At 40.2% G+C, this 71335-nt stretch overlaps 5 protein-coding genes across 8 annotated transcripts; 4 read left to right on the top strand and 1 right to left on the bottom strand.

Moving 5' to 3' along the window:
* The first annotated feature begins 19778 nt into the window (after nt 1–19778).
* On the top strand, nt 19779–23983 carry agtr1b (angiotensin II receptor, type 1b). 2 transcript variants are annotated; one of them, XM_029529024.1, is made up of 2 exons: nt 19779–19794; nt 22576–23983. In XM_029529024.1, the coding sequence occupies exons 1-2, from the start codon at nt 19779–19781 to the stop codon at nt 23631–23633; spliced, it is 1074 nt and encodes a 357-aa protein (XP_029384884.1). In that variant the 3' UTR covers nt 23634–23983. The 2 variants fall into 2 exon arrangements, with proteins under 2 accessions (XP_029384884.1, XP_029384883.1); XM_029529023.1 differs by lacking the exon at nt 19779–19794 and having other exon boundaries at nt 22539–23983.
* Nucleotides 23984–24902: 919 nt separating this feature from the next.
* On the top strand, nt 24903–29154 carry cpb1 (carboxypeptidase B1 (tissue)). Its single transcript, XM_029529022.1, has 11 exons — nt 24903–24967; nt 25566–25641; nt 25962–26086; nt 26206–26305; nt 26394–26495; nt 26585–26689; nt 26767–26877; nt 27008–27098; nt 27269–27471; nt 28581–28665; nt 28967–29154. The coding sequence occupies exons 1-11, from the start codon at nt 24903–24905 to the stop codon at nt 29152–29154; spliced, it is 1251 nt and encodes a 416-aa protein (XP_029384882.1).
* A 1302-nt stretch (nt 29155–30456) lies between these two features.
* On the top strand, nt 30457–40251 carry LOC115060888 (glycogenin-1-like). Of its 2 annotated transcripts, XM_029529025.1 has the most exons (8): nt 30457–30511; nt 32285–32420; nt 32530–32704; nt 32829–32991; nt 37143–37269; nt 38405–38621; nt 39068–39106; nt 39340–40251. In XM_029529025.1, exons 1-8 carry the CDS (start codon nt 30505–30507, stop codon nt 39499–39501), a joined length of 1026 nt encoding a protein of 341 aa, XP_029384885.1. In that variant the 5' UTR covers nt 30457–30504; the 3' UTR covers nt 39502–40251. The 2 variants fall into 2 exon arrangements, with proteins under 2 accessions (XP_029384885.1, XP_029384886.1); XM_029529026.1 differs by lacking the exon at nt 39068–39106.
* A 1032-nt stretch (nt 40252–41283) lies between these two features.
* On the top strand, nt 41284–45786 carry bdh1 (3-hydroxybutyrate dehydrogenase, type 1). The gene is made up of 5 exons (XM_029528602.1): nt 41284–41723; nt 42022–42132; nt 42727–42868; nt 42979–43131; nt 44139–45786. The coding sequence occupies exons 1-5, from the start codon at nt 41511–41513 to the stop codon at nt 44603–44605; spliced, it is 1086 nt and encodes a 361-aa protein (XP_029384462.1). The 5' UTR covers nt 41284–41510; the 3' UTR covers nt 44606–45786.
* Nucleotides 45787–47880: 2094 nt separating this feature from the next.
* Nucleotides 47881–70249, bottom strand: nck1b (NCK adaptor protein 1b). 2 transcript variants are annotated; one of them, XM_029528600.1, is made up of 5 exons: nt 70083–70249; nt 60285–60337; nt 59600–59840; nt 49828–50576; nt 47881–49721 (listed from the first exon to the last, which is right to left on the bottom strand). In XM_029528600.1, exons 3-5 carry the CDS (start codon nt 59823–59825, stop codon nt 49521–49523), a joined length of 1176 nt encoding a protein of 391 aa, XP_029384460.1. In that variant the 5' UTR covers nt 59826–59840; nt 60285–60337; nt 70083–70249; the 3' UTR covers nt 47881–49520. The 2 variants fall into 2 exon arrangements, with proteins under 2 accessions (XP_029384460.1, XP_029384461.1); XM_029528601.1 differs by lacking the exons at nt 59600–59840; nt 60285–60337; nt 70083–70249 and adding an exon at nt 56718–56893.
* Nucleotides 70250–71335: the final 1086 nt, after the last annotated feature.

Below are 71335 nucleotides of genomic sequence, written 5' to 3' on the forward strand. Positions count from 1 at the left end.
AACGGAGGAAGCTCAATCCCTCCAAAACAGGCAGCCAGTCCACGTTTAAATGCTGAAGCAAATGACAATGAGGCCGAGTGTAACAGTGCTGTGACAGGCCTGCATCAGATTAACACAAACCGCCCCCAGAGGTCGGACATCTTGAAATAAAGCAAATTAGAGAATTCTGAAAATTGACAAGTGGCAAACAAATCATCTGGAAAAAAAAAAAAAAGTCTCTTTACAGGACACGACAGAAGCAAGTCAAGTGTCTCCGGACTTTCCTGAAACTTGAAGCATTTGCATCTTTGCCTCAGAAAATATGGCAGACTCTTTTGCAGTGCTTCCACCCCTGATAAACCTTTGTTATGGTCTGCAGCAACAGATAAATGGTGTGGAATTTCAACTTCTGGCACACAGAAAGCCAAGAGGATGCTGCTCTGAAACAGGCGGAAGACGAGACAAAGCGGATAGCTGCAGTGCCATTTAGTTATGGGACACGTGGACACTGAAGAGCCAATTTTCTCACTACTGTTGTGAATTCAAAGAAGGCCAACTTTGGGAATCTCACCGAGGTCTGCTGCATAATGTTACTGGTGACAGATTTATGGTTTAAATCACACACGCGGCATTTACTGTAGATGTGAAAGTGAAGGAATCACTCTCTTTTTGCCACAATTTTTTCAGAAGTTTCGTCTCCTGACGACTCCTCCGTTTCTGTGTGCGCGTGCAAGCATTGAGTTAGAGAGAGGAAAGCACTTAATTCTTTATGCACTCCATGTAACCTTCTAAGATGCATGAAGAATTAATTCATTGGTACTTTTATACATCGCTATTAAATTTGTACTGCTATTTTTTATTACATCTCATGCTGAGAAATGGGGATCACATTTCATTGGCAGAACTGTTTGTTAAAATGTTTTATTTTACTACAAACTCTAATTCGCTGGTTTTAGTTTCGAAGCCACCCTGCTTGCTTTCTTTCCTCTCATTTTTTTCCTCCTCACTTCACTAAATGTATCCAGATTGGCTGTGATGGTGTGTGCTGGAAGTTTTCCATGCATCATAATTGTTTCGCTAATTTACTATGCTAATTGAGTAATTAATTCGGGAACAGGAGATTAGAAGGGGGCAAAAATACAGAAATAAATAAACAAGTAAAGCGTTGAGCGTTACCGCCGGGGCTACTGTTTTGTTCTGACATTAGGGATGCAAACTGACTCAAATACTCCAGCATTTTTGCTTCCTTTGCCCAAGGCTACCTAGTTGATGTGCTTGGTGTGCTGGCTCAGAGTTAGCGTCCCGAACTTCTCACCATGGGACCTGCAAACATTCAGCCACTAACTGCATGCTACAACACATCAATTGAACTCCAGTGGTGTGGTCAAACGTAATGGTTATCACTGTGTACACTTCCAGTGATTTAGAGCCTATTTTATTGCCCGGCACCTTAAACTGAACGCATAAAGGAAGTCGTCATGTGCATGTCACCATCAGTTCAAGAATCCCAGTCGTAGAGAAATTTCATGAAGCAGAAAGCGGCCTTATGTGTGTGTGTGTGTGTGTGTGTGTGTGTGGAGAGAGGAACTTAATACAATGTGAATAGCGTGGGTAGAAAAGACTTCCATCTGTGTTTCACTACAGTTGGATTATGTCTAAAATTTCTATAAATATGATCAAATCTTTGTCCACTGATTGAAGTATTGGCATGACCAATGAAGAAATGAACACAATGAATACCTATGACATTGAATTCACTGCTGATTTATAGGATTGTGCTTGTCTCGGGTCTTCCCAGAAATGCTGAGGTAAATCAGCCACATAAGTTTAGTGATCCACTGCAGATTTTGTTACTTCCGTTCATTAAATGACCCATCACTTGTGGGTCTTTTTGTGTAATAGAGATTGCAGACCACAAGATGGCAGCCACCCAATTCTCATCTGAAATCCAGTGACTGCTTTGCTCCATGTTGGTTAACAATCTGCTATGATGTCTTTATTTTGGATAAAGATAGCAATTCTTTTGTTAGAGATTGCGGCAGTTCTTTTTATTTCCGAGAAGTTTGTGAGCCAGAAAAAATCATGTAGTTTTACTTGTAGTAGATGTGTATGTTTGCACGAAGTGATCCCAGTTTCCATTGTTTCCTATTTTCTATCTGATAAAAAATCATTCCTTAAGGTTGACAGTAAAATTATATATGAAGAACAACTGTTGAACAAGTGACGAGGGAAAGAGGACAATAAGGATTTCGACTTCGAATCTGAGTGAACTTGAGCGAACTAGTTAAGTGTCAGAATGAAAATCAAGATATCAGCTGTGCAGTCATGCGTCCACCAAGGGGCAGAGTTGAGACATAGAAAAGTCTTCAAGTCACCATTAAGAGAAGAGGAGTACATCGAGTTCAATTTTAATTCACCGTTGTCACATTGAAAAGACAAATTGGTTAAAGAGCAAAAAGACATTTTCTAAAGTTAATTCAAACGCAGCTCACTATTGATGGGAAGATCAGATCTTCTTACCTACTCAGTCTTTTAATCTTATTCAGTAAACGGAATAAATCTTTTTTCAAGTCTTTTGTTCATTTAGTTCATTGGAACCAGTGTGATGCTGTAGCTGCCATTTGAGCAATGACTGAAAAGCACTGAAGAGCAACATGGTCTGCTTCACTTGGCATAATACACAAGTTTGCTTTTGTTGTTAAACTATTGAACACCCTTTTGGGCCAAAGCCTACTGAAGGTGAAATTACTGATTAATTAATTTGCTGGTAGGAGAGCGCTCCACCTATCATTAAAAAATTCTCATTCTCCAATGGCTGTTCACTTCAGCCTACCTGGTCACTGAAGAAATCGTCTGAACAGTTTAGGGAAAGAGAAATGAGGCTGAATTCTTAGCTGTTTACTGTCGAGGCAACACACAGCACAACCACCAAAGACCGGATCCCCCCACAGACCTCCACGGACCGGACCCCCAGACCTCCCGGAGTTTGAGACCATGCTTATTGTGTCCATGTAAAATATGTTTTGTGACTGACTCCTGCTGGATAGGGAGCAAAAAAGCAGAAAGTCTCCAAAGTAAAACTGGGCACGTCGCAGCCCATGTGGAAAATTACAAATCTTATCAAGGGAAACATGCACTGCAGCGGTGTTATCTAATGGCCTACTACCCACCCATAAAATAGTACAGAACCTTCTTTTTCGAGGAACACTGCCTTTGTGTCAATGAGCTGTAATACAATGTACATCCTCTGTGGTGACATCAGCACAGCCTCTTTACGCACAGTTAACAGCCTGGTGACGCTCTTGTTTCTCTGTTAGTCAGTGGGTGGAAGATGAGTAGGTCTAATGGATGTAAAGCATCAAAAAGAAAAAAAATTATGGCTCTTTCATGTGCCAGACTCTATAGGCCTTTAAATGATGTCAACAGGGTCCTTTCTATTTGTGTGTGAATGGTCTGAGCAGATGGCCTCTCTAATATGGTGTATCCATCATGAGGAAAAGGTATAGTCCCATGATACTGTCTGACACTGCAATTTAAATATCCATGCTACCCATGACCAATTTATATTATCAATTTTATCATTTAAATTTCCTGAAACAGCCCCCATTTGAACATTTGTGCTTACCCTTTAAATCAAAGTAATGAACATGAAGAAGTTAAGAAATCAGAATATTATTCAGATAACGCTCCTTCTTAATATTTCCCTTGTCTTATTTTCTTTCCTCCTGAATCATTAAGTCTTACAATCTGTGTCCCCTTCCTCAATTCCTTCCTTTCATTTTATCTTTCCACTCAAAAAAAGATAGAAAGAAATCTCTTTGTCAGAGGTATTACGCTCTTTTTAAAACACATGAGAACCTCGCCTGGATCTCGTAATTCTGTCATGATCATCAGCTTTTACGATCCTCTGATGTTTTTGTCGATAGGCATTGAGGAGATAAAATAGAGCCTGCTATGTATGAGTTTCCTGATGTATAACAATCGATCAGCATTAAATCATTTTCCGCATACCTCATCTTCAAAACTTACAGACTTGAGCTTATTTCTTCACTACAAGTCTGTCTTGGAGCCCCTGTGCAAACTGCATTGTGCAATCTATATAAGAAACAGGCATGGGAAACTGCCTTTTCAAACATGTCGGACAGCCATGGACCCCAACGTGGAGGGAAATAGTATCTTCTGACTGGTTAACATATGTTGAGGGTCTGATCATGCAATGGAAAAAGTGCGGTTGATGAGAGGAATATTGGGAAGATGCCCCTCAAATGTCACAAATGTCCTCTAAGTATTATGCCCTGAGGACTGTAACGTATGCTTCACATAATATGAAACAGATGCACAGTCAAGGTAATGTGCCATCAAAGGAAGAATAACAGAAATCGTTTGTTTGAATATCGGCAATGTATGAATGAGATACTAATGGATTTTGATACATGCTTCCCCTTTAAAAAAAAAAAAAAAAAAAGAACTTTTGAATTGAACTCTAGTCTCAGTCCAATAGGTTGCACTTCAACACAGTCGATCACAGATGATGATAAATAAGGATTTATGTAAGTGTGTAACGATGTCCAGAGGCTTAATTTTTTTTTTTTCTACAATCCTAGACCTTGGATGAAGATATAGTTGTGAAACCAGCTTTTTGGGAGGTAAAAAACATGGCTGTGTAAATGTATCTCTATCACAAACAAATGAATTGTCGGCTTTCCTCAAAAAAGGAAGTGAAGCAAATTTGAATATAAGAACATATCATACTGTAAATGCACTCTTGAGATTTCTCTGAGTTTCATCAACATACTTCATTGAAGGACAATCCACAATGTCCAGCCAAACTTCAGGCAAAAACTCCTTTTCTCTCCTGTAGTTTGCATTGCCTGCATTGCCTGCTTTCTCATAGCTTCTAATCGGCCTGAAACGATTGTTTGCACTCTTATCCTTTTCTGATGTAATTTAGCAAGTAGCACGGATAAAAACACATTGAGCAGCATCTGTTTGTGAGGAAGGTCAATTAAAAATTAAACACAGATATTATTGGAAAGCAAGTGTGAAAAGAGAGACATATGGGAGATGTGTGTTTCTGCGTGTGTGACAATATGAACAGGACGGCAGATGCACTTTGGGGACTGATGTACCATGGTGTCACATGTCCAAATCTATATTGCCCTTTTAATCCAATGAAAAATGAGAAGTGTGTGGTAACTTTGTTAGAAGTGGGTAATGCAGCCAGGGGAAATGGAACATGGGCCAGATTTGCAGGCCTCCTCCACATTCAGTGTAGAGGCTAACCTGATTTCCACCGTGCAAGCTCTGAGACCAATATCTCCCAGCATCACCAAAAAGCCCATCAGAAGTGATTAAATAAACATGATGGACTGGTTTCTGAAAAGCTATTAACTGTGACGTCTGTTTAACATGCACTTGTATAAATAAGTCTTTCTTATTACCTCTAAATTTAGGCTTTTGGACTGAGGGTGTGGCCCCCAGTCACACCTTTTCAAGGGCTACTTATGTTCAAAATATGAAATAAATACTACGCACATGCCGCAGTATTTGATAGTACAGAGACGAGACTGGAAAATTTGAAAATAAGATGAGCAATTGAATGCCCACATTTTATCCATCTGTGGTTTGGCTCGAAGGACCCGGCATGAGGCCTGTGTGGAAACACAGCTTCATCAATCAGTATTACTGCCACCAGTAAGTAATACTTCTCCAATAACCAGCATGACTGAAGGACTTTGCGCTTTGCAAAACTTTTGGAAGAAGGGCAGTTTCAACAGTTTCCTCAGTGTGAGCGGTTCGACTCTATGCTGTGCAGACATCAGTCCAAGTATATATCCATAACAAAGTCACTATTTTATTTCAATTACCAGTGGAACGACTCATTTTTAACGGTAAAATTGTGGAAGAACTCTGTTTCAGCAAGCTGTCTTGAAATAGTCATCTTAGTTCTGGCACACCCGCTAACACAGTTTAATATTTATTAAAAGAAAGCATCATCTTATTATAGAGTGATATTTCCCTGATGCGAGGCTATCAGCAGCTTATTTTGGTGAAGACTGTTGTTAATGATAGAATCAGATTTTATAAATGCTTGCTTGGGAAAGAAGCTGAAACAAGACTTTGATTCTCAAAACAGCATGTCCTTAATAAATAGTCACCGCAGGATGAGGCGTAATATGACATGATGTAAAAGAGACTCACTGAGCTCGAGAAAAATTGGGATTGTGAACATTTAGATTTTTTGATACAATTAAAACTAAGGCACCAATTCTTTTAATACCCATGGTGAAGTTAAATGGCTGTGATCAATGTTTCGAATCAGAGAGCAGCAATGTTTTATGGGGTATATTGAAGTTTTAGATATTAAATTTACTGAATTAACTCAAGGCAGTAATTCGTATCTTCTTATGTCATCTAAAAATTTTATTTGGAGAGAATTCAAGGACCATTTAAACTTTTCTCTAGACTCATACATTTGTTAATGTGTGTGTAAAATGTCCTATACAGTGATTGATTTTATCCAACCTTGCCATAAACTGCTGAAGACACTTTTATCACTCATGGTGCTTACATCGGGCAAACATTACCATAAAAGTCGCATGACCATTGTTAACTTGAACAAATGTATCTCATATAACTTGGATTAAAGCATATTGATCCCTTTTAAATTAGGGCATGTAACTTATGAGATGTGATCTAATTGGATTTGATGACCACATTACATTTGTTCTGAGGATGCTGCTACGAATTGCATCTTTTTAGGTTTGATAAAGCTTTGATAGAAATGTGGGATTAAAGCTGCAGCAGTTCAATTTTATGAATCTATATACATACATATTATGTTTAGTATTAATCACCTGAAATAATAATGAAAAACATAACCATAACTATTAATAACCAGCCAGAAGGAAATTCAGTTAAGACTGAACAAAGCATCAAATCAGAAGGCTGAACAAAGTGATTAAAAAAATGTATGAGTGAAAATATTAAATTAAGCATCGTAAAAAGCCACAGATACATTTCCAAATCATTCTGACTCTGAGAAGCATTATGTTTATGTAATGACTGTTTGTAGTTAGTTGTTAATTGTATGGATACAAAAGGCTATTTTTATCTGTCAGTTTAGATGTGTTCGACAGGACAGGACAGGACAGGGGCCACACGGGGTGTTGATGTGGACAGTTTCCAACAACAGCCATGTGTCCACTTATTCAGTTCCTCCCGTCTCAGCCGCTCTCCACTCCTTGTTCATTAATTAGCAAAGTGAGCGGTATTAGTCTATCAACAGACTGAGGGAGAGGTTGAAAATATTTACAGAGCTCCCAGGAAAGGATTTCATTAGGAGTTGCACTCCTCTCACTTGATGCCGACAGATTGGGAGTACTCTGAAATCTGACCCTGAATGTTGAGTCACGCAGTAACCATGTTAAATATCATAATGATAGAAACAATACAGGAATCAAGCAGTAAACAGATGCTCATTAACTTGTAGATCTCAGCAAATACACTGATGGGACTTAAGCTTCTTTCTTCAGATGGAAGTATAGAATGTGTGTGTATGATCTAAAATATTTAGGGAGTCGAAGCCAAACTTCACTGAGACGCGAGTAATAACATCATCTCAGACAGTCTTGGGAAAAAGCAGTCAGCATCAGTCTTTTGGCAAATGTTTCTCACTTTAGTGTACACTGATTGGCATGAGATATCCCGCTGCTGTGTTATTTCCTCTGGCTCTGCTCCTCCTCCCATCCACTCCAACTCGCTCAGCAGGGGTGAACTGACCTCCGAAACACAGCACAAGCACCCATGGGGCAACTGAATGCCTCTGTTATTTTTCCCTGATAATCATAAAGTACATGCATCTTGTGACCAATTTGGGAACGGAGGTTTCCAATCTGAAATAACAGCATAAAGTGTAAAAGCCAGCATTTCACTTTGTGTAAGAATGTGTGGTTATCAGTTCCCTCTGAATGCAATGATTTATGAATTATTTTGATGAGCTGATATTCAATAAAGCCAAACCGTTCAAGGTTAATGACAAACTGAAATTCAAGCATGTAGAAAAAGACTTCTAATTCATCAAACACGCACACATAAAAACAAGATGAGGTCAAAGCCCAGTGAATGATTGGAGTGCTTAAAGTTAAAAACTGATTTTAGAAACACAACATCACAAGAGTCATCAAATGAAAGACAAAGTGTATGCTGTGACTTCAGCTGGGCCTATAGTTAGTTAATCATCAGTCAGGGAGAGAGTTAGGGAAGACAGATTAACTTTTTAAGTAATTTTTGAGGCTTTTCAGGACTAAGCCCAAAGGACACATGAGCTTTGTCACAAACACACCATCTTTCTTAATGTATCTCTCACACAGAGCACAGCCTCTGTCTGAGATGCACAGTAATTTCATTTTTACTTACTTTCAGCATAGAACAAAACAGACTTTTGTTGGAGGGATATCTTTATTAACTCGCTCTATTTGATGTACATAGTTATTCCTCTGCCTCCATTAGCAGTAATGATGTAATGGAAGCAGTTTATTTGCCATAATGGAGGTGAAGTGCTGTGAAGTGAAAGGGCTCCTCCCTTTCTCTTTAGTTCTTGAGCAAACAGGAAACCAGAGCCACTCGGTAAGCCTGGAACGAAAGGTAGAGCCCTAAATGTCCGGTTGGCATCCATACATCCTGTCAAGGACCAGGTTTGTGCCCAGTCCAGAAAAAGTGTCTAGAGCTACAGCAGTGGCAAAGTCAGCAGCACCAACTGAGTGATGATATTTCCACCAGCCAGTCAGGGACACTCCAGATTACAGAGCTCCATAGATACATTCATTCATTCATCTTCTACCGCTTATCCATTTCCGGGTCGCAGGAGGAGCTGGAGACAATCCCAGCTCACACTGGGTGAGGGCAGGGTACACCCTGGACAGGTTACCAGTCCATCACAGGGCCAACACACAGAGACAGACCAACAACCACTCACACTCACACACTATGCCGCCATGCTTCCCGCCATAGATACAGTCCAGCCAAAAGTCTTTTATGTCAGGTATTAAAATTGCTTCATATTTTCCATGTATAGAAATTGGTTCTGTTTCCATTTCAGAGAAAATATTGCCACTGCCACTGAAAACACATTAATCTATAATGGCTCCAATTGGGAATTTCCTTGGATTGGTTTCTGGAAGATTGAGATGCTCATTGAATGATGAGGACATAATGAAATATGCTCACCAAGTGCTAATTTAAGTCCTCCATTTTAGTCTTCTCACTTGTCATTGATATATATATCTCACCCACACAGACCGGCGACAAATCCGCCAATCCAAATAGAGCCACAAATCAACCATTCATTTGAATTTAGCTTCACATTCATTACTCAGAGTTGTTTCAAGTTAAAACCCCATTTATGCAGAATCAATCGATTAATTTCATACAATTCTATATTTGACAACATATGAGAGTTACCAATTAAACATTCAGTGTACAGCTTCAAACCAACCAATTAGATCCTTTGTTGTACACATAATTACAGTTGTTAGAAAAAGGTGCTTGAAAGAGAAGATCAACCCTCACTTACTCTCACGACTACAGATCTGGTGAATTGCGGTGTGGAGGACTGTGATTATAATGATTTATTTATTGATTTATATGAAACCCCAACTTATCATATCATATCAATTCCAATATCTAAAAGTTCAGGCAGGTTTTTTTTACAATCCAACAACCACTTCACTTCAAGCCCCACATCTAACGTATTCTTCTAAAGATTAATGCGTTGACAATTTAGCATGTTCGCCTTAAAACTGTGACATGAAAATCATGATAGCACTCCTAATTAATCAGATCTAGTGACCTCAATGAATGTGTCAATGAAAGATCATTTGAGTTGATAAGAAGGTTCTTCATAGATCAGTAAAATGTTTCAATTTGGATTTGACCAGAGTAAAGGAGCAGTATTTCCCAAGAATCTGCAACTTATTATGGGGATAGCTGCTGCTGAGACACTATAGGTTATTATGATTTCATGTTTGGAAAATGAACTGTAATAATATTTTGTTTCATAAAGAACAATGAAATGTCTGAACAACACGGAGAGAAGAAGAGTTATGTGTTTTATGTTATGCAAAAGGATTTTTCTGGTTTGGAGCAGTTTAAGTGGCTGGAATTTCTCCCTCCAGGTGAGGGAAGTGTGAGTGGAGGTAACAGTCCATGACAACTGGACTCAAAGGATCCAAATAAAAGTGGGACAGAAGCCAAAAACCAAAATGAGCTCTTCTTTTCCACGGACAGTGTGCTCATGACTGACTGACTGCAAAAAGAAAAAACGCTAATACCAGATATAAACAAAATTTCAGAAGAACAACTAGATACATGACTAGATGCATGTACTGTGTTCTGTAATGGCCCTCTTATTTGCAGAGCAGTGCACGGGAGATGACATAAGGGAAGGCCAGAAGGCTGTTTGAGTTTGGTTGGAACAAAGTTCTTGACCTGTTGTTTACTTTGAGTCAAGAGAACTCAAAATCCCAGAATATTCAACGAAATTGCAAGAACCTGATGACGAATAGGGAGTTGACTGAAAGATGCAAGTTAAGGCCATTTAGAGTCTGCTTTCCTGCTCTTAATTTGTTGTGCAAAATGTAGAACCCCCTACAGAATTATTTTACAGGAATACACTATGTTCTGAGTCACAGCTTTTACCACACCCCACGGAGAAGGATTTAAAGAAAATTATCTGTCGAATTTCTATCCCCCTCTGAGAGCAAAGAAGTCCATTGGAATCATAATCCTTAGTTTTCCTTTTAAGGTAAATAGTCTTATGACTTCTATGAACATATCCATCCATGGATAAGTTACTTTATGTTCTAGCTCTTCGTCTCTCGGGGCTGGGTATTTTTATTTGTCTCTATAACTTGGCATTATCTTAACCAGTCAGCAGATAGTAAGAGCTACAGCAAAAATATATTAATTCTTAATTCAACTCAAACATATCTGCTATAAATGTTTTGGTAATATAAGAGCATCTACGACTTGTTATGACCAGTCCTGTGGCTTTGCAATCTAATCATTTTGGCTGATCTGAAGGCATTTTGTAACTTGTAACACCACACCAAAAACTGCTGCTTCCAGAGATGACCAGAAAAGTTTGACAGGAAACTGCACTCACTTCTTAGATAAGTTAAACCAACCAAATCTGGGGACAATTAGTCATCATGAAACTAAAGGTCAAATGGACTTTTCCCCAGAACAAATCCATTGTACAAATTATAAAATGTTGACAAGTACTTTGTGCCTGCAGAGACCAGAAATATCGTCATATACTGTTTTGATAAAGTGTTAATAAATACTGCTATTTGTGTTTATCATCCATCTTCATGCATGCATGTCAGATCGAGGTTCTTGTTTCCAATGTGTTGTAGATTGCTCCAGTTAAAAATCGCGTTGTAAAAAGGGAATCCTGTGTATTTGTACGCTGACAGAGTGTTCGAAGACTGAAACGTTTCCCCCAAACACATCTTTCAAGAACTAATCTGTTTATTACTATAGAGATGACCAAACATCGCCAGCATGGCGCAAGTCACTCTCTTCCCAAAGGACAGAGGTGTTTACACGGACCGGAGGGCCCCAGGGTTATTGACTCAGCTGAGCCCAAACTCCCCAGCAGTTCCGGAAAGAAGCAAAATGCCTGGAGGTGTTTTAAAAGGACACTGGGAATAATGTGAGATACTGTACAGCCAGTGTTGGATATAGTCAAACACAGGTGCATCTTAAAAGCGCAATTTAGTTGAACGTACACCAAATCTCTTCGGTAATGGTCCCCCGCCTAATTATGGATCTTTTATAAGAGAGAGGTTCATGGGTGAGAAAGGGGACTGACTGTTGCTCACATGCTGTTTACATAAGGATAGCCTGGCCGAGGATAAGAACAGGTCCAGATCCTTGGCTGTCCAGTGTGTGACTGAAACTTCTCTGTCTTACAGAAACATGTTCACAAGCAGGCACACACACGCATGCATTTAACTTTATTTGCTCCCTGCTGTCAGAACACATAAATGAACTACTACAGGGCACACAACCTCAGTTGGACCAACAAACACACAAACAACACTGTTACTCAACTTCAAAGTAAATGTACCAGTATGAGACTGATATAGGAAATAATGCCGAAACCAATGAAAGAACCTAGAGGAAGATTGATTTGTTTATACACTTCCAACCTGTGTCTGAGATGTCTGAACATACTGACAAATTGTTTTAATAAACAGAATCAAACCTTGAGAGCACCATACTCACTTCCGTGCTTGAAGGCAACATTGACTCTTCTTCCATTATCTTAGTTCCTAATGGTCCTATGGCACAATAAAGTGCACTATAAGGAAGCTAAATACGTCTGTCTGGATGCCCCCTTACTGTTCTATTAAATTCAAATGTCATCCGAGTGATAAACTTTAAAAGATTGGAAGGAAGCACAAGTAACTTTTTTTAAATCTTCCCCAGACCTAATAAAGAGCTTAAAATATTATTGGGAGAGGTTCAGCAGAAAGGATAAATAGCAGACTTCCTCTCAACAACCCCCATCCGAGTATTTTCCCATCCCTCCCAATGTGTAGATGTAAAAAGGCAACCTTGGGGAGCCCAGACCTAAACAATGTCAATTTTACATGCCTGTTAGAGGCCTTCCCACCACCGTCTCTTGCAATCTGTTGAATACTTCCTGTTTGTGCAGAAGATTTTTTTTTTTTTTCTTTTGCCTTTGACATATTTGTTCTTCTGGTCCGATCAAGGAGGAGTGGGGAAGCCACATAACTTTACATCTCCAGGGTCACAGCTCTGGGTCAGTGATTTCCGTGACGTTAAGCAGGAATTGAGACTCAGGGGCTAAAGATCAATCCAAAAGCAGCACATTTGCAGGTTGTACATGTATTCCTGAGTTTGCAGTATCAAAAAAACAAAAACAAAAACAAAACAGAGCTGATGCAGCCAAATACATTTTCTCCTCTGTTACATGTTGTCCATACCCCTCTCATCCTCTCACACGAGCACAGTTTTTGAGTCAGGCCCATGCAGGTAACAACACTAACAAGGTCCGTTCAGTGTGTGAGATGCAGTAAATATTTTCTGAGCCTTGACTGCACCAATGGGATGATGCAAGAGCTGTCCTTGGCATCTACGCAGCACACAGAGAAAATAAAAGGCTTGTTAAAGTCACATTTAAAAGGTCCCTCATGGGCTATCCAGGGTGATTTATGTAGTGCTGGATATTTAGGACTGTCAAGAGCACAGAAATTAGTTCTGTATCGATGGATGTTTGTTGTGTCCCAGCAAAGCATGAGACTATTGAGCTCCTGTTGAATCCAAACACATATTATAAAAAGGAGTTCTGTTTGTCTGTTAGCCTCCATTAGCTACGCTACAGGTAAAAAAAACAAAACAAAACACCTTTGTCACCTGAACAACCGAGCTCCCACAATGAACATCAGCCATAAGCACAAGGTGCATTCTACTGTAACACTGTAATCACTGTGGCAGTTTTAAAACTTAATTATTTGCTAATTAGGTGCATCATTAAGGTGATAAATGACTAACTAACATCTGTTTTCATGTCAAGATGCTGTTCTATTCACTTAACAAGGCTTTCTCAAGATATATTCTTGATTGGAAGGTAGGGGATAAAGTTTTCAACTCAATTTTACATCAGTAAGCTCAGATTTATGTGGCAAGGTGCTCCAAAATATAATTCTTGAGATACAAGAATGTGTCACAGACAGACAAACAGCACTACGATAACATAATATCCTGTATACCATCTATCACAGTTTTTGGACATTAAGATGGCAAGCACGAGTAGCTCTGTAGCCAAGTGACATGCCTTGGATTTATTTATTTGGCATCAAGATTTTGACCTGTCAAGTGAGTTCAGCGCAGCAGGGAATGGGAAGCAATGTTTCCCTTCTCAAAGAGGTACAGACATAGAAGTCTCTTGTCTGCTTGTCTACATGTGGTAGATGCGGTAGAGCTTAATATACAGAAGTACTAAATGTGAAGAGCCACAAACAGCAGACAGTTTTAGCAGCAGTTTCAGAACAATATTTCCAAATAAGCAGCATAGCAGGGCAGAGCATGTTATATCATTCAGTAACCAAAAACCATAATATAACCACTAGGATATGGGTCTAAGATTAAAGCTGTGACAGTATCCTAAACCAGAAAACAGAGCGGTTCAGCAATAAATATTAAAGAATTAGATAATAAAATAGACACTCACGTAATATAATCTAAATATTTCTTGAAATGAATAATGTTTTTCATCGAAGCCACTGTTGCTAAGATTGAAGCAAGACAAAAGTTACATAAAAAGGACAACCGGCCGTCATGTTAGAATCTGATGGGGGGGGGCGCAAATTTACAGTGAGACACAGCAAGAAAGCTTCCGAAAATCTTTCAAGAAATATGACGTGATGTGTCAATTAAGCAAATTACAACGGCCAACACAAACATGAATATTCATAGTTCACCAATAGGGAAGCATTAGGATGAAATGACCCGTCAAACAACAACCAGTCAAGAAGAAAAAAAAGGAGGGGGTGCTGCAAAGCATAAAAAAAGAAAAGTATAAATAATGTAGGGAAAGGACGGCAGCTATAAGGACCACACACAGATCTGTCAGAGAGCGATTTAAACCCACAAACATGATCAGCAAATCCCTCACACACTATCTGAGCTGAGAGCAAAGCTATCAGAGCAACAAACCTCCACAGCTCAGTCCTTCCAGCCCAGATCAGAAGTTCAGGTTTGAGGCCAAAGAAGGAATGACTATGACAAAACATAGTTCATCAAATTAACAGCTATCACAATACAGCAGCGATGCAGGGAAGGGGTATGTAGCTTACTTACCAGCTACATTAGCAACAACAGCAGTTAGAGAGCAATGGTAGGTGACTTTTTTTTTCCTGGCCCTGCTACTGCTACAATGAGGGGTTTTAAATAATCCAGCATGCATGGGTTTGTTGTGTATTGCCTTGGTAGTTGGTAGTTTGTTACTTGTCACCTAGGCAGCCATGAACTAACCTGACAACCATTTTTGGAATGGTATCATCTTTCTCAAATTTCTTGGCGGGTGTGCATTTGCATTGTCGTCACATTTGAGCCACAGTCCTAGCATGTGTTTTCTGGAAAGATGAATCTATGTGGACACTTCAAAAGCATTGGAAAGATCATAAAAGGCATAGTTGAACGGAGCCTTTTCATTGCATACATTATGACCTGTCAAACACAGGCGTATCTAATAACATTAGTGACTGCTTCATGCTATTGTACTGATCGCTGGAATGGCGCCATGGTTTGTGTTATTGGTTCCACCTGTGCTTTCTCTGCTATGAGGAGTCAAAATGTCTACTGGGAAAAAACACTGTATGTGTACAATTCATTTGGAAGTGATGGTTAGAGGTAAAGGTGAAGGTGTATACAAACAGCAAAACAGGTGAAGAACAGAGCGGACAGACTTTTGGATTAAACACAGGAATGGCAGTCAAAGCGCAGAACTTGGTGTCTTTTGTGTAAAAGCACTACCATCATTTTTCACCTGAAACTAATCAGCTAGGAAAATCCATCCGGTGTTCTTAATCCTTTTTTTTTTTTCATCATGAAATTCAACTCAGGCCCTTTCCACTCAAAATACAATAAATTCACACACTGAATCTTGATGAACAGCTCTAATCTGTGAATTTTATTTATAGACAAATATAGTTAGATTTCTCACGTACTTTGACATTTGATACTGGCCCAGTTTAAAAGTTCAGGTCTCACACAGTATTACGTTTCTTAAGCAGGTGGCTGTGTGTTGTTTGTCATTTTAGTGCCTGTGTTGTTCTGGTAAAAAAGGTCCATCTTTCCCGGCTGCGTCGTGTGCTACGAGTAATTACCTCAGTCATCAATTCATTCTCCTACAGCTTGAGTGCTAACACAGATAATCCTGTTAGGGGGATTGGATTAACAAGAACATCACCCACTATCACACCTCCAGGGTATGAGCATTTGAGACGAGAGCCTTGTCCTCTTTCTGGCCTTACTCACAAAACTCAGAAATACTGCACGGCAGATGGTGGATTAGCACAGCTGTCGAATTTTACTGTAGTTACATCAAATTCCAAAATGTTGCACAACCCAAATTCTCTTGAAATATGTCTTTTTTAAAGAGTGATGCGAAGTTTAGCTTTTTAAAAACCACAGGCTGAAACAAACACCACCACCCATTCTAAAAAGGTACAGTCCCATAGGAAATGATCAATAACAAGCATATACCCTGACCCTGACCCTGACCCTTTCCCCATGAATGTCCATTTTTAACTCATCATCTGCTTCTGTGTGTACCCAAGTGAGTGTAAATCAGTGTTATGGAGCGGGGTGTTGCAACAACATCCTGTCTCTGCTAAGATTTACTTGTTTTGAGAAAAGCAGCGAGAGATTTAAAGTTCGATACATATCTCTCTCCTCGCTTCCTGAGTCTTGTGGGTCAGATGTAGATTGTTGATAATTCCTGGGGTAGCAATGCTGAGAAAGAGGAGATGATTTGACACCATGCTGATTCTCATTGTCCTGACAGGATATGCAATAAGAAAACGTTTGCTTAATGGATGATTCTTATCATTCACAGTAACTGAAGACATAATGGATCCTCGTCCCCTGGAGGTGTAAATGGCTCTGTTGCTGTGTTAAGTGAGTTACTCTCCTCCTAAAATTGCCTCTCCTGAAAAATTAAAGGAATAAAGACAAACGAGCATTTTGCAGCGTGTCATGTCATTCGTACCTGTTTCCTTTTTGACCCTGTGTGACCTCCAGGAGGTCACGAGCCAGTGAAAGCTGAGTAAATATGATCATTCTCAAATGACTAGGTCACACCTGAGCGAGCAAAAGCCGCCAAACAGGACCAGGACCACCACTTAGCTCAAAATGTTTGTTTTTCCTTTCTTCTCTCATTTATCTTTATCGTAACTGAAGGTTTCTCTACCACCAACACTGCATACATTGAAACTGAGGGGATTTAGGGGATGACAGGCACGTCAACACATCCATCACTTGCTGTCTCCATGACGGTTGCACTGGACCGCAGCAGAGAGGTGAGGATGTGATCACTTCTCAACACCTGTCAGGACCTTGAGAAAAAAAGAATAGTGAGAGACAAATAGCTTTCGCACAATGCTGTGTGTGATGGATGTTTGTTCTTGCTAAAAATAGAGACCCCTTCTTATTCCAGCTGGTTTGCACAACCAGAAAATGTTCTGCCTTCAAATACCTCCCTTACACACTAATCATATTCTCCGATCACATATGAAATTATTCATCATGCAGGAGTGTTTTACTGGTCACATTTATCAGCAAGTGCCTCAATTTCACTTTAATAGCCTTGACCAAGCCAGTCTGACCATGGGGAGTCGTCAGGTTGGTTACCCTCACACAGACACACACGCACACGCACACACACACACACACACACACACACACACACTGACACACTCCCAACAATACATCCGCCTCTTTAAAAAGAAAACAACAACAAAAAAAATGCTTGACACATGATTGATAACAGAATCACTGGAAAACGGGAAACGTTCTTCAGAAGCCCAGCATGAAGTGAAGGAAACGTGGTAACTCGACTCTCTGACTTCACCCGGGCAATTTTACCCTCCGATACAGACTGGTCCAAGCCAAGGGTGAGACTGTGGCAGCTATTAATACAGTGTGTCGACAGGTCCAATCACAGTCAGAGCCTGGCCATTCCTTTTATGTTGTATCGAGGACAAGGGACGAGGGACTGTCATTGGGAGTGACAGAAGAAAGGCAGTGGTGGTATTAATGTAAGATTAATCTAAATGCTATCTATAGTTCTGGAAATGTCAAGTTAATTAAACCATAGTGCTGAATTAAATGCCCTCAAGATTGCACAACAGACTGAGAATCTTTCATTAATTGTACCTGTCAAAAGCTGTAATACATTTTTTATGAAAGTGAACGTGAGTGATTATTGAGTGAGATATTAAGAGAAGAGGAGGGAAACTGATGCTTGGGGAGTATTGGGGGGAAAGAGGAAAGGTGAGGAGGAGGAAGTGGAGGGGAGGCGTTATTGGGTAAGAGCGTGTGCTTGTTTGTGTGTACACGCAGGCAGTTCTCCAGAGATGCTACAATACATAGCTGACTGGCTCCAACATAATTCATTCATTACCCTGGGGTGTGTGTGTGTGTGTGTGTGTGTGTGCGTGCGTATGGGTGGGTGAGTGTGTTTGTGTGTCAGATGGTATTCCTGCTCGTCTCACTCCACCAGTTAAGTTAAATCAGAGGCAGTCACTGACACACTGCGGTGGTCTCTCTGTCTCTCTGACCATTCTGCCCTTAAAGCATCAACAGCCTCCTGCTTCTGCACCACAGGTAAGAGCACACACTGCCACGATCTCAGGAATATAATTTTACCAACTTTAAAAAGAGAATTACAACTTTTTTGAGGCAGTTTTTAAACATTTTGACTGTTTTAGCACTCAAACAGAAATAATTTCCTTCATAAGTCTTTCTGATGAGCGCTAATATTATCTTGGGCACCCACGCGTAGGGAATGAATGCAAAGAACAAAACCAAGTGTTTGTTTTCACTGGTGCCACCTGTTGTTGCTGTTTGTTCTAGTTGTTCATGTGAAAGTCCTGTATGTGCAGAGCCTTTAAAAAAATGACTGTAACTGTGCAGTAGGTATGGGAAGAATCCAAAACTGCATTATGTAAACTATACAAGGAGAAGAATGGAATCTGTGCTCAGGTTTACTGTGACATCCAGGTCTGGCGTCTCTATAGTCAAGTCAAGTCATTTTTTATTCACGTAGAAAACAGAAATTATTGTACAATATGTTTTGTGTAGAGCAGCAGCATCTCGACTTCGCTCTATACTATTATTTACAGACTCAACAGTTCCCTCCATGAGCAATATAGAAAATTGGATCCACTTCCTGATAAACATTAGCTCGGCTCGGTCTGAAAATCCTCGTTTATGAAGAACTTAACTTAATCCCCAACACCTTTTGGAAAAAAGGGAGAGGCTAATGAAAGTTGTGGGATTACAGAGAAGCTAAAATAACAGATAAAGGTGAGGTTTAACTTTCTGCCTTGTCAGTGAGAGTGACTGCTGTGACTTTTGAAGGAGAGTGTAACTCACTGCTTGTGAAAAGTAAATAAGTACAACAATGTACAATGCGTAACAGGAAACGGGGGAAAGTTTCACAGGCAGAAGTTGAAGCTGTTTAATGTACAAGCCACACGAAAAGCTTGGTTTTTGTAAACATAAAAATGAAGGCATGGTTTCTGAAGCCAATGTTTCCATTAGCTGCTCTGCTGGAGGACCAAGTCTTCATTTCAGCCATGGACACTGTCACACTCTCGCTCTGTCACATTAAGATGTAAACACACACAGTGACACTTATAATCTTCTGTTCATTTCTTTTTTCTTTTTTTTTAACTGGCCCTCACTTCAGCGCATGGCACCACTACACTTAAAAAGTTTCTTTTGCAGTTAATGACGTTTCTGTCAGCTAAGTTTCTTACTTCAAAAACTCTTCAGCTCAAGTGACTCCATGTAAGTTGAGACAAGAGGAAGTTAGTTGTGGGAGGCTCCAGATGAGAGGCACTCTGAGACAGTTTTTATAAAGATAAAATTGACTACTTACTTACTTACTAGTTTTAAGGCTTGCACTTGTTGATAGTATGATATTCGTATTCTTGTTACATGTTGGCAGATTTAAGAAACTAAAGATTGAGTTTACAATAATGAGAAACAGTAGCGGTAGCAGAACGGTCTGTGGACTGAAAACGCCCACACAAGTTGATGATCGGGAGGTGGGAGGATGAGGTGGTGTGTTCCCAGAAAGATGAACCTCACTCCATGATGGGCTGATATAAATCATTAACTCCATCAACCAGGCATTTTAGTGACTCTCACTATGAACAGCCAGATGGTGGTGCTCATGTCAGAGCAGCCGAGTGCTTGAGCTCAGAGCTGCCACAGATAGCTCTGTTGATGGGTACCACATTTTTAAGCAAGCTCAGATCAGCCTGCCTGGCCCGGTCTGTGATTTTATCTTTTCTAGATTTAGAAATGTAATGAATTTCTATTATATAAAAATATACTTCATTTACACAATGCTGCCACTGTGGTGTCGCTCAGGAGTCAGTTGCTAAACTGTGGAGCACCAAAATTGGCAAACTTCCTTTCAAACATGATTTTATTCATGTTTGAGAACAATGCAGGGGCCTCACAGTCCATTGTCCATTGAGAGGATGTAGCTTTCTCATGGACCTTGTGTAGGTATGTTTACTTTCCTGTTTGTGGTCACCCAGGGTTTATGGCTGTCATTCAGTAATGTGCCATCTCACCGGGCGCTATAGCTCACTGGGCACAGCAACACTAAATCATCTGCTTCCGTATCACCTTCTGCCTGTTCCACTTCATCTTTATTATACTTACATATAGAAGCAGCAATAAGTTCCAGGCTTGTTTATAGTTACTTGCCACACATCCCCTTGCCTTGACCATCTCCCTGATGGAAAAATACTGGCAGTTAAATTGCCAAGCTGTACATAACCATTAAGGGTGTGCAGTCTTCTTTTCCTGCTATGTTACATTTGTGGTCACCAAAAAGCTTCCTAGTATTAGCAAGAGGTTTGTTGGTTTTTTTTCCCCCTCAAAACCCTCAAAGTATCATACTGATTAATGGGTTGTTGATCTCTTCTGCATAGGTTAAAATTACAGTTCCCCACTGTTAAAATCATTAGAGAAAGAAAACACTAATACAGCAAATATAAGAAGTGACATCTGTGTTGGTACTTTAGCTACCATCTACATTTGGGCCTGTACAGGAAACACTCAGAGATATTTCATTATTCTGTTGCCCTTGGCACCCACACATCTTCCACACTCGACAATCCCCACATCTGCAACCGATACAGTTGTTGTTGGAGTGCACGTTTTCTTTTTTCTTTTCTCTTTTTTTTTTTTTTTTTGAAGAATTCATCCACTGGAACCTTGTGGAAAATGAGGAGACTTGGAGATAAAACGGGGGGCGGGTGGGAGCTCAGACTGTCTTAATGCCAACCAGAGGGCAGCAGGAATGCAGATAGGAAAGGTTGGAAATGCATACAAAAAGTAGTTACCAATAACTGCAACAGATGCATCTGCAAGAGAAAAAGGCATATTTTCAATGCTTTCTTGGTATATATTGGCATTTGATTTGTCATAACAGTATCAGTGTAAATGTATAAACTGTAAGATATAAAGAGAGTAAAATGTTAACACTATGATGCCATCTTGTGGGGAGACATAGTGCAAAGTCCCAAGTGGTAATTAATTAGAGGATTTTGTATTATTTGTCTATTAAGAAAGGAATATAGAAATACCCAACTTCCAATAATAAAAAAAAAGCACAGCACATAAAATGGTTGCTTTTGTTTTGTTCTGTTCCTGTTTCTGAACTGAATTCAAAGCCTGTTCTCCTCAAAAATCCGTTGGGTTTCCATGTAAACGCAACCATTTTCTAATTTTCATGTAATTAGTAAAAGTAACTATCTTTGCAGCTATAATATAACAGTATGCATGAGGCTTATGCTAATATTATTACATTAGCACCACTAAAGACGCTCATTAAGCTGTTCTGTTAAACATAAAGACTCGGAACAAAGGAGAGAATTTCCCTTTTTTTCTCATCTCACATTCTGCTCATACAAATGAAGCAAAAACTAGCCCCAAGGCAAATTTTCAGCAGCACGCAGGTTTGATTTTCTCACAGAGTAAAGTTTCCACATAGCCGAATCCCTGCTGTCCTGTTTGTTTAGGTGTGTGCTGATTAGAAGTTCTCATGCTGGGTACAATGTATCTCTGCACACCAAGGGTTTGAAACGTGACATGTCTTTTACAGTGACTGGAGACTCAACCCTCTCTTTCTCTTTCCTCTCTGCTCTCTCTACCTCAGTTTTTAATGGCGTTGTTATCCAAGCTCGCACTTTGCCATGCAGTCTTCATTAACACAGGTCATAACACAAGGCATAAATGTTCTCCTTCCGGGTGCTGACAGTCCACCCAGATGGACGGGCCATTTGATAAACACTGTACAGTTTTACTGTTGCCCTTCATTAGCTGAGAGACAATTTAAAGAAGATGGCAAAGTGCAGATTGACTAAATAATGATGTTTCAAGTGCATTTTTGGAATATTGAATAACATACAACATCTGTTTTTCATGGTTTCTTATTTTACAGAAATAACATAAAGCGTCAGGATGGCTCTAATGTGCAGGTTTTTAATGAGCTGGTGTAGGGTGAGCATTTTCATGGGTGCTCGTGTGGATTAGCGTTTATGGACCATGCCAGCGGTAATGATTGCTCTTCACGTAGACTGCCTGTGACATTTTTGTTGTGTTTCTTTTATAGGACTTGCTGAGGCCCTCGCCCAAGGCCTGTATCAGTCAACAGAGACACACCCTGCTGACAGGGCTCCCTGTTTAAAAGTCCCATGATCTGGCACTAAAAGGGGAAAATGCTAAATATAACGGCAGGAGCAACAGCAGCAGCAGACGGTATAGCTCTGAAATGTGGCATGTCTGGAAGCCATGAATTCATCTTCACCCTGGTACCCATTGTCTATGGTTGTATCTTTGTCATCGGCATTGTTGGAAACAGTATGGTGGTGGCTGTCACATCCTGTTACATGAAGCCCAAGACCGTGGCAAACATTTTTGTTCTCAATCTTGCTGTATCTGATCTCACCTTCCTCATCACTCTGCCAATGTGGGCCACCTTCACCGCCACAGGCTATCAATGGCCCTTTGGAGGATTCCTGTGCAAGGCCAGTGCAGGGCTGGCCATTTTTAATCTCTACACCAGCATCTTCTTTCTCACAGCACTCAGCATTGACCGATACCTGGCCATTGTTCACCCCGTGCGTTCTCGTAGGTTCCGAACTGTGTTGTATGCACGGATCACCTGTGTGGTGATCTGGCTTTTTGCTTTTGTGCTCAGTGTCCCCACAGCACTCACCAGGGATGTCCACAACATCCAAAACTCTAACTCGACTGTATGTGCTATTCTGCATAAAGTTGCTGACAATGCCAGGTTTAAAGAGCTCCTGCTCGCCATCAGTCTGATGAAAAGTTTGCTTGGCTTCCTGGTGCCCTTCATCATCATCATCTCCTGTTACTGCCTCATCGGACGGGCGCTACTAAGTGCAAGACATATTCAGAAAAGCTGCCGTTCCCGGGATGATGAGGTACTACGTATGCTCGCAGCAGCTGTTCTGGCTTTCTTCCTGTGCTGGGCTCCTCATCAAGTGTTTCACTTCATGCAGGTACTCACACAGCTTACAATGAAAGACAACTGTCCCTTCCTGGAAATCATTGACACCGCCATGCCCTTCACCATCTGCATCGCCTACTTCAACAGTTGTGTTAACCCTATTGTGTACGGCTTTGTTGGAAACAACTTTCGGAAAAACTTACTGCAGCTGTTACACTGCTCGCCAAGCAGGCCTGAGCCTCATCTCAGCATCAGCTCTAAGATGAGCGCCCTTTCCTTCCGTGCCTCAGAGGCACTGAGTCTTACATCCAAAAGTAAGGCCTCTTCTGATGTTAAGTGAAAAAACTAAATAAATAAAAACAACAACTAAAGATTCAGAAAAAGGGTACAAGTTCATCCACCCCATTCTTATGGTCTGTGGTTAAGAGTCTGGGGATGGAGACATTCCATATTTTAAAAAATCCCCAACTATATTACCAAGCACTGAGCCATGGAGAATGGTTGTAAAATTATCTTCTTATTCATGTGAGTAAGTCAAGGAGATATTCACTACAGTACAGTGTGCAGAATAATTATTTGTAAATTATCACACAGCACTCATGCAGGCAAAAGTTTCTGTCAGCACCATGAAGTAAAAAAAAAAAACAAAAAACGAACCAGTATGAACATGAATGGTGTATTCCCTTGTAAGAGGCTATACATGATTAAATGTGGCTTTTTCGATTATATATATAATATATCCATATATGTGTCACCGATATACTAAAGATACAATGGAGGAATATATTGTCTAGTGATAATCATTCTGTGTGCTCAGCAGGTCTTATACCAGCTGGAACAGTTACAAGTGAAGCGCTCAGCAAAAACGCCAAAGCTAAAAAAGAAAGAAAGTAAAGATTTACTTGTGTATGGTCTTCCCACAGCTGTATACGTGGAAAAACTGGAAATGTGTAGCAAAAATATGATCTCCTATGATCAGTTATTGACAGATTTGACCATGACGTTGGTGCCTATATGCTGTATCGTGTTTTCAAATGATCTGCTCTGTGTGAAAATGTATAAATTGTGTTTGCATAATAAGACTGTAACGCTGAACTATTTCCAAGCATGTGAGAAACATACTGTTTAAGATTACTTCATAGACACTCCCAGACCGGTGGTTATTGTCAATGTCTATGGTGGTTGTATTTGTGGTATTTATATATGCTGATAGATTTTTTTTTTCTACTTTCTTATTGTACAGTTTGTGAATATATGAGAAAATTAATAAAATTGGAAAATCTAGTCTAAAGTCTTGTTTTATTGTTATTACCTCATGTTTTAGAATCATGAGGAAAATATGTGATTATGAACCAAATATCCAGAAATAACATCTGATCTGAAATTAAACAACTATTACAGTAATATAAGAACCCAGAGTTTTCCCAAATGATTGCAGTATCTATTAATCATTGACTATTTGTGAGGTCAGGCTAAGGTTGTCCATGTAACATCTAAAAATAGGGGGGATGTATGACATGTTGGAGCATTGCACACTGGGATTGGTGGATGAGTGGCAGGTTAGGGGTTATAAGTACTGCCCTGGACCCAGATCAGCCTCACTGCCAACATGAAGGTTCTCCTGCTCTTTGGATTGGTGGCTGTTGCCCTGGCTGACATCACTCGCTTTGAGGGGTAAATTTGAAATCTGAAGGATAAAACATGACATCTTTCCATTTTTTTGTCACACTATGACTGTAAAGATCCTAAATGTAGTGCTGGTCAGCAGTCAGTTTTTGCACATTGCAAAAATATGCAAACAAAGAAGATGATGGCATGTTTATGAAGAAAGCCTTTTTTTTTTTTGTAACTTTGGTCTTAAGCCAAAATGGCAAGTTTCTGGTTAGATATGCGTCTGTAATTTTGTACTGAAATTTTAGAAAAACACACACACTCATCTGATGCAATTTGTGCTGGTGGAGTCTAATTTAGAAGTATTTCTTTTTTACGATGACACAGAGTTGGAATTTAAAAAGTATTTGTGTGTATTCTCTTATAGATTATGGTGGCTAAATGATGCAGCACGGTGGATGATACTATTTACAAAAGCTAATGCACTACAGAAAAACTTGTTTAATAATAACAAAAAAATGTATCTTAATTTAATTTTGTCAAAAGTTTGCACTTGTTTGTGTTTTCTGAATATTTGTAAAAAAAGTTAACGTCCTGTATTAAGAACCGTGCATTTTTTTCTCAATTGTCCTGTTTTAGTGAGCTCTCTCTTTTTCACCAGTGAGAAAGTCTTCCGTCTGAAGCCTGTACTTGATGAGCATGTCACCCTCATTAAGGAGCTGGCTAAGAACATCGAGGTACCAATGCACGTTCATATGCATCCCCCCTTCAACAGCACTAATCTCCCTCGCTGCCTGGGCTTCATTGGTTTGCTAATGGTGGAAGAGAGTAAACTGGATCTCTTTGATTCTTCTAATAAACTCAGTATATGTTTTATTTTTAACAGCACCTTTTTTCTCAGAAATATTTATTTTAAATACTTTGTCACAAATGTTATATATCATATCCATACCAAGCACCTTCTTTTTGCTTGTTTAATTAGCAGAGGTGTTGTGTTTGGATTTTATATCCGAGTGCTTCAAAATGTTCAACTGTTTGACTTTGCCGCCATCTGCAGGTCGACTTCTGGAGACCCGAGAGCCCTGAGCTGGTGACTATTGACATCAATGTGGATATCCGTGTGCCTGCCATGTACCTCGATATGGTGTACACAATTCTGCATCAGAATGACATGGAGCACGAGTAAGTCACCAGACAAAGATCCAAAATGTGCAGTCAAGACACATGAGAACAAAACATCTCAAATTGGTATTGATCTTGAGTCACTCACTTCAGATTTTGACGCTTTAAATTAATCTCAGGATCCTTATTGAGGATCTGCAGACTGCTGTTGAAGACCAGGCTGACGAGGAGGCCTCTCCCAGAACCCACAGCTACACCAAGTACAACAGCTGGGACAATGTACAAGACAAAAGCATTGAAAATCATAAACCCAATCCTGACATGATTGTTATTTCTTATTCTTATGCTGACCTTTCTTCTTTTTCAGATCCAGTCCTGGATTGGCTCTATTGCTTCCTCCAACCCCAGTCTGATCAGTAAGCAGGTCATTGGTAACACCTATGAGGGACGTACCATGACTATCCTCAAGGTAAGTCAGGATTAACATGATGATATGTTTGTAAGTCTTCATACAATTATAACTAACACATGTTTTATGATAACCTCCAACAACCACAGCTTGGCAAGAAGTCCAGTTCTGCAAAGCCTGCCATCTTCATGGACTGTGGTATCCACGCCAGAGAATGGATCTCTCCTGCTTTCTGCCAGTGGTTTGTCAGGGAGGTAATGTGGACACCTGGACTGCATGGCAAACAAGCATTTGGAAAACTCCCAGATATTACAATAGTTTTTTCCCTCAGGCTCTGTCCACCTATGGCACGGATACTCAGATGACCAGTCTGCTCAACCAGATGGATGTTTTTGTCCTGCCCGTCTTCAATATTGATGGCTATGACTACACCCACAAGAGGGTATGTTACAATTTTAAGTCTAAGTTTATAAGTAACCCCAATAGAGACCATTCTTTATTATTATCTTAATCTGTTTGTTGTTTTGCTTCATGCGTGACTGACGATTATTTTACTCGCTTTGAAACTTTAGAATAGGATGTGGAGGAAAACTCGTTCCAAGAAATCTGGCTCCAGCTGCATTGGAGCTGATCCCAACAGGAATTTTGATGCTGGCTGGTGCAGTAAGTGGTTTCAAAAACCTTGAATTCTACAGTTCTCAAAATACTCATTTGTTTTGCAGGGTTATTTTTTCAGACCTCCAGCGTCACAGAGGATAGTTTATAACTTGCGTGAAAACTGTTAAGTTCTGCAAAATTTAATATGGCTTTCCATAACATGCTTTTAATTTCAGCTATTGGAGCCTCCAGCAACCCCTGCAGCGACACTTACTGTGGTTCCCGTCCTGAGTCTGAGATCGAGGTCCAGAATGTTGCTAACTTCATCCGCAACAACAAGTCCATCATCAAGGCCTACATTACCATCCACTCCTACTCCCAGCTGCTGCTCTTCCCCTACTCTTACACCTTTGAGCTGGCTGCAACCCACAGCGAGCTCGTAAGTCTTTCTCATCTGCCATAAAGTACGCATTGCACATTCAGCTGAAAAAGATGGTGACAGTGACTATGTTCACAAATTTTAAACATTGATTATCATGGCAGAGTCGCATGTAGTACTATGGTGCACAAATACGCACACCCTGAAATTGATTTTCCTTTCATATATCACCAGATTTATTGTCAGTGTTTGGTTTTTGCATCAGACATGTCAGAAGTGTAAAAGAAAAAGAAATATTTAGAAATAACTGTAAAATTGCCATTCAGAAAATATCCACAAATCAAACGAAGGTGCCTTCATAGAAACTTCCAACATAATAACTCCAAAGGTGTTTCCAGAAGCTTAAGCAAGAATTCAGCCAAGCCCCATTATGACTTCTATCTAAAGAAGACACTTAGCTGCCGCAAATCATTTACTCCCTGATCATATGCTTCATTCTCATGGCTCTTTTACCTCACACTGGGGTGTCCCAGGGCTGCATAGTTAACACTCACACTCCTACACCAGCTCTCACACTAACTGAGGCAAATCACATTTCTGCCTCCCGATTATTCACATGTAATTTGAGCACTCTTCTAACACTTAACGGAACAAAAGAACTCCGGGGATCTGTCTTAACTCATTTGCCCATCCAGAAATACCGTTTCCCATCTGCACATTGCTCTTGAGGTTTCATTTCCTGCCGGACATTACTGGAGCTTTTCTACTTTGTGTTGTAATATCAGTGGAAATATTCAGTTTGACCTAGAATAATGAATGGTGGTTCTTCTGGCCGCAGCGGGGGGGATTACCTTTCTTGCTACCAGATTTATTTGAATAGATGTCTGTTTATGTACAGGTTTTGTTCCTGGCCAAGATATTTGAATTTATTTTGAAAACATATAAACTCCCATTTATACACCAAATGTTGAATTCATGAGCGATACATCTTAGAGTTACTCAATTCTTTACATGCAAGGGCTTTGCTATTCTTGGCAGAGGTTGTAGACTGAAGGGTATAACAGGCTTTATTGTCAGTGTTCTGTGATAATATTTTGTTGTGTTTACACCTGTATATTTCCAGCAGATAAGGTTTTAACACGTCTATTTTTCTCCTCTCTGAACTGTAGCTGAAGGTTGCTGAGGGAGCTTCTGCTGCTCTGCGCAGTTTGTACGGCACCCGTTACACCAGCGGACCTGGTGCTGCTACCATCTGTAAGTACAATGGTGCATTGCTTTCCATGGGGAAATTGTGTATTGAGAGGATGCTTGATAATCTATTTTCACCACTTCTGCATGAGCGTATTCTGATGCCTTCATCATACACAAACCCTTTGTTGCCTCTAGAGGCAAAAAAAAAAAAAAGGCTTATCAGGAGCCAAGGCTATACTGAAAAAAACAAAGGATTTCTTGGCCCCTGGAAGATGAATTTATATGAAAACACACCCAGGCTGTCCCTGATCATCAGCATATCCTACTCCTACTGAATGATCCCCCTCTCCTTATTTGCCCTCAGACCCCGCTGCTGGAGGCTCTGACGACTGGGCCTACGACCTGGGAGTGAAATATTCCTACACCTTCGAGTTGCGTGACACTGGTCGTTATGGCTTCCTGCTGCCTGAGTCTCAGATCAAGCCCACATGTGAGGAGACCATGCTGGCCGTCAAGTACATTGCTGACTATGTGCAGAAGAACCTCTATTAACGAGTGGAACTGCCAGGACCCCTGCCAATTCAGCTCTTCTGTACCAACCCCCAGCCCCCAGCCCCCAGCCATATATCCAGCCTGTATCCATGGCTACGGACACCACCTGCCATGTTTCCTCGCTGTGCTTGACAGAATGTCAAGATGAGTGCAAACAATAAAATCAATGATCCATCACCACATGCTGAATCAATTTTTATGTGTATATGATAGTACAGTGTCTGGAGGACTAAGCTGCTGTTATTTGGATGAAAATATGCAACAAAGTAGGAATATAGTGTGCACCTGATCACGACAAGCCCAGAAAACATGTCTTCTGCTTTTGTTGTAAAACATATCCAGGATTATATAAAACTCATTATCTGTGTAATTAAACAAGACATTGCTTCAGTGAACAAAAGAAGCCACTACACTCTACTACACTCAGCGTCTTTGAACCCTGCCGATCCCTCTTGTTCAGCTGGCGTTGTTCCAGTGGTGCAGGAAAGGCCAGTGAGAGTATCAGGTTTTAAGGATATCAGTCCTGCAGCACAACCATGGACTACTCCCTGGGACCGTATCCACACAACCACGTGTCTCCCTAAGTAGAGGAAATAAAGGAGCTAAGGAGCAGCAAGGAATCTGGCTGCACTGGCACGCAAAGAGCGAAAAAATGTAATCTTTACTGACTGGATATTGAAGCAATTAAATAAGATTTTATCAACAATTTTCTACAATTGGCCAGTCATTGTTCATATTTCTGCTTAAATATCAACACTTTAGGAAGGTTTGCATGTCAAATGCCTATTCATGTGCACTTGAGTTAAACTGCCAGTGTAATCCAAACACACATTGAAAGTATTAAACACAACTTCCTCTGATCCTTCACAAGTATTGACAAAAACAGAAATAATGCACTATTGGGTTGCACAGTCCGAAGTGTGGCCTCCATTGCCCCGTTTATCCCTTCCTGCCCTGCTGTAGGACGTTTACTCCACCAGATGGAGACAAAAAGCCAAATAAATGTGGGCACACGTTGTTCCTGAGGTCAGCATCTCCGTGGATTTCACATTGTTATAAGTTGAGCTGGCAGCAGACAGCAGAGACACAGGGCAGACGTTCAAAAGGTCAAGGCTGCACATGTGACATCTCCTCCATCTCCCTCAATGATACAGCATCCACTTTTTACTGTATTTATTGATTGGTTTTCCTGAACGCAGGTCGGCGCGTGGCTGAGCGGTATGAAGCGCTTCCTGATGGGAGCAGGTGGGTGTGGCGCTCCGCTGCTATAAATCCGTGTGTGTGTGCTCCGCCAGCCTTCCGCTCAGCCCGACGCTGCCGGCTGCTCCAGTCCGGGCTCCTTCTTCAGTCATGGCTGGTAGGTCGCTTTTTTTTAAACTTTTCTGACGCTAAAAACAAACAAACAAAGCGTGTTGTACTCGTTTGCAGCCTGTAAACAAACTTCAGCAGCAGTGAATATCTGTGTTTTTTGCTAATGTTGTGATTAGTGTGTGGGTATGTTTGTTCGCTCTGACTCTGCATGTTGGGCAATAATGTTGTGTCTTTTTTTTTTTTTTTTTTTTTCTCCCACCTACCTTGAGTGAACTTCCCAAAGCAAGCACACGTTGACTCCACCTGTGTTTGACTGTCTATCGACTTCACATGCTAATTTCATGACATGAGGCTGTCAGCCATGTCTGAGAGGTGACTGACAGGCTTTAATGTTGGTGTAACATGCCATTTCACTGGGTGCTCCAGTCCAGAAACCAATGGAACAAACATTTTGGTGGATGTAAAAAGGTTTAAAACTTCTCATGCATGACATAAAAGCTAGATTTTAGATCCTGAGATTGAGAACCCTCATCCTTTATGTCCTGATTCTCCAGGACAGTTTTACCTCTCCAACACAGTCAAAATGGAAGGAGATGCTGTCTGTACGGTTCCTGAGTGACTGAATTGTGTGTTTGGTTGTGCGGTGGGTTTTGGCTACTATTATAAATACTACAGCCCAGGCCGGAGTTGCACCAATCGCAAAAGGGGGTGTGAGGGAGATGGCAGGCGTGAAGCTGTGAAGAAGCAGAGAAACAGAGCAAACTTTCCTGGCAGCACTGATGGCGAACGCTGCGCTCTGTGATGTTGTGTTTTCTTTGCCCATTATTGATGTTATGGCACCAAGTTGTTGATATACAATCCGTGTGGGATTGACTGTGGTCCACATGCCACAGGCACACAGCTGCCATGCTGATTTCATCATCTCAATTTATATGTGCTCTCACAGGCAAGTCATTGTTCAGAGACATGACTTGGCAGGTTGCTGACAGACTTTCCTCCCTGCTTTGAGAGGTGGTTGTACAGAGTCTGCACCAAACTGCAAATAAAATTCACCTTAATGAGACAGTAAATTTGGTGAACATTACTGAGCTTTTATTGTTCCTTAAACAAGTGAGAACTCTTCTAATGAGGTCCTATTGCCTGTGGTAAAACTGGGTCTTTTTAAGTAATTGAAGCGACAGTTGGTTTCAATTACTTAAAGACTTGATTAATTCAGATTGATTGGTATGTTTATGTTGCCTGGTGTTTTATGGTATTAATGGGTTTAAAGAATAAAATATATCCAGTATGAGCAAAAGGGCATTTAAAAAAGCAATTGGTGTAACACTTTGCATATTAGGCTTTTCCTTTTTTCTTTTTTTGTTTTAATCTACATCTCGTAATCCTGAAAGAAGTCTGTCTATAGCAAGACATTTGTTTCCTCAGTGTGTCTGTTTCAGTCAGTTGTATTTTCTTGTTTAAGTATTCTTGGAAATGTCTTTCACAAAGGGAAGTAGAAGGAAACCCAACATAAACCCAAAAACAAACACTTGAATATGTAGAAAATCAACAAGTATGTAGGAGATAAATTTGGACAATCTTAAAACAGGATCCACTTGTGAGTGAGGTTGATGATGACTACTAGTAGTACTAAAAGCATTAAAAATGCGACTTTAAAAGTACATGTGCAGAAACTGTGTTGATAATACATGAGCTACAACCACTTCAGTTTTTTTTTTTTTTTTTATAAAAACAACAAAAATGAAATTGTGATCTTGATCAGAAGGGTAGCTTCATCCTCAAAGTGGCTAACCTGTAATCCTGTTTTTCTCCTTTACAGATCAGGCTTTTGTGACGTTGGCAACAAATGACAACTATGCACGGGGAGCCATGGTTTTGGGCAAGTCTCTGCGCAATCACAATACATCCAAGAAGCTGGTGGCCCTCATTGGCCCCCAAGTTTCAGAGCCTTGCCAGTAAGAAACCTCGGTGGCATTTATGAATGTTCATGAATGACATTGGGAGATTTTGTTGTTTTCCATCTCGATGGTTGATGTTTCATTTAATTATATTGTGAATTATTAGGTCTGTGTTGAAGATGATCTTTGATGAGGTGCGGGTGGTGGATGTGATGGACAGTGGTGACACAGCTCACCTGGCCATGATGAAGAGACCTGACCTGGGCTGCACCTTCACCAAACTGCACTGCTGGACCCTCACACATTATTCAAAATGTGTTTTCATGGACGCAGACACACTGGTGAAACCAACTAAACCTTTTCATTTAGCAGTAGAACTTTAAGATGCTTTTTATTGCTGCACATTAACTATCAGTGTGTCTGTGATTAAACCCATCTGCTTGTATTTGTGTTGATGCATCTTAGGTTCTTTCGAATATAGACGAGCTGTTTGACAGAGAAGAATTGTCAGCTGCTCCTGACCCTGGATGGCCTGACTGCTTCAACTCTGGTGTGTTCGTTTTTAGTCCTTCAGTGGAGACCTATGGAAAACTACTTCAGTATTCTACAGAGCATGGCAGCTTTGACGGTAAGCAGGAGGGACGCGCTCATCCTTTGTCACATTCATAGTTGCGTAGTGTGCATCTTGTTTTGGGCTGAGATGTTTATCAAAATTTCTGATGGTTTGATAAAACAACCTTTTGAAGATGTTACCTTTTTTGGGAATATTGCTTAGTCATAAATTCAGTTAAATAAGAACATTGATATGTGCAGTGTCACATCATTGCCAAATGCATCACAAGACAGAATTTAATATCAACAATTTCTGGTTTCACACTTGAGTTTTGATATCGCTTTTTTTTTTTTTTTTTTTTTTTTCCTCCTCCCCAGTCACATACAAACATTTATGCTTTGACCTGCACTGACTAACATTAAATTCTTGGAAACATGATGTTTAACTGAGCTTGTTTATATTTTGCCCTAAGTAAGGCCTTTATCAAGCCCTGAGCCCAGACACAAGGCCCTCCTGTCACCAGGAGTCTAGCTTGGCTGAGTTATTCTCAGGGGCTTGCTGGGGTTGGGTGAAGGTTAAATTTGAGAGGCCCTGTTATGTACAGAGTACTGGTTGGCATTCAGCGGCTCTTCTCTATGGTGCACACTGTAATGTGACTGAATCGTGGTTGTTTTTGCTTCATATAGTGTTTGCCTGACAGCTTCTATCAAATCATAGGCTGAAAAGATCATCGGTCTACCTGACTAAGGGATGTGGTGTCATCCTACCAGTTTATCACATTTGCATCCCAGAAAAAAGACTATTTTATGATCGTTCTGTGAAACAGCAAAATTTTTTTTTTTTTTTTTAAGGATCTTGGTATGTCTGGTAAACATTTTCCATAGTGCTGCAATAAATCATGCCTAGCTTTATTAATATCCTTTTAAACCTTTGAACCTAGCTAGTATATAAAATTACAACACCTCAGTGGAGCGTCACATAGTTTTTGAAATAGCAAAGAACTATCAATGCCGTGATGAGCTTACATTAAGTTAGAATCCTTTACCAATAACCCAAAATTAAAACCCCAGGTGGAGAGTAATTAAACATTTTAATGGATAATGCATTTACATGACTTTTTAATACTTTGATCTTACTCTACGTAATTTTTTTTTTTTTTTTTTTTTTACATAAATTTCATGACATTTTCAGCTACAGTTTGTGGAATTCCTTGTTAATAAATTTAGCGCCGCATTAGAACTTTTATATAGATATCAAAGTCATTATTAAAGTTAAAATTATTGTCATGTTCTAAGTTACACATTTTAGACTGAGTTAAACTTGACAGCGCTCTCTGGTTACTGAATAGCTTGACTCGGTCTCCAACACATCTGTGTTTTTTTTTCTTCTACTGACTAGCTTTTTCTAAGTTTTTAACGAAAGCTCGTGGACATCATTTGCCAGTGGAGTCATCTCAGTTGCACTCTCACCTGACTAAGGAACATATATGGCTATCCTGCTACTGCATAACTACCATGAGGTCAAGTGATGACACCCCCCTGACAACTGAGACAGCAGTATTAAGTAATGAAGGTCAATGAGTTGTGGTTGAAAGTCCAAACTGAGACACAAGTAATGAATTTTACTATGTTGTACATTTTCAAAGTCAGGAAGGACCTACATGCATCATTCATTATGTATCTTTGTGATAAAATAAAAACAGCTTTAGTATCTGATATGTTGGTAAAGCTATTAAAAAAACTAAAATCCCAAAAACAAACATTCAAAGGTGTTAAGAGCTTAGCGATTACACAACATTGGAAGTTGTAATGCTGAAAGAAACGTATGGTTAAAATTTGGAAAATCTGGGCTAGTCTGTAGTCCTTTTGTAGCATTGAACCTTTGTTTCATTAAATGGCAAGCTGTTTTCCCTTGTGACAGTGTGGAGAAAAAATGCCATGGGGGAGAGTTCTTTGGAAAAACCAATTAGTTTGTTTAGCAGTAGCCAATGCTTTCAAGTGCTGATTCCTTCTGTCTGCCACAAGTGTTTGTTGGCAGCAATTTTTCCATCACAGTCAAAGCCCAATACAAAAGACCCTATTGTCTTAATTTTTTCAGAGAAGCTGCTGCAATTCCCACCATAATTTTATTAATATTACTGTGTCCAATATTCCAATGTGATGCCAGTCCCTCTATGCCTGTTGGTATGCTAATGAGTAAAGCTGTCTTATTTATAGACATGGATAGTCTTTTCATGTGTACTAGGGTATGAGTTGAAGCTGCTTTGACCTTTAGGACGCCAGGTCAGCTCTATCAGCATGATGGACACACAAACCTCTGTGTCCCCCTGCAGATCATGGATGATACTGAAATATTCCTGAGGAAAGGCAACAAGAAAATGTATTGAACCCTGAGGCTTTAGTTCTGCATCTGGGCTCTCACTGTTGTCTGCTGCCAAGACAAACTGGCAGAGTTGGATGCACATTCTTGCAGAGCTTTGGTCATCCCCTCAAAATGAAGATACTCAGTCCCATGTTGAGTTTTGAAATCCCCAGTGAAGGTTGTTGGGTTTTACGAACAGCTGCTCTGTGTGCTTCTTTTGTTTTATTTATTTATTTATTTATTTATTTATTTTTTAAATTTCTGTCGCACTCTGTGGTTTCATAGTGTTTGCATGCCTGTGCTTTTGAGGAGCAACATGTAAAAGTTCTATTCACAACCAATATCTCAACTTGTGCCAGTGTCAGTCTACTATTTCAGCACAAGTGCTTTGAATGAATGAATGAATGAGCTTTTGTCAAATAGATTGTTGCTTTTTTTTTTTTTTTTTTTGAGTTACAGACTTGTTGGTCTGTTGAAAAACAATTGATAAAGGGGTTGCTGGTTTTTTTTTTTTTTTTTTTTTTTTTTTTTTTTGAGTTACAGACTTGTTGGTCTGTTGAAAAACAATTGATAAAGGGGTTGCTGGTTTTTTTTTTTTTTTTTCTCCTCTCCTCTCGTTTTGAGTAAAGGTTCTCTTCTGCTCTGCTTTTATACCTAAAATATAATTTACATTAGATGTGTAACCCCCACCAAGTCAAGTCCTGCCCCTGTGCTAAATTATCTGAATTGAACAAGGATGAGTGACTGTACAGCCCTTCAATCAGGTGCCTGGGTTTGTAGGCAACTGAAAAGCAAACCATAACACGTTTTAATCCAGAGGGTGACGTTAATTCACATCAGCAGCTCAAAGACGGAGACAAAACATTTTAAATGCTTGTCTAGTTCAATTACTTAAAGCTGACTAGTCATGAATAGCCCTTTTTTATATTTGAATTTTTTTTTTTTTCTTGATGCCGATACGATAATGAATGTACTTTTGAATGTCTAAATTATTTATTTGGTTCTAATATGACATGCATTTCTATTAATGCATCCCTAAGCACACAACAAAATTAAATTATACTGGCTTTAATGGTTACTCACTTAGTCTGAATATTCAGCGTAATCCCTGGGACATTTTTCACTTCCTTTGGAGTTCGGCTGTTCCTTTTCAGTTTTGCATTGAAGTCATAGGCCAGCATGATGCATCGGCCAGGTATAGATAAACACTGTCTCTGAAAGGCTTCTAGTGTCGCTGAGCAGATTTTGAATTGGACTAATGGATTAAACAGTTTTAAGAATGGGGGATTCTGTTATTGCTCAATATCAGTTGAACAAGCCATCACTACTGTGGAGTAGTCACAAGCCTGCCTTCAGTCTCTTGATATATCTGGACTGACGTTCAATGCAAGTGGAAAGACAAACTAATCTTGCTGTCACAGGTGTACAGATCATCTGACTCCAATGCTTGTCCTCTTACACTGAGCTCTGTCATCCACTAAACCTGTGAAAGCATTTCAAAACAAGCATTTTGTAAGCTAAGTTGGCTGTTTACACCACCAAAGCAGGATCTTGTATCATGTCCACACTAACACAAACGCGTCAGACATAAAGGCACTTCTGATTTTTCCTGTTAACACTTCTGAAACGTTGCCCTTCGGAAGGAATTTTAAAACGTGGCTTGTTTTAGTGGTCACTGGGGTTGTGTCTAAATACTAGTTTCATCTCCATTCCAATCTCATTTATTCAATTAAATATTTGTTCAATCAAAGCAAACTTGATAACTTAATATTTGTGACTATTATTCAAGAAAAGTGGATTATATTTCACATGTCTGAATTGCCTTTCAGCATAATGACCATGACTATTTCTTTTTTCTGTTGCAGGGGGAGACCAAGGTGTTTTGAATGGCTTCTTCAACAACTGGGCAACAGCTGACATATCAAAACACCTTCCCTTCATCTACAACCTCAGCAGCATAGCAATCTACACTTATCTTCCAGCATTCAAACAGTGAGTATCTGTCTACCAAGGTGTCTAAAAACAAAACAATAAAAAAAAAAAAAAAAACATACACAATGTTTCAGTAGGGAGTTGCTGTGTTACTGAAACCTTTTCTATTAGCTACGGAGCCAAAGTGTAAGAAGACACTCGATCACATGAATGTGTAGTCACGTCGTGACATGACGAGTGAGACTATACGAGTAGTAAGACTCTGGCTGCTCTGCCCGAGAGTCTTCCAGCAGGCTTCATGGTTTGATATCCATCCTGAGCTCCCAACAGCTGATACAAATCCTAAAATAGAGCCGTTTATTTTAGGACCTTTTATGTTGGCCTATAGGACCGGTCATTGTGCATGGCCTCTGAAGCCGCACATAAACCTTTCTCCTCATGGGAACAAACCTCATCAAGCTTTTAGGTTTGTCATCAACATGGTCAAAATGTATTTAGCTGTTGTCAGCAAAGGTGGTTTGAAGCCTGACAAGCTAAACCAGGACTGGCCACTGTGCAGTCCTTGTGATCGTCTGGCCCATGAGGTTAAAGGGGAAAAACTCAGCTGTTTTAGATTTACCTCATAAGGCAAAGCTTTAGCCTTTAGCAATCATGCGGGCTGTATTTTGAAATGCTTGCATGGTACGAGTGCACTTGATTTGGAAAATAAAGGCCCACCCCCGAACTAAAGAAACCTCTCAGGGCCCGACTTGGCTGTATTTATATACACATGTAGTTGGCTGGTATCTTAGGGGGTTTTTCCAGATGGACACCACTTAATAGTCACTGACTACTCCTTAATTATGCCTTGTTGCTCTGATATAAAAGTCAGGGAAAGGATTTGTAAATATATTGTATCCACACTAAATAACTTTTTCAAAGGTATTCAGAAAGTGTTTACATAAACATGGTAACTGTCCTAATGTCATTGTACGTCCACGTGTAGACGTGATATCTTTTTGTTGATTTTGTTTCAGACAAATTTGTAGTTGTAGTGACTTGATAAAAGGCTGTGTTAACAAATTACAACTTCAAGAGAAATGGATTATAAAAATTGAATTCAGTAGTTTGAACCATAATCAAACATCAACAATTGAAGTGAAGTGTTTTCGTGTCTAGATTTTAATCCTCATTTACCGTATTGTGCGCATTTCAGATATGGTGGCAATGCCAAGGTGGTCCACTTCCTTGGGAAGACCAAACCATGGAGTTACACATATGACCCCAAAGCAAAACAGATTGCAGGAAGCACACACGAGGCTACTACACATCCCACCTTCCTCCTGGACTGGTGGACCCTGTACTCCAGTGATATAGTGCCCATGCTGCATGAGCAATATGGAGACCAGCCGTTTCACTCTGGATGTGTGGAGGTGAATGAAAACATGTTTTTGTTTATCAAATATGAAATCATGATTAATAATATGAATATTTTATAGATGGAAACGGAGGGTTATATGTATAAAAAGAATTTGACAATACAAATGTCTAACACACTAAAATTTTTTATTTTTCTGAATTTGCCAGTAAAATACCATTACAAAAAATTTATATAGTATGTTATCACTGTAGCAGAAACATGTTGTTAAATTCAAAATGCTTACAACCTTTGACCATCAAAGGTTTCTGGCTTTTCTCAGGAAATGTTTGAAATAGGGTTGTATTGTTTTTGCTATCATGTGTGCTATTCTTCATCTTAATTTATTTGAACTTTTTTTTTTGTTTCCTTTTCAATTCTGGATGATGTACTTTTTTTTTTTTTTATTATTTTTTTTATTTTATTTTATTTTTTTTCCTGTTTTTCCCATTTATCTCAAAGTTCCAGCATAGTGAAATGGTCACTTTTGAGAGTGAACAGGTATGGAGAAAATGGTTTGTTAGCTTACCAATCAATAACAGTTTGTTGGCAGCTGGTTTATAATGCTATTGCTACTGTTTTTCTAAAATCAAACGCTTCTGTGTGTTTGCTGTGGGCTGTTAATTTTGAAAGGCTATGTGTGGCCCATTCAGTGCATCAAACAGCATTCAGCAGAGACCGTTCAGTCTGCCGTTTTCAGTTTTCCTTTATTTAACTATTGTGTATCATTTCAGGTATTTGCTCAGGTGGAAAATTTCCCTTCACAAGAACAAGTTCCTGAACCCCAGCTCTCCTCAGACGAACGGAAAGAGAAATGGGAACAAGGTCAGGCAGACTACATGGGAGTGGACTCATTTGACAATATCAAGAAAAAGCTTGACACTTTTCTCAAATAAAGAAGGAATGGCACAGGGTATCAATCCAGCACTTACAATTGAACAAAGTCACCACAGGTCTTTCAAAGAGCACCACCAATACTGTCGACACATTTTGAAGACAGGCATTGAAATGGAAAATCAAAAGTTAAATATTGGCTTTAACTGTCTATGCAAGCCTGTTATTACTCAGTTAACCTACTGATGCATGTTCTGTGACATTGTGGGGAAAGTCAGGAAAAAAAAAATTATGAAAGCAGTGATTCATTTTTTGGGGGGGAAGTTATTAAAACATTTGCATTATACCTTTCTTTGTTAGTGCTCTTTTTGAAAAAGGAGATGGCAACAAGAGTTGACCTGGGCCTTGCGTGTCTGCTACTAAGTATTGGAGTCACTAATGTACATTTTTCACTTTTCACTTTTACTTTTTTTTTTTTTTTTTATACACGGTCATCTCACGGTGTGCAAGCATTATTTGTTTTTTTTTCTCTGCATTTCATTTATTGTGCTTAAAACTGAACAACCATTGTTTAGCACGGATATAAAACATGTTTACAAGACTTCTAAAGGCCATAGCTGGTCATTTAGTCGCCACACATAGAGCCTTAGTGTCTCGCATTCTCTACTGCCATCATCCTATTTCATCTTCAGTTGCATCTTTTCAATAAGTGGTTATAAATAGTTTTTAAACTTTCTTGCATTTTACTTGAACAGGATGTTGGCTGTAACACAAAATCTTTCATCTGGAAACATTAAAAACATTAAAAGTTGTTCAGCTGGGTTTTTCTTCTTTCCTTGGTGAAAATGATATTGATTATGCTCACTTCTATTTTAAAATATAGCTCACATGATTTATTTTTTTTTTTCATGGGATATTTCCCAGGAATACTTATGCTGCCTTGCCATGGTATGGGAAAGATGAACATTTCCATTTGTGAAGTGGAAATTACAAGTGCCTTGTTTTCGAGTGCTTTTGTTGTCGTAGTGAAGCACGGCGGACCTGCAGTTTATCCTGACCTGTTAAGTGAGTAAAACTGTTTGACTTCCTGACCTTTCCATCTTCTCTTGGGAGGTAAAACCAATCAATATGGTATTTTTTTTATTTATTTATTTATTTTTTTTTAAATGAAACTAAGTTTAAATGGTGATGTTTTTAAAGAACTGCATGCCACAGCATTATGTAAGCTACAAACTAACCAACTAACATCAGCAGGGAACTTTTTACTGAATACAATGCTTACAATCCTTAATAATTTAGTTGCTCTCCGCCATGCTGAATGGTCAAAGTTTCTCATCTCAGCAGCTCGGGTATCATAAAAATCATTTTTTCGGGTGGAAATTGCAATTCCAGTGGGTGTTCATGTCGGTTTTACTATATCTACTATTTACTATAATTACTGTAGGACTTGAATGCAGCATGTCTCATTGGACCAAACTACAACATCTGGGAAAGGCCTTAATGGATCAGTTTTAGTAATTAAGCTGAATTTGACAAATATTTATCTTACTCCAGTTTGAGTCATTTCTGTCCCTTTCTCAACATTTCCCAAATTGTGAAATATCGTCAATTCGACGGAGTTTCTGGGAAGATCATTACTCGTCGGCTACTTCCGGTTTCGCCGAATACAGATTTCCAGTCAGACCGAAATGGATCCGTTATACCAAACTTTTCACAGTTAAAACAAAAAATCGTAACACGTATACATATCTTAAAAAAACACACACTGGCTGCCGGTCATGCTGTAATCTCGACAGGATCTGACCATTTAACCGGGATGTTTGGTGCGCATGAGCGGAAGTTGCCTCGAGTTTAGTTTATTTGGGCTGACGGCCGAGCTGGGCTAAGAAAATAAAACAAACAAAAAAGATCTGACAAAACACGAATTTAAACCGAGTTTCAGATCCGGCATGCCACCTTCCTGAGCAGCTTTTTGGCCGTCTTTCTCTCTCCCCATGTGACCGGGGGGCGGGCCGTGACCCCCGGAGGCTTCAAGTAGCTCCGCCAGGAAAGTAAACATCGCTCCGCCAAGATGGCCCCGCAGTCGGCTCTCCGGACGGCGCTGCTCGTCTTTTTCTCGGTCCTCCTCACCGTCCTGCTGGGCTTCGGGCTGCCTGCTCTGTTGAATGCGGTCATGAGGCTGCTGGGTTTGCCGGAGAGCAGCGTTAGCGAGTGTATAGTGGTGCTGTATTTATTGTTTGTGCTGTGTGCTGCGACGCCCCGGATCCCCCGAGGATCGGTGCAGGTAAAGAGTCAGGACAGGTGTCGTTTGAACACTTTGAACACAGACACACACTGAACAGGATCAGACGGGAAAACATGCAGTCAGACAGAGAGCCGTGTCTTCTCACCAAGCAGATCCGCTGTTGTCAACAAGGATCGTCCCGATTGTTCCGATTGCGTAACTTGACTTTATACAGTTTATTATAGACAACCAATGCGTGAATTTTATGCTGTGACATATTAAGCTGGCATTGTGAGATGGATTGCGCTCTTCTCTTGGAAAAGATAGAAAAGTGTGACTGACCTGGTCCTGTCTGCAGGTGAAGGGGAAAGCTGTGCTCATTACAGGTTGTGACACGGGGTTCGGACACGCTCTTGCCAAACATCTGCACAAACTGGGCTTCACAGTCTTTGCTGGATGTCTCCTGAAGGTATGAATGAAACCTACAATCTGGAATCGTTTATTTATGTATGTGTAGATGTAATTCAAGTTGCCAAGATAAAAACTAATGAGGTCCAAATCAACAGCACAGCAATTGGGCTCTACCAGGAAGGTTATAATGCCTTTTAATAGTTTGTTTATTTTCCTAGAGGTGTTGATTCAACTTAATGGCTATTTGCAGTTATTTGTTGAGCTGAGAGGCATTTCTAATATTAAGTCTACAATGATTATTAAATTCATTAATTGGTTCAACAAATAATTGAAAACAATGTAGTGAAAAAGCAATTAAACAGAACCACAAAATCAAATTTTCCCAGACCGTAATGTTGGATGCCTAGAAATTGAAAAAATCAAATTTTATGAAGATGGAATTCATTGCAAGATTGTTGTATTTGATTGTAGTACTTCTCGTAAGGTGTACTTGATAATGTGGTAGTTGTATCTTCAGTGTGTACAGGAGCATCATAGCGTTCCTCTGGATTTAGAGACTGCTGTGGACTTTCAAATGAGCTTTTTCGAAGCGTTGATGACATTGCATGTTAACCTGAGTTTGTGTAACTGCAGAAAACTGATAATTGTGTAGGATAAAGGTGGAGACGGGGCAAAGGAGCTGGAGGAGTTTCACTCTGATCGCATGAAGGTAGTCCAGCTGGATGTCAGCAGTGAGGAGCAGGTGACCCAGGCTGTGGAATATATCAAAGACAGCCTGGATGACCCCGAAAGAGGTAATGAATAAATAAATAAATAAAAATTGGCACCCATTTTTACTTACTCACATAAAACAAGCTGTACTTATGCTTTGCTCTTTGACTTTCCTTCACTGTTCATGATGCAGGTCTCTGGGCCGTGGTGAACAATGCGGGTGTTTCAACATTTGGAGAAGTAGAGTTCACCTCCATGGACACCTACAAGCAAGTGTCAGAGGTCAACCTGTGGGGCACCATCAGGGTCACCAAAGCTGTTCTGCCCTTAATCCGCAGGGCCAAAGGTAAATCAAACTGTTCATCACACATTAAAGCGTGACAAATAAACATGATGACAGTTAAAAAGTGTCTAACGGTCGTGCCAAACTGCAAACATCTTCAACAGTCAAGCAGCTTTGTTTTCCCCTCATAGTTTTTTTCGTCATGAATAAATATTAACATTGTTAGAATTCCTACAGTGCAGCCAATCAGTAAGTTATGTCACATGATTTCTATCAGGAATGTTAAGATTCAAACAAGCTTGTAGTAAACTGATATATTTAAAACCTTTCCTACAAACAAAACTCAACTCAACTTTATTCACGTCCCAAGAAAGCACTTCGTTTTACAGCAGGAACAGAAACACATGCACAAAATATAAAACTTGGCCCACAGTGACTCACAGTGGTTGTTCACACAAAAACACACAATTGCGTAATCCATATAAACAAAACAGGTTAGATGAATCACCAGAAAAATAAGTACCTGAAAAGTAAATTAAAATCCTGCTAGGTAAAGGTTTGCTAACGCTCCCCAGAATTAAATGGCATGAACCTTTTGATATTTCTCTTGTATACTATAAAGATATATTTACATTATATTACACTACCTAATTTCTTATAGCACTTTTCTTGCTAGAGAAAAAAAATCTTAAACAAGAAAAATAATGCATAGTAAATGAATTATGAAATTAATTTAAAATGAAATATGATTAACTGTCATCAAGTAAACTAAAACAAAGGCATTAATGCATTGAGTAAAAGGTAGTTTTTAAAATGGGTCTTTGCAGCTGATCCTTATTAAAAAGAAGTAGTGGTTGCTGTGAGTTGGAAGTTTATTCCATAGTTGAACTTCAGACATGGAGTTTTAACAGGTTTAATCAGCTGCGCTTACAAGGCATTTATTGCATTTCATAATATTTGTTGTTAGTGGATTTAATATAAATTGTCGTCTATATACATGAAACTATTGTTTTATAAAGGGTTTGAAGAGCTTGAGTATTTTTCTGATGTCCTCTGCTTCTGGACTGCAGGCCGTGTGGTGAACGTGGCCAGTATGTATGGGAGGATGGGAAATGTCATGCGGTCCCCTTACTGTGTATCCAAATTCGGCGTTGAAGCTTTTTCTGACTGCCTGCGCTACGAGATGAAGGGCTGGGACGTCAAAGTGTCAATAATCGAACCAGGGAACTTCATCGTGGCCACCGGCATTCTGACCCGCGACATTGTAGCCAGCACGGCCAACAAGCTGTGGAGCGAGGCACCCTCAGAGGTGAAGGAGGATTACGGGAAAGCCCATTTTGAGCACAACATGTCTCTCATGCGTTCTTACTGCAACAGCGGACACAAGGACGTGGCTTCTGTTTTGGATGACATCACTGACGCCATCGTGTCCAAGCGGCCTTACTCGCGCTACAACCCCATGGAGCCACACTGGTGGATCAGAATGCAGCTGATCACCCACCTACCTGGCGCCATATCCGACTTGCTTTATTTCTAAAAGAGGAGCTGTTCCTGTGTTAGCTCCCTCTGTTTGTGACTCAGACCACAGATAGCAGTAAATCTTTTAACTGTTTAGCACAGATCAACGGTCTTACCCTGAAGAGAGATACTTATTCCTCAGCACTTGAAATCATTCACTGACCAAGCCTTAAAACTTACTGGTACTTAAACTGTAAGTTAACTATTGCACTTTGCTTTTTTTACATCTTACGAAAAACAACTTTTATCTGTACAGATATATTCCGTGATAAGTAGTAACTACTTTGTGTTAGATATCGGCAGGGCTATGACGTACGCTGCATCTTTCCTGCTTGCTCTGGTGTTATTGTCTCTTTCCTCTTCTTTTTTTGTCCCCAATTGATTTTGCTTTTTTGCATTTTGGGAATCTTCTGGGGCCCCACTGGCACGAGGACCCAAACAGTTGGAGCTCAAGAGAAGGGTCCTACTGTTCTGTTGTGCCTGTTGCTGGAAAAAACTGAGGTCAGCTACTGTAAGGCCATGGTGAGATTTGGCTTGACTCAGCCCCGGAGTTACGTAACAACAACACAAGCCCACTTTGTCTCGCATGCTCCATGCTGGCGTGCTACTGCAACAGTAGGGTTGAATGATGTGATGAATGGGTGTGCATGAACAAAAACGATGCATCTCACCACCCAGCCCCACTCTTCTTTGGGGTATAGGTATTCTGTATGTAGAACGACCGTATTACAATCAATGCATCATTTTTTTTCCAAGAATGATTTCAAATAAAGTGATCAAATGTGGTCCATGTTTTTGAGATTATCAGATTGGCAGTAAATGTAATGGGTCAGTTTGCCACCAGGTGGCGGTCAAGCAGCATCTAAACCTGCTGCTGTTTTCCTGCACAAGCCATCTGCTGTTGGTCCACATATGTAAATGTCACCAACATCAGCTAAATTAAGGTTCAATTAGAACAAATCTGAAGCACAGTGATTACAAAGTCAAACAGTTTAACACAGTTAAGGCCTGAAAATGTGCAAATGATTAGGAAATCAGTTTAAATATTAAAAAAAAAAAAAATGACAGCGTAAGCATCCAAATTTAAAAAAAAATTCTTAAGACATTCAAACTTTGTATCAAAAAGAAAATGGTACATTATGATTTTGACGTTGTTTATTATGTCTTTTGAACACTCTAATAAACTCTTCTAAATTATTACACCTGAAGACAATCTCCCCTCCGTAAGAACAGTATTAAGAGCATGACATTAAGTTTTCACAGCACTGCCTTTATCATTCCGCAGCATGGATCTGTTTTCTTCACTCTCATACAGAACAAGGCTTTGTGAGACAAACAACACCATAGAAATGGAAGCAGCACAAACACACCAAAGTTAAACATGGGCCATTTGTTCTGAATATTATCAAAAAATCCACCTTAATGTTCAAGATTATCTCAGGCTTGTTTGACAGACAAGAACCAAAAAGCTCCTTCTGCGTTGTAGTTCTTGATTGTGACTAACAGTTTGATAGCATAATAGTTTGACAACAAATCTTTTGATAATATCTGTCACAAGTGACTTAGGTGTCTTTTTAAGCAGATTCAAAACCATTTCTGTACAGCTACGAGGCTCTGCTCATGCGACCTTCGTTGTTGTAAAACGAAAAAAAAAAAAGATCCTAGTTTATAACAATATCTATGCAGAGAGATACTGTAGCTCTGTATTCGTATATCAAGTGACACATTTAAGTATCGAGGATGCTGTTTTTTGTTTTGTTTTTTTTGTTTGTTTTTTTAACATATTTAAGTGGCTAAACTGCAAAAGTGAATGTCTTACACTAGTCTTATATGAAATACATACAGACATAAAAAACTATTTCCTCGGAAACCATGACAGTTCCTTCACAACCAACAATATGTGATACCGTTACTTGAGGTGCTCATACATGAGATTCAGGTCATGATTACATCACACCTGGTTTCTGAATCAACATCAGCACATTTTTTTTTCTTTTTTTTACACTGTACATGAAAAAGTTATACTTGATGAGATCAGCTACAGTAAGGTCACTTGAAACTACGCACAATATCAAATAATGGGCATTTTCTGCAACAACATAAAAGGGTAGACGATGACATTGTCAGCCTATATCAACAAAGTGAGCGCTACATGAGGAAATACCCTTTTGGATAAGGACGTTTTCAGAAACCCCCGGCACAACGCTCACCAATCACACTCATCTGATGCACATGCAAAGCTTTAAACAAATAGCACACGATGGTGACAAGTGGGAAGAACTGGATGAAAGAAAAAATAGGGACGCTAAACCTTTGGTTGACAGAAAGCTGTGAAGGCACATTAAAATCTCCTCCTAAATTCTTCAAACTGGGGCACATTGTGTTGGCGTTTGTCATCATCGCTATGTTGCAGATTCTGTAGAAATGGAAGCCAGGGAGGAAATTTCTCTCACACACACACACACACACACACACACACACACAGCTGATAATAGTTGATTACTAATGCATCAAACACTATCTTTCACAAAGTGTCAGCAACATGGCACCATAACAACAGCCAGGGATTTGATGTAATAAATGACATCTAACAGAAATCCTGTAACCCAAATACTTTTCCGGTGACCACTATTGCAGTCAGACACAGAAAGTGAAACGGGAACACCGGCACAAAAAACTTGCTCGTGTTGAAATTATGTTAACATGAAAAACTGAAATAAATCTTGACAGATTTAGGATCTAAAATTAAAAAAAAAAACAAAACAAAAACACACAGACAATCCTCTGATTTACACTGAGAGGCCTGAGGTCAGAAGAAATCTGGTAAATCCCGACAGAAGCTTTCATGTTGGAATGTTGTTTTTCTACTTGTATAATTAGTTAAAGTACGATTTGGACCAGTGCTGTGGATGCTAAAATAGAACCTTTAAGTCACTAGAAATCAGATTTAAAGGTAATTTTTCTCCCTACGTATGATTCTTTTTAACAGCTTATTTTTTTTCCTTTTAAAAACAGCTCTTGTATGAAGAGCTGGGTCACCTGGGAAATGGAGGAAAAAAAAAAGGTTCACACCCATGTTCTGTGATTGGTGTAGCTGGACTGGCTGCCTCGAAACCTTTCCAAAATTCTCCCATCCAAAATCTTTTATTCCCCTCTGATACATCAGCGCTGGCTGTGTTCATTTTCCTCCGCCCATCTATGACTGGGAGCGGTATTCCAGATCCTCTCATGCATTGGAACAGATTCTGAGTCTCTTTCCGAGATCCTAATTCACTGCTTTTGTTTTTTTCCTCTCTCTCTCTCTCTTACGGTTCATTTTTCCATTCCTCCTCTGTGAAATCCCTCTTCCACCCATTCTCTTTTTCTCTGCGCTTGCGTCCAACTGGCCACAGCTGGAGAAGCCATTATGCAGCAATCAAGAACACCGTCATCTTCATCATCATCATCATCATCATCATCATCTCCCTCAGCCCACGGCTGGAGCGGCTCCCTGCCGACGCCACTGCAGCTTTGTATGCAGGCACAGATACTCGCTACCCTTCAACATTCAAACACTACTTAGTCTATTTTCAGCGGACAACACTCATTCTCTAGAGACCTTTACTGTAAATATGAGCCATGTGTATGAAAACAACCTGACTCGAGCCTACACCAGGAACAAGTCCCCTTAACTCGCCCTGACACATTAGTCATGTAAATAAATGCCTTGATATCAAAGAAAAAAGTTAAAGCACCAAAACCGGTTTCTTTTATTCCAGCAATACTTAGTCATAAGAAACTGTTTTCAACAAATCCTTTGTGCCTGCTTAAGGAAGAGGGCGTCTCCCACCATCATGTATATGCTCAGCAACCACACAAACACGACCTCTGCGTGACCTTTCTCTCCTCCATTCCCTTCAGTGGGCAGTGACATCATCTGACCAGCCAGACTGGCCCTCAATTTCATTTCCTCTCCCGCCCCTCCAGGAGAGTGAGGTGATGGGGAGTGGTGGGTGGGGGTGGGGGTGGGGGGTCTCCTGCTATGAGGGAAAATACTTCTAGACTCTTCAGACACCTTCAGACACAGAGATAAATTCCATCGATCCCTCTTCTCCAAGTGAAGGTGTTAGACACTTTTGTCTGCATGCAACGTTACATCGTTTTGAGTCTCTGGCGCCTCGGCTCTAACATTCACATGATATGGATACAGCAATACGTGAGACAAGCAGTTCTGTAATACAAAGAGCAAGACGGACACCTAGAAGAGGACTCCTCACATCCCAACCTCTACAACCACGATCCTAATAGAATTGTATCAATAAATATATTTTGGTCACTTAATTTTTATTCATGACTAGCATTTCGCAGAAGTTGTGGATCAGTGTGTCCACAGAGTTAAGACGGACAACAGAAAACTTGAGTTGAAATGCAGACCTCTCTAGGAAAGAGTCAGGATTTGCTAACATTTGAAAAAAATGCCTCATACGGTTGGTTGTTGTGTTGGATATAGTGTAAAAAAAAAAAAAAAAAAAAATCCACATTTTTAAAAGAAACTGTTAAAAGATTATATTATCAACAAAAAGGAAACTAAATGTAACTAATAGATATCAAGGTGGAAATACATGGCATTGCCTATGAACTAACACATCTGGATAATTTAAAATAAGTGACCAAGAGGTCTGTAGTCAACTCTCAGGAGTCCATAGTCTTTTTGTCTCCCCCCTCTATCCCTCTTTGTCTCTCCCATGCTGTTGCTTCCATACCTTCTCTTGGAATGCTCACACGTTGGGCATTGAAGTCCTGATGATGTGTTAAGTCCTCAGGCTTGGAGTTTAAATGTTAGTGTATGTTCTGGTGTAAGTATCTGTATGTCTATATATGGATGCAGTTAACATTGTGTAAGGTGTGTGTCTGTATGTGTGCGCACGTGCGTGCATGTGTGTAACAGAGAGAGATCAGGAGGCAGCCAAGGCCTTGATCAGGTACAGTTTGTCTCCCTGCTCACTGGTGAAGATGGGGGCTTTTTTGTAGTGTTCAACAAGCTCTTCCATAGAGTTGAACTTGCGCTGTCCAATGCAGTAAAGGTTTTCCTTCAGCTGAACTTTGAAATGCTTGTTCTTGCTCTGCGCCTTCAGGGAGATGGAGAAGTCGTTTGGCTGTAGAAAGAAAAGAAAACAAGCTTGTTATCAGTGCTCAGACAGGCCGTTAAAGCAACTGCAGGCAACATGATTGGTTGTCCAGGAGCAGGTGTGAGCTACTGACCGACGACTCGCTGTCTCGGATGAGGAAGTCTCCCTCTGTGCCTCGCTGGTTCAGAGCCACCTCTGCTTGGTGACGTGTAACCTTTCCATAGTACCACTCCTTTCCTGCGAACCGCCCACTGCCTGAAGGAGAGATGTAGTCACAGTCAGGTGTAGGTGGCCCAGCTAGCCCTGCTGGGGGCTTATGGGACATGGAGTCCAGCACAGTGACGTAGTTCTTAGGCACCAAACCCAGCTGTCCATCCGCTTTGCGGCACTTCCACCACTCTGGATCGTTCTCTGGCTTCTCCACAACCTCCATCACCTCCCCTTTTTCAAAGTTGAGCTCCTCATCGTTGCCTGAGCTGAAAGGGTAGAGAGCCTGAACCGTATGCAGCACCCGGTTCCCATTCGTGGTGCTGTTCACCACAGCCGCAAGCTTCTCAGTTAGCGATCCAACCGGGTCACCGCCCATTCCCCCTCCCCCTGCCGTCCCGTCCACATCCTCTGTCACGTAGTTGGATGGAAACCAGCCTGATCGTCCATTGTTGCTGCCACGCCACCAGCCGTCGCTGCACTTCTCCATCACCACCACCCGTGTGCCTTTCACCAGAGACAGCTCGTCCTCGCGCTCCGCTGTGTAGCTGAACTTGACCAAGGCGGGCAGGTTGAGGTCGTAGAGCCGCTCACCGTTATCTGCATTCATGTCTGTGTCAGAGTTGGATGCTGTGTCTCTCATGCCCCCCTTTCTGCTCTTCACCTTCCCAATTCCTAGATTAAAAATAAATAACAGAATTATCATTGTATACATTGCATTATGTCCAGTGAACAAGGCCAGAAACTTTATTACAAGGCACCTGAGAGTCTGACATAGTGTACAGACAGGTCTTTATGACTAGAGAGTCTTTGTTTTACTAAAACGCAAGTCCGTGGAATTCTGATTGTCACATCACACCTTTCCACTGATGCTGATGGTACACGTCTCAACAAGGAAACAAACCACACCTAAGAAAATTTAGGGGAGGATGAAAAAAATCCCTGACAAATACCAGGCAGCAATAATAAGCATTAGGGTTGTGCTGAAGTACAGGGTGGGTGGGTAAGCAGGGCGAAATATCATTCTTTTTCCACATTGCACAGTGGCCTAACCCCCCACATTCCAAATCCAAATGCATTCTTGAGGATTAGACCAAAGGTGCTGAGGAAACAAAAATAACGGGGGAAAAAACTAAGTGGGATGAAAACGTGCTTTGGCACGAGCCAACAGGCGCTATGGAAACATTGAAATGAACTACAAATCCCGCTCTTCTTGAATTCGAAGGGCAAAAATGTTCAGTCACATTTGATTGTGGCTAATCCCATTGCACTAATCACCTTGGGCCCTCTGACACCTGTAGCCTTGCTTGTAGTGCAGCTGGACACCATGCACCGTGTACCATCTATAAACTGAAGGGGGATTACCGGGCCCTCTGGCCCTTTCCTGGGTTACGGAGCCCGAAGCAGAGCTTTGGCAGGCCTGTGGCCATTGTTTTATTGGACAAAAATTCCCATTTGGCAGCCTGACATGCTAACAGTTGTATGGATGCAGTGGTGAGCCTGCTTCCAAACAAAAAACTTTTGTAATGCCCACGGTCTAATCTATTTATACATTCATTTATTCAATAGAAACAATCGAAGCAATAGTCAACCATTTAGGCAGTGCTTATAAAGCCAATATAATATTACCATCGTCATCCCAAGCCTGTACAGTTGTTGACCAGACGGAATCTGAGGCCAGACAGACACTGGTATCAGACACAATGAGCAGAGCAAAGTGGTGATTTTATTTGTGATTACGTTTGCAAAGCGATTGCTTCAATAATCAAAAGTCAGCAGGGTGAAATTATACACTAAGGCAGGGTGTAGCCCTGAGGATAGCACTGGGAGGATGGTGTGTTGTGGTGTTTGTTTTCTGGCACAGAACGTGACTAATGTGTCACAAGGCCATACTGAAGCTGTTTCACCACAGATAAATTGTTACTGAAAGGTGTCCATGACTCAAGAAGTGCAGACAAATTTCACAGTAGTGCTGCGAGTCCATCGTCAAATTGCTTCCAGGTAGACCCTGTTATTAGTCACACCACTGTACATAACTACAGACTGCAGACAGGGTGTTAAGACCTGATGTCTGTAGGTGGAGGTTCGTTGTAGTTATGCCTTCATGCAGCCTTAATAACTCAAAGGAAGAACTTCTGAAAGACACATCTGGGAGAAACATCTATAGATACATAGATACAGATATATAAAGATGAGGCATAAACTGAAAAAACAAAGTCGAGGTTTTCTGTTGCCATCATATTAAAGTGTACAGCAACAGAAACACCTCACTCATCTTCAACATTTAAATTAATGAAAAAGTTACGGATAGAATCTAAATCCACATGTATGTAAGAGAGGGGATAAACCCACAAACCAACAAAAAAACTAAACATACAGGTACAGTCTCTGTGCACAGTTGGAAATGACCTGGTTAGTTCCAAACCCAGGTTAGAGGCCAACACTGTATAAATAAAGTATCTTTCAGCTCCAACTGGGAATGGATACAACTCAGATTATATTTTAATCATATTGGCCAGGTAATGCAGTCCTTATCTGTATCCCTGTCAGAAATTTTATTAGCTGCTTCCTCTTACAGTCACACGAACGCTTTGCATTGGCCACAGAGTCAAAGATGAATGCATTTGACTAGATGCTCAATCTCGGTTAAGGTAATGAAGGGAAGGTGAGATTTGACTACAACTATAGGACGATGATACTTGCAGAAGATAAAGGGTTATTACTGAGGGCATCTGCTTCTGTAAGGTCCCGTCTGTCATGCAGTTGTAGGTTAATCGCAGAGAAATGACTTGTGCTGCTAAGTAGAGGAACTTTAAGGTTGTGTTTCCTTTTACGGCCAATCTCTGAGGTTCTTATCAGGCATGGTAGCGCTCTGAGCAAGGCCAATGTTTGCTGTGTTAGACAGTCAAAAACACTCACACAACTGCTGCTAAGCACTTCCTTGATATTCTACTAAATTTTTCTGCCAGATTGTGAGTTCAGCGACGCTGAAGTTAAAAGGACAATTTGTGAACCTTTTAATATGCAAAGCTCTGAAAGGGATGTCCAGTAGCTTGCTGTTACTGAGTTTGACTGTCAAAAAGAGAAGAAGATTTCTGATAAACCACAAATTGTATATTAAAACATTTAAACTAGCTATTTACCACATTGTAAGATTAGGGAACAATTTTCTTAGCTGAAGAAAATCCAAATAGCTAAATGAATTCAGTATAACGTTTATAATTTAATGGTAACATAAATAAAAAGGTAATCTTTCATTTCAGAAGGGTTACTCTATGTAAAAACAGCACTTTTACAATGACTGATTAGTATGAAGTCAAGCCACTGAGACAAGACATAGCTGTTGTGGGACATCACTGGTTGTTATGAGAATTGAGGCTGGGAAACTAATTATGGGACAATCTGTGTTACCAGCAGCTCGCTGCAACATCGAGACATTCCATTTTTACAACCTGAACAAAAATGGATGTAACAGTAAAAAAAAAAAAAAAAAGTTACTAAAAGAATGTGTCATTCCGTGCCCAAACATTGAATCAGGAAAGGAGAGGCAACAGCATTTGGTAGCAGACAAAAAACAAAAAAAACAAACAAAACACACCACCACAAACCCGCTGACCACTGACCCTGCCCTACCTGGAGGAGGAACAGGCTTCATGTCAAGGTAACCCTAAATACTGCGAACTGCATGAAGATTACATGAGAATATATGCACATGTGGCAGCTCAGTGCTTCCTCTGAAACCCACAAGCCATGCCACTACTTGGCTGTATGCGTTACGAGACAGGAAGCCAATTCAAAAAGTACGGTGCACTGGAAATTTTTCTCTCCAGCAACGTCACATGCTTTTTCCTGTGCATTTCCTCAGAGAGGGATGCTGAAGTAGGAAACGGTGTTTCTTTAAATGGCAATAAACCACCGCAAACAATGACAGGGTCCTAGGACACATATGTTAAAAGCACTTCGCAGGAAAACTCTTCACTTTTTGCTTACAGATGAGGCACAGCAGCAGCGGGGAGTAGAAAGTGCTAGGGAGTTTGTTCGGCTACCAGTGACAGACAGGAACTGGTTTTGTTTTTTAACTCCAGCCTCCCCACACTGGCAGGCTGTCCATTGTCTGCCAGGGCCCTTTCGACCCCTCGGCTTCCCTCCATTCCAGGGCTCTTCCTCTGTGGACGACAACACCCTGCGTCAGGCTGTCTGACAGTGCCTGAGCATCCCCCTACTTGAACACAATATGAGCACTCGAACAAGCTAGGCTTGGCAGCAGCAAATAAAGGAAAGCCCCAATATATTATAGCCAAGCACAACACGTCACTATTATATCCTAACTACAGCCAAGTAATCTGAAGCACAATGCTGTCACTGAGAGTGTAACCTCAGGTCTGACAGCAATATGCTGCTCATATTCACCCGACATGTGGCGCCATGAAACAACCCTCAGCCATATGGTCTAGCATGAGATACACACAAACGTAATGGCACCACATCATCAGAAAGAGGAGGTCAAACAAGCTTCAGGGATCATACAAAAAAAATAAGCTGGCCTTGTTCTCCAGTGGGCGTGCACAGGTACAAAGGCTATGAACATCAAGTTCCTGAGATGGCTGATTGATGGGTGCACAGGAAATGTGCAGAACTCTTAACTACAGCCATCTGAATCAGGCCTCCGTCAGTCTGTGGAGCAGCTCCATTTGGCTTTTACTGCTCTGGGCAGCTCAGGGTTATTGTCAGAGGCTACGCCAAGAAGAACCTGTCCTCACAGTAAAACAAACAACACTGCCAATCAATACATGTGTATTTGTGCATCACTGGAATGATTAGCTCACTCTCAAAGTCCTGCTCCACAGAACTGTTTTTTTTTTTTTAAATGAGTAATCACAGTTTTTAGGTGAACTATTTTTTTTTTTCTTCTATTCCGGTATTTCTTGTTTCTAATAGTGCCTGTATCATACCTGAGCTTCAGCTCAGATCAAAAATCACAAAAATGTTACTTTGTTTGACACAATACAACTTTTCTCAAAAACATTTTTGCTTCCAGAGGGATGCCATAACTATTGAATTCTGATTGGAATTATTTCATATATCGATCAAGGAATATTTTAATGATCCTGTAGAAGATGACTGGCTTATCAAATGGAATTTCTTTTCAGTTTTATGAAAGCAAACCTAATATTTTTAGATTGCTGCCCTGACTATCCAAAAATTTTAAATGTGATGTTTGAATCTTATGATTTGTGATGAACTGACCTTTTGTAGACTAAAAGTTGTCAGAGAAAATAATCAGTAAATGAATCAACAATGAAAAGCATTATTCAATTCAACAGACAAGGGAAGCTGTTCATAACATGTTTACAGAGCTGGTTACAACTAAACAAGCTCAGAGCAATGGTCACTTCTTCCTAAGCCTTTCTCAATGACAGAATATGTAAAATAACAAAGATGAGTGGCCAGCGAGGAGGAAAAAATTATCTTAGACCTATGAGGTGTTGACAGCTCTCCTTAATCATGATCTTTTGCTTTTCCAGTCAGCGTACAAGGGGCCGCTGAAACAGGAGATGGAAAAGAGGGCGCAAGATACAGACACTGCGAGAAAATCCGACTGACAGACCCCGCACAATGATTCAGCTTCCTCCCAACTTCTCACTTCCTTTCTAGCCAGCACTCCTCCAAAGTTCGGGGAGCAATGTGGCTCAAATTAGAGTTTCCGCTCACTGGGGAGGCTGAGAAACAGGAAAACAGAGGGAGGAGATAGGAGACTAACAGCTCTCAGTTTACACAAGCAAAAGGTTTATTAGCTCATCTCTGTTCTTCTCACCCCATGGATCCTTTGGACTGCAAACAAGCCAGTCAGCGGATACACACACACACACACACACACACACACAAGTGGGGAAGATAGAGAGAGACAGGAGGTAACACTCAACAGTTACAAGGTGAGATTACAGCATGGGTGTATGCCAGGGTCTTTTGAAAAAGTGTGTCGGTGTGGCTGTAAAGTATCCACAGGCCACACAGCCGCCTGGATAATGACATTCCTCTGATAACTGAGCGCGGTGCAGGAGATGGGAGCCCAGGTCCCATCCATCAGCAGAAACCCTTTCCTCCTCTCAGCACAATGACTACAGTGTTCTACATGAGCACCCCGTGTCCCTTCAACTGTAGCTCATGACTGCCGGTGGGGGGACCCTCCCAGAATGAGTGAGCTCGCCCTGAGGGTAGCATAAAGGAAAACAGACTTTGGCTATGTCTTGAATAATTCCTACACAGGGTGGAGAGGGGGGTCTTCAAGCATGATAATGTAATCCACTGAGTTACAGCCCACTCACCAAGACTAAACGCTTGAGAGAAATAAAGTTGGATTACTGTGTGTGTATGTGTGTTTAAAAGAAAGGCAGCAGGATTGCTGAGTCAATTACAGGCTTCAGCTCAGCAGAAGGCTTTTCAAAAGCATATCCACCCAGTCTTTGCAGCCACTCACACAGACACAACCTCAAAAGCTGTTAAGACACCTTCTCCTTCCCTGCCAACACAACATGTTAGCACAAAAATCTGTTTCTGACAGCTCTAAATATGACACATCATTTGGTTAACTGGAAGCTGAAACCCAGTGAGAACCAAAGTGAAATATCAGAAAAAGGAAGGTGGAAAAAAAAGCACAACAACACAAGAAAACCCTGACAGCCACTCAAGCACAGCCAGAGAGGAATAGAGAACTGCTCCAACTTCAAACAAAATCCCTCTTTTCGCCACTCGTAAAACACACAAGTCAGACCAGCTTTAATCTGCTACTGAAGACTAGGAAAGTTGAAAACTCACGAAAGAAATGTTTGAATAGGTTAGCCATGTCCATTTTGGGCTCGCTGTCTCTCCCTCTCTGTCTCTTCCCGGCCCCTGCTCTCTTCCCACTGCAGCTGTAGAGTTATTCCATTGGAACACCCAGAGAGCTGGGCAGACAGCAGAGCAGGGCGGCCCACTCCTTGACCATGTGGTCAGGCTTAGCCAATCAGAGTGCAGGACAGAGAGGCCTCCAGTCCAGCTCTAGAAGGCAGAATACAGAGGCCTCATGGAGAGGGAACAGAAGAAGGGAGGGGGAGGTAGAGGCATAGACAGAGAGAAAAAGAAAAGAAATGAAAGAGGAGAGTGTAGGGGCTATTTTAATGGAAGTAAACTTCAAAATGATAGTTGCAAGAAGTTTTTTTTTTTTTTTTTTTAAAGGCAGTTGGGGGGGGACGCTGCAAAGGCGGCGTGAGTCAGTCATTGAGTTCTCAGTATCACATGATTGCAGTTGTTTGTAGAGACACACTCATAACTTAACAACAAACCCAGGAAACACGGGTCCTCAAACACAGAAAGGCACAAGTACTCACACTTGCACAGCCCTCTGCAGACAGATCATGCACTCACACATTCTTTCAAATGATGACACCACTCCACACCCAGCAACAGGCTTGTTTAAAAAAAAAAAAGAAAAGAAAAGAAAAAGCCTTTTTCCTCCCACATATCATGTCAGTGTGGTCTTCTGGCTGATTCTCATATTGCTCTTTGATACATAGTGTATATGTACAAGAAACACACAATCTCCCTTTTAAAAATGCCCTAAATCTGCTGATAGATCATAAACTGTAACACATGATGGTGAAGTATTTACGAGAGTTCTATGATTGTATTAGTGTTTAACAAGGCTTGGTTTGGCCTTTACCCATGTTTTAGATTAGACTGTGTTTTACTGGATCTGTGTGAGTGAGACCTGAGATTATGTGTCATTCATGCAGCTGTTCAGTTGAGCTTATTTAATCAATGGATGCAGTGGCAGGTGGGAAGTTCTTGGGAGGCTCGTGGCTATTGTGCATGACCACACACACTCCCACACAACCACAAACAGCTTCTCATAAATGCATACAAACTACAGGTAACGGACAGATACATAAACCTGTACACTTATGGGCAAAACAGACTTGGAATGCAACAGTTAACTCATTTTTTGGTCTTGCGTTAGGAGATAAATATGACCTTCTCATTTTATAAAAATGTATATTAGTTTTATCCTAGATGTACTTGAAAGGAAAAAACAGTAATGAACGGTGTATAAAAGAGATCCCTTCTTGTTTTGTCATTTTTCAGAGCATTTCAGTGCAGGGCTGTCTGGATCACTAGTGTCTTCTAACCACAACACTAACAAAAAAAACAGTGTCGCTTACAGGAAGGCACAGTTCTCATGCTCAACAGATAAGTGTTTTGCAAACAGTACGGTGTGATACAGTCATAAATTGCTTCAACACATTTGGTGAGCTACCCCAAGAACAATACAAAACTCTTTTAGAACTTTGTGAAGCAAAGAACAGCCTTGGTACCCACGGCTTCCCTGCAAAAGTCACCTTAGCAGGAGAGTTTTGTCATCACCACATGAGAGATACGGAAAGGAGATAAGACCATCTCTTTTGCCGGTTACACAAGTGTGGTTAGGTGTTATGTTGTCAAATGGCCCAAACAGCAGTCAGTCGCTTTCTTTGGTTTTTGTAGTTCAGTGCCATTCTAAATGAGATAAGACTACAGTGTCATTGAATTGAAGAACTAGAGTTACATCAATCACAACAAACTCAGCCTAAAAAAAGTCACCACAAGTGAGCAAGCTGTCATGAAGTAAACCAACACATTTATCACATCTAGGTATTAATAGAGGTAACAACACCCTGCAGACCAGGACATGATGTAGAATCAGAAACTAGTACAAAAAGCATGAGAAAGTAATGACATATTCCCATGTTATACAAACACGTAAAAGAAATGATCAAACTGCAAAATCACAGCAAAACAAATGCCACGCTCTCTGGTAGTGATCCAGGCTAGATGCCAGTGGTCAGAGAGTGTATCCCAAATTATCATCAATGTCTTGTCATCAAGAAGAATTAAGATAAAACAAATGGTAACCTTGGCTTACATAGAATTACATTTGCCTTGCTCCTGACAGCACATAGCCTTTGGCAAATGTCAGTTCCCAGAAATAATACTGTTGTGTTGACAGGAGAGACAACACACGTGATGTATCAACTCAGGGTGTGATAAAAGAGCAGGTGGAAATCCTCTGTTGCATTTGTATACACACAAACCGCAAGTGGCGATATCTAGATTTCTTAAGACAGGTAAGCACATTTGCTTTCGTGTTGCAGTTGCGAAAACAAAATCCCCAAAGCATTAACCTTTAAAATATACAGTTAAAATTTAAAAAATATATTGTTTCCTTACCTGAGCAAATGCTCCAGGGTAAAGTAGAAAAATTTCACCTTACTTGAGCTATAGCTTTAAGTATAGATACTTCGGTCAGACACTCTTTACTATAAATGTTCTGTGAGGAAAAAAGAATCAGCAGAGGCATTTATACCAATACACATAAGCCTGATACTGTCTTCCTGTGGAGGCAGAATATATACCACAGCTATGTGGTTAAAAAGAAAATGGTGGGGACAGCTTGTCTAGGTAGAGGAGGCTCTGTGTACGCAACAGTCTTTAAAGCCTGTTTAAAACCCACCATGTAGAATATGACTGATGAGGTCCAAATATTTTGTGAGAAAATCGCTCTAACGGAGAAATCCTTGAAATCTTACGACTACCTGAGGGAAACATTGTTTCTGGCCAATGATTATGAAAACATTACACACACAGACTCGTAAATTTAAGGAAAACGTAATTAATTGTTTTACCAAGTGTGTCTTTGAGATTCTTGACAATAGAAGCTTTCCTGGCACTGTTTTTCCTCTCCACATAGTTGGACGGCACAAAGCCTGTTTTGTTGGTGGCATTTCGGACCCTCCACCAGGACTTGGAGTCATCCAGAAGCCAGAGGCGCTCGTTTTTCTTGATGTCCAGCTCCTGGTCCTGCTGGGCCATGTAGTCAAACTTGGCGATGACAATCACCTCTTCCGTCATCTTGCACTAGTTATACTGATGGGAGGAGCGGGAGAGAGAGGGTAAAACAAACGAAATGTTAGTATAAGATTCAAGTGATTGAGCTGCATTAAGTTTTCTATACAATGAAATCTGGACCATTTGCCAAAGTGCCATGTAAATTAACAATGACTGCACAATGACTCACTTTTACTGTCATAAACCAATACAGGGTTACGCCCAGGAACTAGTTAGTGTAGGTGGTATGCGAGGCTGAAGGCTTGTTCTTTTTCAACAATGTCAAATCAGTAAGCATTTATTAGCATCAACAAAAAAACACGTGAATGAAACTACAGAGGAAGACTATTTCAATCCAATCAGTCTGCATGGCCATCATACACATTTTATTCTACAGCTGTGCTTTTTGCTCCAGACACCACAATTACACAAGAAACAAATCCAAAGCAAATTTAAAAACAGCTCAGAAAGAGATGGCTGTACCTGTGCTGCATCAAAGCTGAGAACTTTAAGAGCTGTGGTGCGTATATGTCGACCTAGAAACAAGAAACAGACAATGTATAATAATAATAATAAAATAACTTCAATTATAACACAATTATGTACATGGAGTAGTGCCCTAATAACTAAGATATGAACAGTGTTATCCAAATATTACTTGGCCAGACTCTGCTTCTGTTTCCAAAGTTTAGTCTATTCAGATATAATTCTGCCCCAGACTAATCGTATTCTTGAAATACCGGATATAAATGACTATTCTTCTCAGTCTTCACACTTGACGGCTGACAGAAAGCATAAAGCAAATCTCCCAGTATCCACATTCTTCATGAATTTACAGAGGAGATGGTTTACTTTCAGTAGCAGTCTGATTGTCTATTGTGTTTGGCATCAAACACAATCCAGCCAGCCAGGGAAATGGCAAAAAATGATTGTAATAGTGAAGTAAAGAAAAGGGGCATTCTGCATCAGCATTGCTGCTACATTAGGTAGAGAACCACTACCACTCATGACATAGTGGTATTGGTTTAAATTTATATATATATATATATATATATATATATATATATATATATATATATATATATATATATATATGCAACATATACAAACGTTCCAATTACGTGATCTACATTATCATTCCAACGCTTTTTCACAAGAACTTTCACGTTCTTCAGGCTATCTAAAATCTGTATACTGTAATCCACAAGAAAAAGCTGGTTCATGTTCAACAATGAGCACATTCAAAACTGCTGGTCTTATGACCTCTCTCGTCATCAGCACAGTCAGGTTACATTTAGGACAATTCTACAGAAACTTGGGTCAACATTTAAGGGACAAGCAGTACCGAAGCAACTGTCGTGCCACTGTGATGTCAGGGAAACAAACCAAGTTCCCCCACTGCCCCCGACTGACCTCAGGGCCCAGACACTGACCTCATTGATTGATTGGTTTTCATTTGAAGCAGTATCTAGGTTTCAGATGCAGCTGGCCATTAGATATGACCAGAACCTGATCTTAGTCAAACATGAGGAGGATAGAGAGGCCAGGGAGTACCAGGAGGAGCGGAACAAACAATAAATAAGCATTAAGTTGAAACCTAAGAAGAAGATTTTTCTGGGGGAAATGTTGATCAGATGGTTCATCCTTTGATAAAACAAAGGTTGATAGTGCCACATTTCATTTTTCCTTTATTGTAAAGCCTAAAGCTATAATGTGTAAATGTAAAACATTTTAAGAATGGTGACTAACTCCCCATGAGGGCTGATGCTGGCTTAATTTACAACATCAGGGTGTATACAGTAAATTAATGAACACAAGGAGACAGGGAGCAGCACAAAAAAAAAAGAAAAAGAAAAAAAAAAAAAAGGACAGCACTGATTTACTCTCCTCGAATCTTCTTCTTTCACCATGACAAAAGCAACTATCTACTCCCTGTGCTGGAATGGATAACTGCCAAAAAGCTGAGAAGTGTCTCTTTATAACATCCTTTCATGGATATCTATAGTGCTTGATAGGATCATCAGTGTAGGACATCCATCCCCAATTTTCAGAAAACACATTACATTCCAGTCACTTCTTTTATCTGCCATCACCCCCTACATCTAGGGTGCCAAACGCACATTAATACCAGTGTCTTATGATGGTACAGATGTGAGGGAGGATCAAAAGTTAGGTGACAGATGCCCTGAGCTAATCATGCAGCTGCAGACTGAGCCAAGGCCGCTCGTCACTCCAAAGCACTAAACACGAGGTCAGACAGGTCAAACTGCTCAAACGGTGTCGTATTCACATCCACTCTGGATCTCTGTTTACCCTGCTGCCTTGCAAAATTAACAGGTAGCCCAATCCATCACCATTCCCACAGCACACTATGGTCTTACTGAAGTCTATATGGAAATGACTCAGTTTATAATTTTGTGGAATATATTGCTGCAGAAGTAGTGATGTCATGAATCACTGCTGAGTAGCCTATGGCCTTTATAATGACTGTCTGCCCATATATATGTTTTGAAGAAGTGACTTCAACTCTAAAAATAACGTGCGTACCACACGTAAAGTAAAACCAGGATTTGTATGCACGAGCTTTGTGGTTGTCAACAAGGGGCACCAGATTGCATGGAGTGGTAGACGGCTAGTCAAATGTGGTGGACACTGGTAACACCAGGGTTTTCCCATTTCTCCCTCACATTTAAAGTTGGTGTGCTGACAGAGAATCAACAAAAGGCTGTTCCTTCTTGATATTTTGTTTCAGACTAAAAAAAATGAAGGTGAATTATAGCAGTGCCTTGCCTCCTGTAGCACCTTCCCAGCAATTGCTTCAAGTGGTGCACCAGCAGTCTGAAACAGGAAATGCTGCATTGTTTTCTCTAGTTTTTAAATTTTGGATCAGCCAGTTCAACTTACCATCATTTACACTATTATTATGGTTTAGCTGAAATACTGATGCCCTCAAATTTCCTGCTTTGTCTGATCAACAGTTCAAAACCAGCTACAAATTCAAAAGAATATATAACTACATATATATAATATTTAAAATTATATAAAACTGATCAAAGGCACCAAAACCTCAAATTTTAGAAGTTGGAATTTATTTTTGGCCTATGACATAATGGGTACATTTTTACTTTGAAAAATTACTCCATGCTAGGAAGCAAGGTCTATTTGTCATTATTATGATGTCATGAGACAAAATTACATTACAAAATTACAGATACATCTTTGTGTCATACAGATAAATAGCACTGCATCGATATATAGCACTGCACTAAGCTATAACAAACTGACGTAGGATTGTTTTATCTACTGCCATAACAGCAGATGTGGGCCAGTGACAGGTCAACCACTTTTATAATCAGTTAACCACTCATGTTCTACAGAGTGTCAGCCCTGCCCCCCCCCCCCCGGAAAAAAACACCAACCATAATTGGTCACTGCTCTCTAAAGGTTAGTTTTGTTTTTTTTTTATTAGTTATATTTTCAGAAAATACACAACAATATTTGGAGAGGCATTACTGCAGGCCAGAAACCACAACTGCACATCAGTGGTGTAACAGAGATGCAGAGTGCAACTTTGCTACTTCTTATTTTACAATGCAACAACAGTAACATCAATTTACCACATCCTGCAGCCTACAGCTGCTGCCACAAAAAAAAGAAAAAAAAGAAGAACGAACACACACAAGTAGCGATCTGGTCAAAGAGCACACCCAGTGGTGTATCTGAGTGCATCAAACAGGGACACTACAATACGCAGGAGCCAGAAAGATTTGAAATATTATGAATGTTCAACAAGGATTCTAGTCAAGGGCCCTGACTTTATATAACATACTGACGTGAGAGGTTCTTGGTAAGAATGAAGTCACAACAACAGAAGATTTTGTGATATATATACAAGCGCGTATCCTCATCCCTCTTCACTGTGAGAGCAAATAATGTACCACTGCTCGGCAGGATTGCTGAGGCACTGAGACAGCAACAGCATGAGCTCACAGAGGCAGACAGAGTAACCTAATCCCTGTGACAGCCTTCTAAAATCACAGGGCTCTGCTGCCTTGTGGAATGTGCTCTGTATGCTCACTCAGCCCCTCTGGCACGGCTGCACTTCCTCCAACTTACACCAAAACTTAAACTTTAGCCACAGGGCAGGTCCACTTCACAAACGGACAGTGCAGGACAGCGATGGACTGATGAACACATGCCTGTGCGCTTCGTTTTTTTCTATAGCTAACCAAAGCAACTGAGACCCATGAGACTGCATCTCATCCCAGCTGTCCTACATTCTCTCAAAACAAAACAGCAGCATAGCAGCAAAGGGTCATGGGAGACTTGGCAGGCCAGCTGTGAGACAGGAAGTGTGGACACAAGGGTGACCGGATGATGGGAAAGTGATGCAATTTGACAGTGTGCAGGCTTGACCCTGAGTTCAGATAACTTATCTTTGCATTGATGCATGTAATGTATCTCATTTAAAGAGATGAGCGATCAAGTGCAGAAGCAGTTTAAACTTTAACATCAGTGAAGATGAGAGAATGCACTTTTCTACACAATACTTATTGTTCTTCTATCACATTTTACATTAATTACAACCTGTGGGGCTTGGGGTTAACTATATTGTCTCATGACTATGTGAAAGCAGTTGGTTATCCACCCCACGGGATCACCCTCAGCAGTTGGGAATGGCCTAAAATAGATCGTGGCTCATGTCCTTTGAGAGCTGCCAGAGATTTTCTCTCATAGCAACAAACAACAAAAAGTTTAAAAGCTTTCTTTTACACCAACATCACATCAAAAGGCCCAAAACAAATGTGTGAGAGGGGTACAAAAAGGAAACCATATGAATTAGCAACTTGAACTTAAAATACTGAGTCATTAACATGCTGCACAGATAACCTATTTTAAAAAGACAAGGATAGCATTTATGAAAACAAGGGGATCCAAAATTACATATAATTTAACACCTTTGCTGTTGTTCTTGTGTGCTCACCTTTTCATTACAGATTCTTTATACAAAGCTGAGGGTTCAAGTTTTTAAAATTAAATTTACTATTCTGATAGAGTGAGCAAGTGCACAGAGGATGTTCATTACTATTTACAAGTAATCATTTAAACCTATCATCAACTAGATGAGATAAATGAAGTAGAACTAAGCAACATTTCAGTTTTTTTGCTTCTTACTACTACAGTGATGTATTGCCCAATTCTCAGGCCTTAGGCTGAATGTTACTGTTGAGTCCACAGAAAGACAGCATTTATGAACCAAGTTGGCCTCTTGTGGCTAGAAGATTAAATAAGATGCCACACAACACAAAGCATCTTATCAATGTTTGCAAAATGTCTGTTGCCTTGCAAATGCTGAACGCAATTGTTCAAAAGTCTTCAGTCTATGATGAAAATTTTAACAGGGTGGGTTCCCAGCTCTCACTATGCATTTTCAGGACCAAGCAAAAAATTAATACAGGAAATTAAGTAATGGTGAGCAGGCACATAGTATTTTTTTTTAATAATGATGTGATTACAATATCAGAAGGGATAACATATGACAAAAGTTAAATAATAATAAAAACAAGATTATCACAATAAAATACGAGGGATCTGTATCAGCTCTGAAAAGCCTGATCAAAGCATGGAAGCCTAAGATGCCAAAAGAACAACAATGGGAAAATGTTTTCAGCCTACCAATAACTGATTGTTACCTTCAATTAAGTACTGTAAATTTCAAGTCCCCAACTAACCTGACTAGGCCTCCCAGTATAAACATTTATGCAGCCTCTCTGTAAGCAGATACCCACCAAAACCTAATACCTCTGTCGAAGAAAGGATCCATTTCCTCAGAGCCCACCTACACCAGTAGAACCTACATATCCACACCCTGCTTTTGCCAATTGTTGTTCTGGGTGGCCTTTCTGCCTGTAGTTACCCAGTCCTATGAAGGCCACATCCAAGCAATCTGGGATCAAGGCAAATGCAAAATATAACCTCCAAGTTACATCATCAAGTCTGAAGGTTAGAGGGGCTTTCCCAATGAGTGATTTAAGTTTACAGCAGAAGGAATCCTCACATCAAGTAGTATAGTATGATAAAGCTGTTTGTGGTTTAGTCTTGTGCGCTTGAAACTATTAATTGCATTAGAAAATACTTAAAATATCCAGTGTACTGTAGCTGCTGTAACTGCAGCCTTTTGAAAAAAATGTTAGATTGAAAATAGCAGCTCTATCCATAAACCATAAAAAATAATCCACACAGCCTGTGTCAGAGATGAAATGGATACACTACCTTCTTTTTAGCCTTCATACATCCTGGCAAATATGAGTCCTCGAGTGCTGTCACAATAAGACTAAACAAGCCACTTGGGACACCATTCCGGTTGATCCACGAGTTAGAACCTGCTGTACAAGCATCTTGAGAGGAGGACACATTCCAGATTGCATGGTGATGCCGCAAAAATCTGGGGTCTGCAAGATGTTTGATAGGAGAAACAAGAAAAAAAAAAAACCCTTTCCACAGAAATGTCACCCCTGGGAGACAACCTACACACACTACAAACACTGAGAGGACTGTTGTGGTGACAGGTGAAGACTATAATGTATGCAATGTCATTCCACTTTCTCTAAAGGAATTGCAAAATTTTTCAACTAGGGCAACCCCACATAATGGTGTCAGAAAGGACCCTGGCAGACCACAATGCACATTACTAACCCTTCCAAAGACTAAAACCTGGGACGCTGTCACAAATGGGCGAGAGTTAACAAAGACCAACCCATTTTACCCATATGGTCGCAGTTTCCAGAATTTAAAAAAAAAAAAAAGAAAGAAAAGATGAGCTATCAAAGTAATTTGACAGATGCTTTAGTCATACAAAGTCTGCACAGTAATACACATTGAAACTGACAGTCCTTGTGCTGGGATAACAGATTAAGGCTATTTTTAACCCTGATTTTAGGATTGTATTATACTCAAATTGGTTTCTTGGGATTTAGTGTTTGGAATTATGTTTCTTAGACAGTCAATTCAGATTATATAATCTCATAAATACACAATAAAACTAAGGTTGTGTATTATAGATGCCTTTGGTTAACAGACCGAAGTTCAGCCATAGCATTTAAGGGTATTGTTATATTATGCAATCCAAATTATTTTCCAAAAATGTCTCTTTGGATGCGTTAATTGGAATATTTTGTCACAAGAGGACAAAGGTTTGAATGTTTTTGTTTTTTATGTAACCACTAATAACGATAAGAGCACCACAGACACACAGACCATTTCCACTAGAGTAGTTTCAACTGCAGCCATAAACAAGAAACCAGGCAAAAATCTGCATGACAAGAAAACCATCGTGTTCAAAATTCAACAGTAGATCACCAATCTCATGATGGCATTTGTATTGTAATGAAAGGACCTTTTTTTAATTTTCATTTGGTGTAATTGTCGCCAACAATGAGGTAGAGCGACAGTTAGTACAACAGATTTACACAAAATTTCTAGAAGGTGGCAGACTATATATAGCATCAGTGAATCATAAGAAAATGCAACTGTGCTTCAAGAGTCTATTTTCATCAAGCCAAAAAAAGAGCTCCTGCAAAAACACATTTTGACAATATTACTTTTTTAGTCAGGGTAATGCAACTGTGCTTTCAAGTACACAGATCCTCTTTTTTCTTTCAGTAAAACCCACTAAATGAAATCCCCAAATCATGAGTTAATAAAAAGCCACCACTGAAACTACACACTTCTTTTCTCTGATGAGGAAGTCTTTTTTTTTTTTTTTTTATGAGAAATGATAGATATGGATAACAAACAATAAACTTGCCTTACAGGGATTTAGTGAAAAGTCATCACACCACTAATTGTGCAGTCTGAATCTGTATACATTAACAATTATACAGATTTTTTTGTTCTCTAATTAGTTTAATTCTAATACAAGTGTAGCAAGAAAATAAACAAGCACTTCTAATTGTATCCCATGTTCCCCCCTTTTTTTTTTTTCGTTTTTGCCTTAACAAGAGGCTAAGCATTTTCCTACAGGTGGGATAAGCTAATGTATAGAAATTTCCACTGTCACTGATATTCAAATATTTCTCACATGCAAGGTCCGTCAAAGCAAAACACATCAAACAGAAAACTGTTGTGAAAGAAAATGAGGAAATGGAAAAGATCTTGAGCAATATTTGAAATTAGGGAGATAATAGCAGAGAACACGACTGCAGCAAAAAAAAAAAAAATCCCCCCCATTTCTCAACTTCATAGGAAAGCCACTTTACAGACTAGATTCCTGGGCTTGTCATTTGAGCAGGAAATATTTCAGCCACATTAGTTTTTTTGGCCATCATAAAATGCACAGTTGGTATTTTCCTCTAGGCTGTGGGGACAGATTTGGCTGCTGGAGGCCACTAGTAGCTGTAGCCAGGCACTGTCTTCTAGAAAAAAAGGCAATCACTGCATATTCATAAGATCATACTGTCATAACATTCAAACAAGGTTACTATTAGAGGCTATCTGAGTCAACAGCTGCTATGAATAGGACACAAATGAAGTAAACAGGAACTCATCACTGCAACAGCAACATGCATAGCTGTATAATGAAAGCTTTACTTTCAGGTGTTATACATATGACCTGGAAACCAATAGTTGCACATTTTCAGTTGCAAATGTCTTTTAACGGTCATTTTCACACCTTAAATTTTGGCTTCAATGCTTAAGAGGAACATAATATGAGCCTTCAACCAGATTTTGCTGATAAGCAGGTTTCTACTATTACTAAGCAGAAAACTGTAGCTACTCTCCCACTGTCTCCCACTGAGAGCAGAGCCATAGCAAACCAAAAGTCACTCTCCCCCTCTCACCTCCCTGAAACCTTAATGAGAGACTGTGAAGAGGTCTGTCAGTGTGACAATTACAGAAACCATACTATTCAGCAAATGCAAAAGACACCCCCACCCCCTGCCATCTGGAAGCACAGACGTTACCTCTTAAAATCATTCAAATCTGTTGGACGGCATATTTTTTCATTTGATAGGAGTGAGATAACATAGACAAGCCAAATTATCCTGATAAATATTTGGTTAGAGGTCACACAAACATACGGCACTACAGGTAGCCTAAAATTATACAACTATAACGCCCACCGTTCCACTGAGGCATGACATTTAGTCTGGATTCGGGTGCGTAAGTTTGAAAGGATGTTCAGAGATAAACACAGGGAACAATTATCTAAAAAACTAAAAGAACAAACAATTTCACTTGTGCAGTCAATTTGCCTGGCTTTTCTTGCTTTCCTTTGATAAGTCAATGTAAACGGATCTTCCTACTAGTTTGCAATTGTCCGCAGAAATGAATAGTTGAGAATAAAAACTAAAGCTGTTTTGGCACCTAATTATTTCATTCATTTATCAGGTCAAAAAAGAAAAAGAAAACTACACTTATTGTCCCCTGGTGCCAGTTTAGCTCAACCTGCTGTTTTATACCTTCATGCAGTAGAATAGAAACTGTTTGGCCTTGTTCCCACTGTACAGGCAATTTATGATGCATAAGAAAAATTTGCAGGCAAAAATAATTGCTCGATTAATTTAGAAATATAACTCAAAGAGAGATCAATACTGAAAACGCCCCCTTATGACAATTTGCAACAAAAATGACAGATTAATTAGTGAACATAAAGTGATGGTCTGACTGCAATTCTTCATTTTAAGGACTAATAAGTTAATGTAGCAGAGTGAAATCAGTACACAACACCCAGTAACCCTTTAACTTTCCGTACAGCTACAGTCACACACAAAGCAGCCACATTGGACAGTGAATGCAGTAAAGTAGGAGATGCGTTAAACTGTCTTCTCCATTTTCAACCACACAAATAAAAACCTGAAGGTTGGTGCACTCAACCGAGCGAAGCGTGGCCCCATTACAGGCCAGTTTTATTTCAGCTTTTTGTCTCCTAACTGAAACCTGACAGCGTGTCAGGCTGAATAAGTGGACTGAAGAAAATGGAGATAATTTTCGTTTGTTTTTCTTTTGTTTAAAAGGGTTTACAGATATCTCGGCCAGAGCCGCACTGACGGTTAGCCAGCTGGGCAGCAGTATGTTGGCCATGTTGGCAGGGAGACAATCTGGTTTGGTCTGGGTTAGCAGTTAGCCTGTTAGCCGACGTGACTTTTTAAACATTACTCTGTTGAATTGAGGGATAGCAGACGCTAGCCGTGTAGCCGCTGCCGCCGTGGCTTGAATCAGATAGCTTGGCCGTCTGTGGCAGCTGAGATTGCCGACCCGTTCAGTCACAACACGCCTTACCTGATCGCCGATGGCCACCTTTTTTTTTTTTTTTTTTTTTTTCCGCGTCTCCTTTCGGATGATGTTTAACGTGTAGAGGCGTCACACCAACTGAGATTTGATGCACAATAAATGATGTCGAGACTCCTTCGCTGAGCAGACAGTTGTCTTTTCTCTCTCTTTCTCTCTCTCCCCCCCCCCCCCCCCCGGCTCCAACAGGCTAGCCTAGCTGGTGAGACGCTGTGCCCCGTTGGAATAGCATTTCTGTATCAAAGCATGTCATTGCTCAGCAGCACAGCTAGGTTAGCTTAGCAGCACCCAACTAGCGGTTCAGCCGTCGGGTCCCGCCCACTCGCATTTCCATTGGCTGTTTATGGATCGGCTCTCTTTTGATTGGACGGTGGCGCCGTCAGTCAATCACTACTGCAGCTGCTGATGTTTTGCATTCCCTTGGAGCTCCATCATGTTTTTCGCCTTGTGAGGCTCATGAGTAAACCAGAAGAAGCATTAGTGTGAAGAGAGAAATCGGACATGTATGTATTTTTTTATTTACTGTTCATTCTGCCCTTATTAAATCAGCTGCCCAAAGTAAAAACTGCACTCAGAGCCTTTAATCAATGAGTGGGATTTCAACACAAGTCTCATTCTGTATCATTTCGTTAAAACTACTTTTTGATCCATATATAACTTTATTCTCAATGGAAACAATGTTTCAACATATTAATTTTTGCTGAATCATATAAAACGACCACACAAGAAGTTAGGCAAAAGAAATAATTGCTAACCCTAACCCTAACCCTAACCCTCAATGTACTTATTCAAGAAACAAATTGTTTGGCCATAGATTGCACAGAGGTGAATACTGACTACATCAAAAGCCTTGGTATCCTACAGTGTGTGACACACACACTCACATGCACACAATAACCCATCATCAAGTTCCATACAGCCTTTTAGTGGAGAAATGATAATACTTCTAATAAACATGTCTGTGGTGAAGAGAGTCACAGATTAGTTTTGGATGGTTGTAGCTCTCTGCAGGATGCAGTCTGTTTCCTGCTCAAACAAATGGGCATGTATTCTGCTTTCTGCACCCAAACCCCATCTCAGAGCTAAACAACAGGACATGTACAGTGGAAGGTAAATCTATTTTATCTGAATTAATTCCCTTTTTACTTTGACGGGAAAACTTTGGCAACTTGCCTTATCATTTTAAAAGAAAATGTGATATAAGAGACAGCGTTATGTCACAGAAACAGAGTGTATTTGGAATA

The sequence above is a fragment of the Echeneis naucrates genome, chromosome 20 (assembly GCF_900963305.1).
Source record: "Echeneis naucrates chromosome 20, fEcheNa1.1, whole genome shotgun sequence".
Taxonomy (NCBI): Eukaryota; Metazoa; Chordata; class Actinopteri; order Carangiformes; family Echeneidae; genus Echeneis; species Echeneis naucrates.

Excerpts from the sequence above, each read along its gene's own strand:
- agtr1b (XM_029529023.1), top strand. The coding sequence starts at position 22,539 with ATGCTAAATATAACGGCAGGAGCAACAGCAGCAGCAGACGGTATAGCT.
- cpb1 (XM_029529022.1), top strand. The coding sequence starts at position 24,903 with ATGAAGGTTCTCCTGCTCTTTGGATTGGTGGCTGTTGCCCTGGCTGAC. Across the intron at positions 24,968-25,565 it reads GACATCACTCGCTTTGAGGG|TGAGAAAGTCTTCCGTCTGA; the intron begins GTAAATTTGAAA and ends CTTTTTCACCAG. Across the intron at positions 25,642-25,961 it reads AGCTGGCTAAGAACATCGAG|GTCGACTTCTGGAGACCCGA; the intron begins GTACCAATGCAC and ends CGCCATCTGCAG.
- LOC115060888 (XM_029529025.1), top strand. Across the intron at positions 32,421-32,529 it reads CAAGTTTCAGAGCCTTGCCA|GTCTGTGTTGAAGATGATCT; the intron begins GTAAGAAACCTC and ends GTGAATTATTAG. Across the intron at positions 32,705-32,828 it reads TCATGGACGCAGACACACTG|GTTCTTTCGAATATAGACGA; the intron begins GTGAAACCAACT and ends GATGCATCTTAG.
- bdh1 (XM_029528602.1), top strand. The coding sequence starts at position 41,511 with ATGGCCCCGCAGTCGGCTCTCCGGACGGCGCTGCTCGTCTTTTTCTCG. Across the intron at positions 41,724-42,021 it reads TCCCCCGAGGATCGGTGCAG|GTGAAGGGGAAAGCTGTGCT; the intron begins GTAAAGAGTCAG and ends TCCTGTCTGCAG. Across the intron at positions 43,132-44,138 it reads CTTAATCCGCAGGGCCAAAG|GCCGTGTGGTGAACGTGGCC; the intron begins GTAAATCAAACT and ends TCTGGACTGCAG.
- nck1b (XM_029528600.1), bottom strand. The coding sequence starts at position 59,825 with ATGACGGAAGAGGTGATTGTCATCGCCAAGTTTGACTACATGGCCCAG. Across the intron at positions 50,577-59,599 it reads GAATCTCAAAGACACACTTG|GAATTGGGAAGGTGAAGAGC; the intron begins GTAAAACAATTA and ends TTTTTAATCTAG. Across the intron at positions 49,722-49,827 it reads TCCGAGACAGCGAGTCGTCG|CCAAACGACTTCTCCATCTC; the intron begins GTCAGTAGCTCA and ends TTCTTTCTACAG.